At 42.8% G+C, this 72,089-nt stretch overlaps 2 protein-coding genes across 2 annotated transcripts; one reads left to right on the forward strand and one right to left on the reverse strand.

Moving 5' to 3' along the window:
- The first annotated feature begins 4,089 nt into the window (after positions 1-4,089).
- NUDT15 (nudix hydrolase 15) lies at positions 4,090-12,673 on the forward strand. The gene is made up of 3 exons (XM_069601316.1): positions 4,090-4,296; positions 7,861-8,057; positions 10,324-12,673. Exons 1-3 carry the CDS (start codon positions 4,139-4,141, stop codon positions 10,482-10,484), a joined length of 516 nt encoding a protein of 171 aa, XP_069457417.1. The 5' UTR covers positions 4,090-4,138; the 3' UTR covers positions 10,485-12,673.
- Positions 12,674-17,478: 4,805 nt separating this feature from the next.
- On the reverse strand, positions 17,479-32,701 carry MED4 (mediator complex subunit 4). The gene is made up of 7 exons (XM_069601315.1): positions 32,020-32,701; positions 25,772-25,838; positions 23,744-23,914; positions 22,299-22,356; positions 21,385-21,471; positions 20,184-20,315; positions 17,479-18,165 (listed from the first exon to the last, which is right to left on the reverse strand). The coding sequence occupies exons 1-7, from the start codon at positions 32,142-32,144 to the stop codon at positions 17,993-17,995; spliced, it is 813 nt and encodes a 270-aa protein (XP_069457416.1). The 5' UTR covers positions 32,145-32,701; the 3' UTR covers positions 17,479-17,992.
- Between the last annotated feature and the right edge of the window lie 39,388 nt (positions 32,702-72,089).

Raw genomic sequence — 72,089 nt, forward strand, 5'->3', positions numbered from 1 at the left:
ACACCCTCAGCCCCAGGCCAAGAGTGCCCTGTATTATGTGTCTATAGCTTTGCCTCTTTCAGAGTGTCATATAAATGGATCCAAACAGCAGGCAGCTTTTAATATATGATTTTTTTCACCTGAGACCCATCCATGTTGTTTGCTCCTTGTATTGCTGAGTCATTGTATGAACATACTATAGTAGATTTATCCATTCACAGTTGAAGAACATTTGAGTTATTTCCAGTTTTTGATGATTATGAATAAAGCTTCTATAACATTTGCATACAAGTTTCTGAATGAACTCAAGTTTTCATTTCTCTTGGGTATACATCCAAGAATGGAACTTCTGGGTTGTGTGATAAGCATATGCTCAACATTATATGAAATAATAAGTTGTCTGCCATACTGTTTGTACCATTTTGCATTCCTACCAACAATGTATGAGAGGTCTAATTAGTCTGTATGCTTACCAGTACTTGGTAATACCAGGGTTTTTTTGTATTTTATTAATAATCTTATTCATTGTAACAGATATGTACAGGTACTTCAGTGTAGTTTAGTTTTTAATGACTTGAGCATCTTTTTATGTGCTTATGTGCTACCCATATTTCTTTCTGGTGAAATATTTTCAATTCTTTTCAAATATTTTCAATTCTTTTGACTACTTACTTATTGGCTTGTTTGCTTTATTGTTGGGTTTTGAGCATTCCTTACATATTCTTATTCCAGCCCTTTAGCAGAAATATGCTTTGCAAATATTTTCTCCGAAGCCTATATTTAGTCTTTTCGTTTTCTTAAACCAGCCTCTATAATCCAATATCATAAACTGGGTGGTTTAAACGGCAGACCGTTATTTCTCACAATTCTGGAGCCTGAGAAGTCCAAGATCCGGGATGCCAGCAGGTTCAGTATCTGGTGAGAGCTTTCTTTCTGGCTTGCAGACTGCCACCTTCTGGCTGTGTCTGCACATGGTGTGGAGAGAGAGCTCAAGCTTTCTGGTGGCCTTGCTGCTGCTAAGTCACTTCAGTCGTGTCCAACTCTGTGCAACCCCACAGATGGCAGCCCATTTACATAAAAGTACTAATCCCATCATGAGGATCCCACCTTTATGACCTCACCTAAGCCTCCTAAGTGAGTGAATCATAGTCACTCAGTCATGTACCGACTTTTTTCAACCCCATGGGCTGCAGCCTGCCAGGCTCCTCTGTCCGTGGAATTCTGGAATTCTGGCAAGAATACTGGAGTGGGTTGCCATTTCCTCACCCAGGGGATCTTCCGACCCAGGGGTTGAATGAACATAGGTCTCCAGCATTGCAGGCAGATTCTTTACCATCTGAGTTACCAGGGAATCCAAGCCTCTTAAAACCTCCACAATCAGATAATTGAGGGGGCGAGCCTCCAATATATGTCTATGGGGAAATACAATTCAGTCCATAGCAATGTCTCACAGAGTAAATTTTAAAGTTTGATGAATTCCAAATTAACAGTTTTTCTTTTATGGGTCATGTCTTTGGTGTCACATCTAAGAAGTTTATGCCTAGTTCAAACTCACAAAAATTTTCTATTTTCTTCTAGAAAGTTTATACTTTCAGCTGTTCTTATGTAGGTCTAATCCATGCAGATGGTGACTGCAGCCATGAAATTAAAAGACGCTTACTCCTTGGAAGGAAAGTTATGACCAACCTAGATAGCATATTCAAAAGCAGAGACATTACTTTGCCAACTAAGGTCCGTCTGGTCAAGGCTATGGTTTTTCCAGTGGTCATGTATGGATGTGAGAGTTGGATTGTGAAGAAAGCTGAGTGCCGAAGAATTGATGCTTTTGAACTGTGGTGTTGGAGAAGACTCTTGAGAGTCCTTTGGACTGCAAGGAGATCCAACCAGTCCATTCTAAAGATCAGTCCTGGGTGTTCTTTGGAAGGAATGATGCTAAAGCTGAAACTCCAATACTTTGGCCACCTCATGCAAAGAGTTGACTCACTGGAAAAGACTCTGATGCTGGGAGAGATTGGGGGCAGGAGAAGGGGACGACAGAGGATGAGATGGCTGGATGGCATCACCGACTCAATACACATGAGTTTCGGTGAACTCCAGGAGTTGGTGATGGACAGGGAGGCCTGGCGTGCTGCGATTCATGGGGTCGCAAAGAGTCGGACACGACTGAACTGAACTGAATCCATTTTGTTATGTGTGTTCAGTCACTCAGTCGTGTCTAACTCTTTACGACCCCATGAACTGCAGCACGCCAGGCTCCTCTGTCAATGGGATTCTCCAGACAAGAATACTGGAGTGGGTTGCCATGCCCTCCTCCAGAGGGATTTTCCTGACCCAGGGATGGAACCCAGGTCTCCTGCACTGCAGCGGATTCTTTACAGACTGAGCTACCAGGGAAACCCAAGTATACAGGAGTGGGTAGCCTTTCCTTTCTCCGGGGGGAAATTCCTGACCCAGGAATCCAACCAGGGTCTCCTGCATTGCAGGGGGATTCTTTACCAGATGAGCTACCAGGGAAGCCCTGGTGTGACTTGTTAGATATGGTGCCAGATATAGATCAAGGCTCTTTCTTTTAACATTTGTATGTCACACTGTTCTACCAGCATTTTTGTTATTATTATCATTTTTTTAATATCTTGTCTGGGACTTCCCTAGTGGTCCAATGGTTAAGGCTCTGGATCCCAACGCAGGGTATCCGGGCTTAATCCCTGATCAGGGAACTAGATCCCACCTGCCACAACTAAAAGATCCTGCATGCTGTCACAACCAAATAAATAAATATTTTTAAAAACCCATATAACATAAAATTTATCATCTCAACCATTTTTAAGCATATAGTTCAGTAAGTGGCACCCTTTAATGGTTCCCGTTTGCTTGTTTCTTAAATCTTGAATGAGTACTGAACTTTATCAGATTTTTTCCCGCATCTATTAACATGATTATATGTTTCCTTTTTTCCCTTTTTTAGAATGGTGAATTACATTGTTTTCAAATATTAAGCCAGACTTGTATTTCTGGAAATAACCTCATTTAGTCATGATATATCAATAGTCTCCTTTTCATATGTTGCCAATTTTATTTGGGAAAGCATCACAGAGTATCTTTATGGACACAACACACTGAAGGCTGCTGAATTTCTGGGTGGAAGGAGAGATGCTTTAAAAATGTTTAATCAGTTCATTTACCATAACATGCAGTGTAAGCATATTACTTAAAAATATGTAAGCAAGGGTCAGAAATAACAGCTCAGAATTAAAAGTGAATGGAAGCAGGAGTAGAAAATGAGGTTATTCTTCCACTTTTTGTACCACCTGTTAAAATTATGTGCACATTATTTTAGAAGTAAAACAATTTAAATTAAAGATAAAGATCCTCTCCAACCAGAAACCAAACAACTCTGATTCAGCTGAGATTTTTTTTATTGGTGCATGCCATGCAAACTGGAAAGGTAAATAGAAAACTAATTTGTCCCAGCATAACTGATTAATTAGTCCTTAATTTTCTTCCCATGATTTAATACTCTTGTATCACGGTGTTTCTGTATTATTTGTCCTTGTTCGAATACTACACTGATTAGAAATACAGTAGCATGAGTCTGGGCTTCCGTGATGGCTCAGACAGTAAAAGAATCCGTCTGCAGTGTGGGAGACTGGGTTCGACCCCTGGGTTGGGAAGATCCCCTGGAGGAGGGCATGGCAACCCACTCCAGTATTTCTCCCTGGAGAAACCCACGGACAGGGCTACAGTCCAGGGGTCGCAGAGTCGGACACGACTGAGCGATTAAACATAGCATGAGTTAACTGTAGTGAAGCTCATTAAAAAAAAAAAAAAAGGATGTGCAAAGGCACAGAGGTTTATAAAAAAGTAGGTGGCTGGTAAGCACGAGGAGTAATCTGAGAGTAGATAAATAATGCACGTTGAAACATCCACAGTAAACGGCACTCGCTTAAACGAAAAACTCCCGCCGCGCAGTCCCCTGGGAGGAAACAAATATCACAATTTGAAAGCCGTAAATGAAGCAGACACATAGAGACGCAAACCGCCGAGGCCAGGTTTGCACGCCCTCACCTGCTCAGGCTGATTGGCAGCGGCCGCGGGGGCGGGGGCGGGGAGGGGGGCCGAACGTCACTTCCCGTCGCGGCCGGCCTGGTCCTCTCGCGCGATGACGGCCAGCGTGGAGCCGCGGGGGCGGCGCCCGGGGGTCGGAGTGGGCGTCGTGGTGACCAGCGGCAGGCATCCGCGCTGCGTCCTCTTGGGAAGGAGGAAAGGGTCGTTCGGAGCCGGTAGTTTCCAGCTTCCCGGGGGCCACTTGGAGTTCGGGTAAGCAGCCGCCTGACTGACTGGGAAAACGGAACGGGCGCGCAAAGGACGACGTCGCCTCCTGCGTGCATCTGTGCGTGCGTGCGCGCTGACGCTGCGTCCTTTCTCGCGCGCTTGTCTTTCTCGCCTGAGGCCGGCAGGGGGTGCTGCTCTGCGCGAGGCGGACGCAGGAGTCGCCACGTCCGCGTGCGAGCTGCCCTCCAGGGGTCAGCTCTTCTCGAGCCCTGACGCGGCTGGTTGGTGTGAGCTGTCTTTTTCCTGCTGCTTGCGCTAGAAAGGCCGGAAGTGCGTATTTACAGGCCTCGAATAGTGTAGTTGTCCCTTCAGACATTTGCATGGTTTGCTGGAGATTTAAACTCAGGCGGTATGTTATTTTCCTGCTTCCGTAAGTCTCAGCGCTCTAACCAGGCGAATGGTTGACGGAAACCCTGGGCCTCTCTGCCTCCCTCGTTAAAACGGGGAAATCGCCCGAAGTACTCCCTATGGTCTCCTTCTCTGCTTTGACTTTCTGTGAATTGAGGTGTCAGACCGACAGAGAAAGTTTGGTTCTACACAGGGGTGAAGAAAGGCTGAGATTGACCTAGAAGGTGGGTTCACCCGGGCTCTTGGACTCTTTAATCGATAGAAATTGGTAAGATGCCAGAGGAGGAATTTAGGCAGAGCTTTGTCCGGGCTCATGCTGTAGCCGGAGGGAGGGAGCAAGAACAAGAAACAGGTGCCCTTGCTCGCTCTCCTGGAGCGGGAGGTGGTGGTGAGCTGGTTTCTTAAATGGAGTGGGGCGTGGGCACGGATCTGCAGGTTGCGCGGAAGGTGCAGCTTAGGTGGTCTGCCTGCTCCCTTGGTTCTGTGCACGGAAGTCATGCCTGGTAACCCTGCTTCGCTCTGAAGTGAAGTGAAGTCGCTCAGTCGTGTCCGACTCTTTGCGATCCCATGGACTGTAGCCTACCAGGCTTCTCCATCCATGGGATTTTCCAGGCAATAGTACTGAGCAGCTCACAAATGGCTGTAGGTCTGTGGCCTTTTTTGTAGTTTGCCTTTAATTTCCCCAACTGTGCATGCGTTATTTTTAGTCTCTAACTTTGTCCAGGTGCGAGCACCCCGGGAAAGGGTTCCATCCTATCTCAAAGTGAGAATAAGGATGACGTCTGCTGCAGATAAACAGCATCAGAAACGTTCAAGGGGCTTTCCAGGTGGCGCAGTGGTAAAGAATCCGCCTGTGATACCCAGTCCAGCATTTTTTGCAACTGGCTTGAAAATGTCTTTTTACTGTTTTGTACCAATTTAGACCAAAGAGAGGGTATATATTGCATGTGATTAGGACTTCCCAGGTGCCACTAGTGGTAAAGAACCCGCCTGCCAATGCAGGCGATATAACAGAAGCAGGTCGGGAAGATCTCATTGAGGAGGAAATGGCAACCCACTCCAGTATTCTTGCCTCGAGAATCCCATGGACAGAGGGAGCCTGGCAGGCTACAGTCCATAGGGTCGCAGAGTCGGACACAACTGAAGCGACTTAGCAGTAGCAGCAAGCTATCACTTAATAAATAATAAAATCACTAGATTAAAAATGGAATCGCACAGGCAAGCACACCCCTTGACGGCGCTGGGTGCGGAGATCATGTGAGGTGCCCTGCTTTTGCTCCTGGCAGCCCACAAGTGGCAGTTGGGTTTTTAAATCTTGTTCATAATTTATGGCAGCTGTGCGCTGGTATAGTTATTTTTGGTCCCTATTTGTTTTTGTTCTGCCGGATACAGAGGAGAGGAGACGTAACCGGCCCCAGGTCCCAGCCTGTTCCATCATCAACGGGATGGAGGGAGGGGGGATGTACAATTATGGCTGATGACATTGTTGTGCGGCAGAAACTAACACAACATCGTAAAAATTAAAAAAGAAAAAAGTAGTATTTGGGCGTTCCGGTCCTCTTCCTTCCAGGCGTTTGTTTCCTTTGTGGTGGGGAGAGGAGGTGCGGGCCCTTGTTTTGCGCTCTCGGCCGGTGCTTCTGATTTCTTTCTGCGTCGGAGGGGAGGGCGCAGAGCTTCCCCTGGGTCCTGCTGCTGCATGTGCCCTCTGGGTGCAGTATTCACGTGTGCGGTCTTTCTGCGGATGTTTGGTGCTGGTTGGAAGTCCTCCAGTCCTACAAGGATTTCTGCACTGCACAGTTCCCTGACACAGGTGACCAAAAACTTATGATGCTGGTCGCCAGCTCCTGGTGCTGGCGCCCCGCGCTGCGTTTTCTTCTGCCGGGTCCCCAGTAGTCTCACAGCATCTGCTTGGCCCGGAGAAAACGTGCTGCTTCGTCTGCTGCTCGTTTTCTCTGCTCAGCCATCGTGGGCTGCTTTCGCCAGGCTCCTACCGTGCAAATGCCGAGAGTGGGGACGAGCTTCTGTGTTCACGTGCATCCCACGCAACGCACTTCAGACTTCCCCAGCTCGTTGCCTGCTGGTCCTCTGCTCTGAGGCACCGGGCAGCCCTGTATGCTTCCACAGCTCAGCCCTTTAAGTGGGGGTGGCGCACCGGTGCCTCCTTGAGAGTCCGTGGTCACCCCGTCTCCGTGAGCGTTTCTTTCTCTTGGAGCGCCTCTTGGTTGGTTTGGGGGCAGAGGTGGCCCCCCCATCAGGAAGAAAGGGAACATTCCCACAGCCTGAAAATTCACAACTTTCCTCCCTCCAAAGATCTGTCTAATGGGTAGAGTGAGGGTAGATTAGGTAGAGAAATAGTCAAGGTACAAAAGATAGAGAAACAGTATTATTTTTTGCTGAATATCTCACATACTAAAGTGCTTCATAAATATAAGGAAATTTAATCTAAAAGTCAGTGAACCACACAGATTTCTTTTCATACTTGTTTTCACTTTTCATGTACTTTATCTGACTATAAAATTCCATTTGGAACCATTTCTAAAGGGAGATGCTATATATTTTTAATCTTGTTTCATGTATGAAAACTGAATAGTGAAATGTTTGAATTTATATGCAGGTTTTGGTAACTTTTAGAGTATCAGTTCTTGTCAGTATCTAGTTATTATGGATCATATGTTGAAGGTGAACTAATCACATCAGTGTATTTTAATATTTTGTGAATGCCTTTTGTTCTCAATTTTGAGGCATAAACTGAAATTCTGAACCTACTGGAAAAGACTTTACTTACTTCTTGATACACTTAAAACAAGCCTGTGAGAAAGTAGCATTATCTTTTTACTTATCCAAGGTGGAAAGTAATGGACTTTGAACTCAAACCTAGGTCTCGTTAACTGCAAGGCCTGTGCTCCTAACTGATACATCAGACCACCTCCTGGTTGCATGCTGCTTCCAGGCAAGTGAACTGGTGCTGAATTGGCTAAATGTTCATTTTTTGTTGTTCAATATGAAGCCCTTTTGGTCTTCAGATAACTAGATACAGGATAAACACTATCCAAGGAGGGTTGTTGATTTATTGTTTTAAAGCATGAATCAATTACAGCTCTTTTGGGGTTACACTGGAAATTTCTAGCCAGGAATTTCATGGCTAAAAAAAAAAAAATGAATAAATAGAATTGAATATGGTGGTGTGTTTCTGTTTTCCAGTGAAAGCTGGGAAGAATGTGCTCAAAGGGAAACCTGGGAAGAAGCAGCTCTTCACCTGAAAAATGTTCGCTTTGCCTCGGTTGTGAATTCTTTCATTGAGAAAGAGAATTACCATTATGTCACTATTTTAATGAAAGGAGAGGTGGACCTGACTCATGATTCAGAACCAAAGAATCTAGAGCCTGAAAAGAATGAAAGTAAGAGAATTATATACAATAGTGCATTTTCTACGAGAGCATATGTCTGAAGGAAGATTACTTTATGTCACCATATGAAGAGAGTTAGAATGTAATTATACTTTAATTAGAGCTTAAATCTGCTGAGGTTCTGAAGACATAAGGATAGAACAGGAAAGAGAATGGGTCGAGAGCCAGACTGCTTGGTTTGCATCCTGGTTCTTCCGCTTAGAGGTTTGTGACCTCCAGCCAAGTTCTTTAGGTCTCTGGGCCTCTTTTCTCATTTGTTATAATAGTAGCTACTTCAGATGGGTTGTTGTAAGGATGAAATGAGTTATTACCTACAGTGGGCCCGTCCTAATGAACAGTGTTAGTTGTATTGCTCGTGTTTGTTTCAAACTGATTTTTTTTAAGCAAAACATTTAATGTGTTTTCCTCAGTTTTCTCACCTGTGCAAGAGAGATAATAACTTTCTTTTATAGAAAATGATTAGCTTGCAAAACACCTAATCTGTTACCTTCTGTGTTGAATTGAGTGCTCTGAAAGCTTTAATGACTAATTAATAGCCGTTTATTTACTGTGTACTACACTTTGTCTCTGGGGCTTCCTTGCTGGCTCAGAGGTAAAGAATCCACCTGCCAGTGCAGGAGATGGGGTTTCGATCTGTGGTTCAGGAAGATCCCCTGGAGGAGGAAATGGCAACCCACTCCAATATTCCTGCCTAGGTAATCCCATGGACAGAGAAGCCTGATGGGCTACAGCCCATGGGGTTGCAAAAGAGTCAGACAGGGTTTAAACAACAACACGGGACGGTGTGGGGACGGGGGCATGGATGCACCACCCTCCCAGCAGCTTGACGTGTTCAGCTCTGAAGCTTTCTGAACCCAGTTGTGTGGAGTTTTTATGAAGCATCATTATGTTACAGGATTATTATTATTGTGATTGACTAAACCATTGCCTATTGATTAACTCAAACCTCCAGCCCCTCTCCCCGCCCCTAAGGTGGAGTGTGGGGGTCAGCAGTGGGCTGAAAGTTCCAACCCTGTGATCATGCCTCTGTCTTTCTGGTCAGCACCCACTTCCCGAAACTGTGTAGGAGCCACCAGCCATCTCATCAGCATTGACGCAGCCTTGGTTGAAAGGGGCTTATCATGGAAAACAGAAAGATGCTCCTCTGATCCCTGTCACTCAGGAAATTATTAATACAAAGGTTTTAGGAATCCTGCCAGGAAATAGGGATGAAGACCAAATACATATTTCTTATTTCATGGTATCACATGAAGAAAAACACAAGAAGGATCCAGAGGCCTTCAGCTGGCCTAGGGTACAAGAAAAATTATTCACGCCTTAAGAATGGGAAGGCAGGATTGTACCAGATTAACTAGGGGAGCTGATGACTGGCCAAGGTACAGTGGCTCGGGGGTTTTGTTTTATTTATAATACGGGCATGCAGACTCTGCCCTGTGTTCATCAGGCCCTGGATCCGAACAGCCTGCTAGTTACCGCATCTTTCCTCCAGCCGACAGATTATAATTAGAGGGATTATCCAGATGCTTCCTTCTCTAGGAGAGAGGGTAGACGCTACTTCAGGTCTCTGGAGACTCAGTTAACTCAGCATCTTGGCAACACATGGTTAGGGTGTGCCTCCCCTCTTCCTCCCCCACCTCTCCTCCCCCTACCCCCCCACACTGTGTGGTCACAGGTGCTGATCAGCCCTTGCAGAACTTGTTCCAGGTCCATGGATTCTTTGTCCTCTCCCTTGCCAGAGTAAAACTACATATCTGTATTTTATAGGCAGAGAGATGCGTAATGGAAGAAACAGTAGTTACACATAGATATATACATGTAATCATAAACTAATTTAGAACGTAGAATTCTTAATAATCATTGTATTTTTGTTAATATAATATTTAAACATTCACCTGTTGTGAGCATCTGTGCACGCTCAATCATGTCTCTTTGCGACCCCGTGGACTGTAGCCCACCAGGCTCCTCTGTCCATGAGATTATCCAGGCAAGAACACTGGAGTGGGTTGCCATGCCCTCCAAGGAATCTTCCTGACCCACAGCTCCTGCCATATACCCTGCATCACAGGCAGATTCTTTACTGCTGAGCCACTGAAAATTATGTTTGTATAGCCAAGATAATGCATAGCATTGCGCTTCATTTTATTAGTAGCAAATCACTTTTAAAATTAATTTTTCTTAGTACAGGTTACCTAGCCAAAATGAATATGCTTTGTTTCCTTTCAACTGAAGAAATTGCTTTAATGTCTGTCTTTTCTAGGTTGGGAGTGGGTTCCTTGGGAAGAATTTCCTCCCCTGGACCAGCTTTTCTGGGCACTACGTTGTTTAAAAGAACAAGGCTACGATCCTTTTAAAGAAGATTTGGATCATCTGGTAGGATATAAAGGACGTCACCTGGAGGTGAACAAGGAGATTCACTGAGTTGTTTTTTTTTTTTTTAATGGATTGGCCCAAAAGTTCACTTAGGCTTTTTTATTGTACGACGACTATTGTGCTTAGTTGTCTCTAACTTCATTTAAAACAATTTTGTGAGATTGTATTGTGACACCTGTCACAGCAATGTGCATTTTTTAAAAGAAAGTTATCAAAATTGGTGAATTTGGGGGTAGCCATTTTAATATTGAAGATGGAAGAAAAAAAGCAACAATTTCGGCATATTATGCTTGATTATTTCAAGAAAGGTAAAAATGCAACAGATACCAAAAAAAAGATTTGTGCAGAGTATGGAGAAGGTGCTGTGACTGAGCGGACATGTCAAAAGTGGTTTGCCAAGTTTCGTGCTGGAGATTTCTCTCTGTATGATGCCCCACGGTCAGGCAGACCAGTTGAAGTGGATAGCAATCAAATTGAGACATTAATTGAGAGCAATCAACATTATACCACACGAGAAATAGCCGACATACTCAAAATATCCAAATCGAGCGTTGAAAACCATTTGCACCAGCTTGGTTATGTTAATCGCTTTGATGTCTGGGTTCCACTTAAGTTAAGCCAGAAAAACCTTCTTGATCGTATTTCCACATGTGATTCTCTACTGAAACGTAATGAAAGTGTTCCGTTTTTAAAACAAATTGTGACAGGCAATGAGAAATGGATACTGTTCAATAATGTGGAACGGAAGAGATCATGGGACAAGCGAAATGAACCACCGCCAGCCACACCAAAGGCCAGTCTTCATCCAAAGAGGGTGATGTTGTGTATATGGTGGGATTGGATGGGAGTCCTATATTATGAGCTCCTTCCAGAAAACCAATCAATCAATTCCAAGAAGTACTGCTCCCAGTTAGACCAACTGAAAGCAGCACTCAATGAAAAGCGTCCAGAATCAGTCAACAGAAAATGCATAATCTTTCATCAGGATAACGCAAGACCACATGTTTCTTTGATGACCAGACAAAAATTGTTACAGCTTGGCTGGGAACTTCTGATTCCTCCACCATATTCCCCAGACATTGCACCTTCAGATTACCATTTATTTCGGTCTTTACAAAATTCTCTCAATGGAAAAAATTTCAGTTCCCTGGAAGACTGCAAAAGGCACCTGGAACAGTTCTTTGCTCAAAAAGATAAAAAGTTTTGGGAAGATGGAATTATGAAGTTGCCTGAAAAATGGCAGAAGGTAGTGGAACAAAATGGTGAATATGTTGTTCAGTTCAGTTATTGGTGAAAGTGAAAAATGTGTTTTATTTTTGCTTAAAAATCAAAAGAACTTTTGGGCCAACCCAGTACATAAAAGGCAGAATAAGGTCCTGTTAAAGAACAAAAAAAATCTACATTTCAGAACAACTCCATTTTACTTGAAAAGTCCCACATGATGGACAGTTTATTTGTAGTCTCTTAATATACCCAACACCTTTTCATTCAGTACTTGTGAAAAATTTTCAGAGATTGTGTCATGAATTATTTGAGAAAATGTGATAATTGGTGATGTTATAAAATGGTAATTCCACTTTCTGTATTTCTCTGGTATTGATGTGTGTGGAGGAGAGTGCAGTAGAATTTGTCTTAGCGTTTCAGTTCTAGTAGAGATCCTAATTGAAGTGCCAACACAGAATTTATCTCATTTGTTGGTTTTTCCTTTTCTGTTTGTTGTTGTTGTTGTTGATGTATTTTGACAGTGCCTACAACTAGAGCAGACAGGACAGGTCATTAGGGTGTACTTCTGATTGGGAATGTAAACCCAGGGAAGCAAGTTAAACCATCCAGGATCTGTATCCCATTGTTAACAGGCCTTACCATTTTGGATCTCAGTTGATCTCGCTCAAGATTCGATTTCCTTGTATGTGAACTGTGACGTGACTAGGGCCTCGGGGTCAGAGTCGCTTATGTCACACCCTCATTCTTTGCTGAGTGTACAGAGGAGTTTTCCAGAAACTGCGTGTTACAGGTTACTCTAGTAGAGTGAATGCAAAGCTGATAAAATCTGGCTCTCTCCTAGTAAGCTAGATGTGGAAGAAACTGACAAAAATGTCAAACAATGCCATGCTTCTCACTTCTTTTTTTTTTTAAAGAAAAACATCTATATTTTTTATAAAAATTATGTTAACATACAAGTTTTGTGTTATGGGGTTTTGTTATTTGTAAATAAATAAAAGAATTCTTAAAATTTATCAGTTTTAATTCCTAGTATGATACTAGATAACATCCTACAAAAACTCTTTGGGGCCTCAGTTTGTTTGTTTGTTTGTGTTTTAATGAAGTATAGTTGTTTACAATGTAGTGTTAGTTTCAGGTATATACCAAAGTGATTTAGATATGTATCAATGCACACACATTTTCAGATTCTTTTCCTTTACAGATTGTTGTAAGATAGAGTTCCATGTATTATACAGTATGTCCTTATTGTTCATCTGTTTTATACACAGTGTGTATTTGTTAATCCCAAGCTCCTAATTTGTCCCTCCCCATCTCCTTTCCCTTCTGGTAATCATGCCTTTTCCCTGCATCTGTGAGTCTGTCTGTTTTGTAAGTAAGTTCCTTTGTGCCATTTGTTTAGAGTCCACGCATTAGTGGTACCGTGATGTTTGTCTTTCTCTGACTGACTGTGGCCCCCCATGTTGCTGCAGGTGGCATTAGTTCATTGTTTTTGTGGCTGAGTGATACTCCATTGTATGTGCGAGCCACCTCTTTATCCAGTCCTGTGTTCATGGATGCTTAGGTCGTTTCCACATCTCAGCTATTGTAAATAGTGCTGCTGTGAACATTGGGGTGTGTGAACTTTTTCAAATTCCTTTTCATCTTTTCTGAGTATCTGCCCAGAAGAGGGATTTCTGGATCATATGGCATCTTTTTTATTTTTTTCTAAGGAACCTCCTTACTGGCCTCTTCAGTGGTTGCACAGTGTACATTCCCACCAACAGTGTAGTAGGGTTCCGCTGCCTTCCCCACCCTCCTCAGCATTTATCATTTGTAGACTTTTCGATGATGACCGTTGGGACTGGTACGAAGTAGTACCTCATCGTAGTTTTGATTTGTGATACTGAGCATCTTTTCTTATGGCTCTTGGCCACCTGTATGTCTTTGGAGAAATGATATTTAGGTCTTCTCACTTTTATGATTTTTTTTTTTATGTTGAGCTGCATGTCAGTTGCATAATTTACAGATATTCTCTCCCATTCTGTAGGTTGTCATTTTGTTGTGTTTACGGTTTCCCTTACTGTGCAAAAGCTTACAAGTTTGACTAAGTCCCATTTGTTTATTTTTGCTTTTATTTCTTTGGCCTTGGTTGGGAAACTGACCTAAGAAAACATTAGTACAATTTTATGTCAGAGTTTTGCCTGTGTTCTTTTCTAGAAGTTTTATAATGTCACGTCTTATTGAAGTCTTTAAGCCATTTAGAGTTTATTTTTGTGTTTAGTAAAAGGGAGTGTTCTAACTTCATTGATTTTCATGCAATTTTCAAACTTTTCCAGCACCACTTGCTGAAGAGACTGTCTTCTCTGCATTTTTAATCTCCTTTGTCAAAGATTAACTGGTGTGGGTTTATTTCTGGGCTCGCTCTCCTGTTCCATTGATCCAGATGTGTGTTTTTGTTATTAGTATCAGCTTTTAGTATTAGTATTAGCTGTTTTGATACTCTAGTGTTGTCAGAAGTCTGGGAGGGTTATACCTCCAGCTTTGCTTTTTCCTTAGAATTGCTTTGGCAATTCTGGGTTTTCTGTGGCTCCATATACATTTCAGGATCATTTTTTTCTGATTCTGTGAAAAGTATTTGGGTAATTTGATAGACATTGCATTAAATATGTAGATTTGCTTTGGGTAATATGGCCACATTAATAATATTCTTCCAGTCTGGGAGCGTGGGATAGCTTTACATTCTTTTTAAATCATCTTCAGTTTCCTTTATCAATGTTTTATAGTTGTCAGCATATAAGTCTTTCTCCTCCTTGCTCAGGTTTATTCCTGTTTGTTTTTTCGTTTTTTTTTAAATGTGATTTTTAAAGGGATTATTTTTCACTTTCTCTGTGATACAACAGATTTATGTAATTAATCCTGTAATTAACCTTGCTAAATTCATTGATCAGTTCTAATATTTTTTGTTTAATGACAACCCACTGCAGTATTCTTGCCTGGGAAACCCCATGGACAGAGCCTGGCAGGCTGCAGCCATGGGGTCACAAAGAGTTGGTCATGCCTGAGCACGCACATATGCACCTTACTAACTTTATCAGTTTGAGTGATTTTTTTTTTAAATCTTTAGGTCCTCAGTAATTTTTAACAGTGTAATAAGATTCAAAACCAAAGTTTGAGAACTGCTGAATTAGACCATAAACTCATCTTTTTTCATCATGAACCCATTTCTATAAAATCCCTTGCTTCTCCTAGAGCTGGTTATATTTGAATTTTGCCCTTTCAGAAGACTCGAGTACTGTTGTAATACATGCTACAAAAGAATCTTTCTCCAATGAATGAAGATCATTTTTAAAGTTGTTTTAATTGCTTCCTTTTTCTAAATTATATGTGCACATATCAAGTTTACCATTTACAAATCTCTTTCTGTTTTGCCAAACGTTTTAGAGTGAGCTCAAGTAAAATTAGTGTATGTTCCTTAAACTAATGAATTTCACAGTTTTTCCTACTCCTATTTGATTATTCACATCCTTCTTTTGCCTGCTCATTAGTTTTACTCCCTTCAACTGACTTAACCCCTTTCTGTCCCTGAAAGTGGAGTGAAAGTGTTAGCTGCTCAGTCGTATCTGACTCTTTGCCACTCCATGGACTGCAGCCCACCAGACTCCTCTGTCCATGAATTCTCCAGGCAGGAATACTGGAGTGGGTTGCCATGCCCTTCTTCAGGGGATCTTCCCAATCCAGGGATCAAACTTGGGTCTCCCACATTGCAGGCAGATTCTTTACTGTCTGAGCCACCAGGGAAGCCTCCTCCTTGAATGGCAGATATGGGAGGCTTGATAAGAACCCAGGCAAGGCTTGTGGATGAAACTCCTCAATAACTTAATCCCAAGTATAGTTGATTGGGAATTCATTGAGATATATCTTTATGCTAGCTAGTACTTATATAAACAGGTGTTTTATAGTTTCAGAAACTTAACATAAACTACAAGTTTCTTCCGTTATCTCCTTTTAAAAATTTTCAGTAGACTTAAAAAATTTTTAATTTTTAAATTAATTAGGAGCTTGTGAGGTTTTCCATTTGTTTTAAATTCACCAAACTAGACATGAGGGTTTACTTCAATGGAAAGAGAAAAACCAATCTGGGCTCTTTATTTATAGTGAAAAGTAAAAAGGTAGAGGGGGATCGTACTTTCTCAGCATCTGACGTGTGCAGTGGCATCCAGTTATCACTAAATAATTTCTCTAAAAGAGCGAATGGCCAGAATAGGATTTAGAGCTCTTGAGTAAGCAGTTAATTCTCAAATGGTTGAGAATTGCTTTTAATAGAAAAAACTAATGACTACTAGCAATATTCTCCTAAAATGAAATGTCTATACCTCACTCTGCCAGGATGCTGGCAAGTCTGAAATAGCCCTTCATGTGTTTGTTAAATCAAGCCCCAAGGTGTCCTCTATCCCAGGCAAGTCCTCCTACACTGATCCTTGAAACGTCTGAGGGACATAAACGAGAGCTGTTTCTGTAAGTGTAGAGAGAGGAGCTAAAGTCTGAAATAGAGATGCCCTGAAGGTTAAAGAACTGTGCAAAAGCCAAAACCAGGCGGGAGAGTGGAAATCCAATCATCAGTTTAACAGGAATAATGAGGACAAGTTCCTGTGTTGAGGAAATTGCTAAATAACGTGTGTGTATATGAAATGTGCCTAAAATGAAGGTTTAATATGTGTAATTTATAAGATGCCTCTTCAGTTCTTGCTGGGGGTTTATTCTATAATATTCAGTATTTAAGTCCTGCTAACTTTCTAGAATATTTTTTAAAAATCCAAGTTCTGAGGTAATTTTAGACCTAAGGGTTTTGGGTGAGAGGTTGTAGAGCTGTACAGATAAACACCAAATGAGCATGTACACAGCAGTTTGATTTGAGGTACACATGGAACTCCCTTTTATTTCCCAATCCGCTGGTCCACCAAGACTCAGAATCTAGGTATTCCTTGAGTCCTATTTTTCCATTTCGGTTTATTTTTTTGTTGTGTTGTTTGTGTTGGTTTATAAGTGAAAGCCCCTCAAGGGAAAAGGTGCAAGATTCTTGGGTTGTGAATGGCAGTGACTGGCAAGGAGCTTAAGGGCTTTAGGGCCCCAGTACTTAGATTTGGATGTGAAGGCTTCACACAGATGCTGTTTCAGCAGGTTAAGAAGCAGATCCTCAATCTGCCTTCTAACAGCACCCAAGTGATTTTCATACGCTTGGCTTGTGGCCACACTGAGAAATACCACTTTGGAGATAAAGCGTAACTAGTTATGTTTGTTGTCCTCTGCACAAATCTAACATCGGTAATATGGGCTGGTGTGTTTTTTTTTTTTTTTTTTTTTACAAAATGTATATAGTGTGCCTTTTTTAAGAGAAGAGTCTACACCAGGAAAAAGAGTAAACGATGCAGTACTGTCTAAAACTGACAAATCAAAATGTAGCTGTATAAGCGTATTATTTAAACAAGGTTAACCACCAGAAAAAAATTAACAGTGATTCTAGGAGCTGCAATAAGAGGGAAGGTGAAGCCTGAGAGTGTTTACCCTTCTAAAACCCTTCCTACAATTTATGTTTGTTAGGACATTTCTATGGTAAGTTGTCAGAAAAAACACCTACTTCATTTTGTTTCTTCTAAGAAGGGCAGTCTATGCCTTTGAGAAACCTAAACCAAATTTGGGATTCCTAGTTCAGGTGTATATGCACTGCGTCACATTTGCTCATCTTTCGGGTTCTAAAGTATGGACAAAACGCAACTGGATTTACAGACCTATCTTATCTACACTGGAAGTACATTTTAAAAAATTTAAATACATACAAGAATACAAACAAGAATAAGTTTATTTACAAAAAATACAATAATTATCAAGTATAAACTGAGATGATTTCTCCTCTTCCTGTGACAGAAAGTAACAGCCTTTACTTTCAAATGAAGGTTTCTGGTATACAGTGCACACTGAGTGACGTGCTGCTCTTGTTTATGCTTTTCTAAATAATTCCAGGAGGCCTATTAGTGATATGCACATGGGTCATTCCCCTCAAATCTTATTTCCAGTACTATGCACAAGTCCAACACAACTGGAACAGAACAAGGTAAGACAGCATTGAACTGAAAAAGCTGTACCCCAACAGTAAAGTGTGATTTTTCTTAAAGTATTAACCTAGTGGTTTAGAACTGAAACCATACTTTGGGGCTTTAAAAAGAAAGTCCACTATGATTTTTAATGGCAGAACAATTCCACTACAGCCAACATCACCTGGCTAGCTTTCCACGTTTGCCATTTAACAAACAGATTTCTATAGTATTCAATTCTGTATGCTTTTTGTCTTACGGCCTCTAATCAGAGTCACTGCTGCTGCTCGAGGAGTCCGTTGACATAACCTCTACATCGTCCTCGTTTTCTTTGTTGTGCCCTGGAGGTTCCAGCAGGAAGTCGTGACTGTGGTTGGGTGGGAGCATGCTCATCGCCATGTCACTTGCCTGCCATGGGTACTGTGGAGCAAGGACATCTGGAGAAAGACGCACACAGGAGGACAGTGCAACTAGCAATTCATTCGCTCCTTACTCTTTCCTTCATGCAGACACTTCGAAAAGTTTTTTAAAGGTTAAAAATCAAAATATACATTTGGCCAAATTAATGATCAAACTTATCGAGGAAAAACGTGATGTTTTAGTAACTAGAATCTATGACTTATTTTTTAAAATCATACTTTCCTACAGTCACTATTCTAGATGGTCACAATTTCAAATCAAATGTCTCATCTATATATGTAATAGGTCATGTATAGTACTTTCTATACACACATTATGAATAGCTAATGTGTACTATACTAGGTATTCCAGTTTAAGCTGCCTCTAAGCCTGCACTCTTCTCCCTGGACCCTAAACACGGTTCTCTGCCAGCAGCGACAGTGCTCAGCTCTGCCCGTAGAGGGCGCCGCAGGGGCTCCACAGGTGGCCGCAGTGGTGTAGTCACCAAGTTGTGTCTCCAACTCTTGCGACCCCATGACTGTAGGCCACCAGGCTCCTCTGTCCATGGGATTCTCCAGGCAAGAATATTGGAGTGGGTTGCCAATTTTCTTCTCCAGGGGATCTTCCCAACCCAGGAATCGAACCCAGGTCTGCACTGCAGGCAGACGCTACTGACTAAGCTATGAGGGACACCCATAAGAGGAAAAGGCTTCTTCCCCTACTGGGGCCTGCATTCCCTCCTGTGGTGCCTGGCTGGTGTGCAGGATGTCAGTGGCATCCCAGTTGGATGGGATGGTGTACTTTCAGCCTACTGCCGGGACTGTACTGACATGATATGGTACAATCACAGAAAAATGAGGTGATACTAAGGAAAACTAATGCACAGTGAACTCCCAGTTTGTCTTAGCTAACAATGTTCACAAAAGCATTTTTAGTAACACAGGGACAGCCTGACAACGAAACGTTAAACATTAAAAAAGCATTATCTAGAGTACATTTTTAGCAATGTAAAAAATACAGGGTGGGCTTCCCAGTGGCTAGGACTGCCTGTCAATGCCAGTAACGAGGGTTCAATCCCCAGTCCAGGAACTGGGACTACGCATGTTGCAGGGCAGCTGGGCCCGTGCAGCACAACTACTGAGGCTGCTCTGCAACGAGAGAAGCCACCTCAATGGGAAGTCGGCCTGCCGTAACTAAAGACAGCCCATGAACCACAACAAAGACCCAGTGGAGCTGAATAAGTGAATGAATAAATTTAAAATAGGTATTTTTAAAAATACACGGAAAATCATGAGATGTGTAAAATATTAAGTGACTGCCCCAAAAGAGTAATTTTTTTCCTATCTTATGCCTTTTAGAAAACTTTTTTAAAAAGTTCTACCAGATGAAAACAAGTAGACTTCTATGTGAAACCGGAGGTGGGCTGAAGAGTTCAGAATGAGCTCTCATGAAAAACATACTCTATTTAGATACTAAAAAGTCCATTAGAAGCTTTGTTATTCACTTAATTTGGGGGGTTTTAACAAGTATGTTCACGTGGTATCCTTTAAACTGAATACATCTTACTCTATTTATAAAGTATGGTTCATTAAAAAAACTAAGTCTGGAGCTTAAGTTAATGAGAGGCCTGAGGAAAATGGCACAATATCACTTCATTCCAATTTCAGGGGGCATCCCTTCTGGCTCAGCTGGTAAAGAATCCACCTGCAATGCAGGAGACCCAGGTTCAATCCATGGGTCGGGAAGATCCCCTGGAGAAGGGCATGGCAACTCACTCTGGCCTGGAGAATTCATGGACTCTAGTCCGTGGGGTCGCAAAGAGTTGGACACACCTGAGTGACTTTCACATCACATAGATTCTAATTTCATAGCCTCCATCTAGACCAGTCTTAAATGAGAAGAAGCAGAGTGCAGGACAAACTGGTAAAGTTAACTCTAGCAACTAAAATAAGATGGGTCCAGACCCTCAAACCTGTTCAACAGCCAGACCTTTGTCTTCATCATCATCTCTGAAAAAAAGCCTTTATCTGGAAGCACTATTCTGATTAACACATACCGGGCAGTCTGCCGGCTGCAAGTGCGTCCCCTGGGAGATGACCATTTACTCCATTAGTGGAAGGATTGTTCATCTGACCCAGTAATCCACTTCTCATCTCCAAATCAGTTGGGTATGGTCTCCGTGGGTCCCCTAAAAAATACAGCCTGCTTTTAATTCAGTCACATATGGAAATATGCTTAAATACCTTATTTGAAATATTGATTTTCCTTGGTTCACTTTGAAAAACTCAAGCCACATTTTAAATTTTAGAATATTAAAGTCATCAATTGCTATTAAGAACATGTTAAAATTTTAATTACATGTATTTTTATACCTTCTTTAGATCTTCACAATAACACTATATGAAAATTGTCATTTCAGCAACCATTTCAAATGACAAAATTATAATCCTGATTGCTCTAAATTAAAACCTTTTCCTAATCAACCTCTTTAATCATGTCATTTAAAGACTAATTCCTGGGGACTTCCCTGGTAGTGCACTGATTAAGACTCTGAGCTTTCACTGCAGGGCCCTCAGGTTCAATCCCTGGTCAGGGAAGTAAGAGGCCACATGCCACACAGGGCGGCAAAAAAGACTAATTCCTGTAACTTTCAGGTGGAGAATCAGAGGCCAATGATGTTTGTTTCCAAACATGAAGGCACACTCTTTAGTTCTGGGTTGATGAAAAGTTGGCCAGATTTGAACCAATACTGGGGTATTTTCTCACCAACTCTAAATTATTTACCCTCCAGAACTGCAGCTACCCTTAATGTTTCAAGGTATGGCAAAATACCACTGTTAGGAGTGACCAAAAATAACTACTTCCCATCCTCCCAAAAGGCTGGAGCTCTACCTGAGGTCTCTGGCTTATAAGTGTTTTATCTGTCAATACATGTTGCAGTTTCTCTCTCTCCTGTTCCTGAGTTACTCCAGCTTTCTGCAGCCCTGTGCACCTGCTGCCTGGTGTTCAGCGCTTCATCTTTATACCCTGTCTGTTTCTCAGGCTGGAGCCCTTGTGGAAATCCCTTGAAAAAGTTGGCTCCTGGCCAGCCAGGGTTTTCCGGGTATATAAATAATACAGCTTTAGAATCATCACATATTACCTTGTATTTTAAAATATATACATTCTATATTTAAATCTTCTTTCCTATTTTTATGTATAGTTACCTAAGAATTTTCAAAACCACATATATCTAGTAAAAAGGGAATCACTTTTACCTGGGACCCAGGTCAGTGGGGCACACACAGCATTACTTGCACTAATCCTATGTGCATACTTAATTATTTCTTCAGAGGAAATAGCACCTAAGAGAGTGGAGAGGAGAGTTTAACATTTGAGTCTACTAACATGCAACTTTATCAGTGCGCAGGTCACAGTTACGCTCCATACTTCTATTCATTTGGTTACAAAAGTGCACATAAGCAGTAATCTGTATTCCATGACCTGGTTTTACGCATTATCATTATCACATATGTATTACACATAGAAGAATCTGGAAGCACACACATCAAACATTAACAGTAGTTAATCTAAAATAGGAAAAGAGGGAATTTAGATGTAAATCGTACCTATATATCATGAAAAGCAAACCACCAAGGTTTTCATTGCAATTCTGACTTTTAGTATCCAAACTAAAAGGTCCAAAATGGAAGCCTTTTAAAGAGAAAAGCAGGACAGGACAAGAAGGCAGACTGAGCGTCTCCCAGCACCACTAAACGGGCGCACACCCCAAGGGCTTACTCAGCTCTGACCTCATGGTGCTCTGGCCCTACTCGAGTTGTCCACTGCATGCCTCTCTCACCCTCCATCCCGTCTTTCAAGGTCCACCTCAAATCACATTGCTTCCAGCCCATATTCTGGTCTCCCAACAATGTAAAAACCCCATTGTCTTTATTACACATTTAAGTAATAGCCATAACTTCTTCATCTCATTTTGTAACCTGCAAAAGGACGTGACACCTCCCTAACAATGCCCGGCACAGGGCTGTAACATGGCAGACATTTCACAATGAAAATTCACTGGAAACTTTTTAACAGCATGAGACGTGATTACCATTAATACTCTCATCAGTTTCTTGAAACCAAAACTTGAATCTTTCAGAAAGTCATTTAATGTTCCCACATTACTAACCTTTCCTTGCTTTTTCTATTGACTTGAGTTTTTCTTTTGCTTGGTAAACAGCTGTTGCCTAATTTAAACAACATTTTAAAAAGAAATACAGGTTATTCAGAACTATACCAAGTCCAGTTTTTGGCCTAATTCCCAAAACCATTTATCCCATAGAAACAATATATAAAACCTAGAAATCCCCACAATTTATTTGTAATATTCTGAAATACCACTTGGGTATCATTTACATCAGCTATAATCAATGAGAAAAAACCATTATTTATGCATTTATGAATTAGCCTCCATTCACAAATTAGTTGTTGGAAACAAAACATAAATTGGATTGTTCGCTACCATTTTTGCTTCATGTCTTCTATCATAAGAATGTAGAAAACAGACCAGGTACTACTCCCAAAACAATCCTTACATCTGGTTCAAGGATAAAATACCACAACTATTTTTTTTCTACTTTACAAGATAAGTCTGTGGATTGAGAATGTCATTCATTTATACATTATCAATGCATAATGACTATTACAATGAACTCCTCCACGTACCCACCCTGGGCAAAGACAAACAGGGCAGAATGAAGCTGACCCTAGCATATGCATCCTCAGCGATAACACAGTGGGTAGAAGTAGGCAGGCAGAGAGATCTAGGTTTAAGTTCCATCTCTCTATTTTTACCCTCTTGGGCAAGACAGGTATTCATTTAAAGTCATGGTTTCATCTGTAAAAATAGAAAAATGGTACTGACCTCATAAAATTGTCAAGATTAAGCTAATACACTAGTGCACCAGGGTGCACTGGTAAGACTGTTAGTTGCCATTATCTAACTCATAAGGGTTATTCTTTTTCTAGCCCTCATGTTCACTGTCTTTAGAGAAGAGCCTGCAAAGTCTGGTCCAAATGAGAATCAAATTCAGCTCTTCCTGCAATACCACCATGTAACAATTATGTTGGTCAGCATTGAGAGAAATAATTGAACAAACAAATTGTCTCTTTGAAATAGTAGAACAAGAAAAACTAAGAGTCCTTGACATATCCAAATCCCACCTCATTTAAGATGGAAGATGACATAAATTAATGTGAATTTTAATCAGTTTATAAAAGTGGTATATATTTTTACTGATTGCAAAATTTCTAAAACTGAAGATTTAGACTATTAATAAATGAAACATATTGAAGACAGGATAAAAGTAAAATGTCATACTTCTGTGAATTGAATCTTGTGAAATCTTTAAATAATGAAAATATGGTTCTAAAGAAATGCAGAGTATCTGAAAACAATAATTAAGAAGTGAATGACATGGTGTTTCATCTAATGAAAGTGACAAGTTTGGTTAGATTTTAGACCTGGAAATTCAAGTTTTCTGCCACTTCAAAATTCTGAAAATAGGTTTATTTTTTGTAAATAGAGTAAATAATAGCCCTTTTTACATTAAGAACCAGCCTCTATCAGCTTACCAGTATCTGTTCTGCTTCCTTTAGCTGTTTTTGTAGTTGCTGAATATCACTGTCTCTCTTTTCTACTTCTTTTTCTAAAACTTGCATTTCATGATGGATTTTTCCCTGATTAAGTGCCAATTTCATTAGTTCCTGAAATTCCCCATCTCTGTGAATTAACAACTCCAGGACCTGTGAGGTAATAGTTGGTTAAAACAGACAACAGAATACTGAAGAACTACATTTCCAATGAAACAAAGAAGCCACAGGTGAACTGGCTAGTCCTCAAAATTTTAACACCTTCAAAGTATTATTTTCTAATCATTATTAGAAATAAAAATAGCCTATCTATGATTATTTTAGAAAAGAGATTAATCAAGATTTCCTACTTTTTCTAATTATATGCTATTCTTTCATACAAAAGAAATCTTTCAGAACTAGCAATATACCAAAATGAGCAGGCTTATTCATTTCTCAGGGAAGGCAAAATTTATTTGAGATGATTTTAGTCGATAGCCCTGGCAATCCACTCCAGTATTCTTGCCTGGAAAATCCCATGGACAGAGGAGCCTGGCAGGTTGTCCATGGGGTTGCAAGAGTAAGACACGACTGAGCAACTAAGCATGTATGTATGTATGTTAGTTAACACTGGGAACTGAACAGACATTTCTCTAAAGATACACAAATGAACAAAACCAGAAGAAAAGGCATCCAATATCACTAATCATCAAGGAAATGCAAATCAAAGTCACAACTGGGTATTACCTTGCAGATATTACCAGCTAGGTGCTATCATCAGAAAGACAAAAGATAACAAGTGTTGGCGAGAATGTGGAGAAAGAGGAACCCCTAGCACACTGTTGGCAGGGATCTACATTAGTGCAGCTGCTGCGGAAAACACTCTACGAAGTGTGGAGGATACTTAAAAAGTCAAAAAAAACACACACCACCATATGATCCAGCAGTTCTATCTCTGGGTATTTATCCAAAAGAAATGAAATCACTACTTGGAAAGAGATGTTCACTGCAGCATGCTTCACAACAGCCAATGCATGGAGGTCATCCAAGTGTCCACGATGGATGGACGGAAAAAGAAAGTGCGAGGTAGACCTATACACATGCACACACACAGAAGGGAGCATCATTCATCCGCAAAAAGGAAACCTTGGCATCTGTGGTAACATGGATGGACCTCACAGACCATCACATTAAAGGAAGCAAAGTCAGACAGAAAGACATGGTATCATCTCAGTGGAATGCTAAAAAAGCCAAACACACAGGAAGAGAGCTCAGGTTGGTGGCTGCCAGAGGCCAGAGGGAAGGGAGTAAAATGGGTGAAGGTGGTCTAAACGTACAAACTTCCAGCTATCAGACAAGTAAATTCTGGAAATGTAACATACAGCATGGTGACTGTAACTAAGAATACAGCACCGTAGATCTGAAAGTTGCAAAGAGTACATCTCAGCAACATAAAAGTTCTTAAAAAATGTGCAGAATGCAACAGACATTTTTCCAAACACATACAAATTGCCAACAGGTACATGAAAAGGTGCCACCTCTGCCTTCCTTGCAATTTTCTTAAAGTCTTATCATAAAAAAGACTTCCTTGCCAATCCAGTGATTAAGACTCTGTACTTCCACTGCAGAAGGTGCAGGCTGGGTCCCTGCTCAGGGAACTAAGGTCTCGCATGGTGACTAAACTTGTAGTCATTTTGCCATCTGCACATATATCAAATCATCATGATATACATATTAAGCTAATCCAGTGTAATGTATTGAATATATTACTTATTTGTATCCAATATTTATTAACATATTTATAATATATAATTAAATATAAATAAAATACTAAATATATTAAATAATGTATTAAATATATGTCAACTATATCTCAATTACCTCTCACCTAAATGGTGCAAAAAAATCCACTTAAAAACTGCAATTAATAATTTAATAGTCTGATCTTCCTGTTCTCACAAAGTAAACATAAACAGGAAACTGAAGAAATGATGGAGATTTTTGTTTTTAATTCAAAAAGAAACCACTTACCTGGTTTTCCTCTCCAGACTGTAGCAACTTTTGGTTTCTTGAAATTGCCAGCATTTCTATAAGTTCTCTATAAAACAAAAACAAAGGCTGCAAAGTAAACACAACAGAGGCTCTCTTCCTGGCCTCCACCCAACTGACGTGCTGGACTGATGGTCCTCACAGCAAGCTGACTCAGGGCTTCTGCCCCACAGGCCCTGTGACTGGGCTTCAGCTCTCACCAGCACAGTGCATTCTCACCAAGACTCAGCTGTGTTCATTACCAGTCCCATTTATTCAAGTTTACTATTACTATAATTATATAAATCAATATGGAGTATATAAACACAAATGAAGTATGACTATGAATAGGAAGAACTGGTTCTATAAAAACCTAAGCTTGGAAATGCTCAACAGAGGTGTTACAAAGGAAATCTATTGAACCAAGAGAAGTCAAGTCATAAAAACTCAGCAAGAGCCTGCCCTAAGACTGCCTGATGAGTGGCCAAGGGCTCATTTCACTTTAAAGAAACTGAAGGAGAAAACGCAGATGATGAATTATGGGTGGTCTATGCAAGAAAAACTCCTACTCCATCAATTCAGTTCACTTCAGTCGCTCAGTCGTGTCCGACTCTTTGCGACCCCGTGAATCGCAGCACACCAGGCCTCCCTGTCCATCACCAACTCCCGGAGTTCACTCAAACTCACGTCCATCGAGTTGGTGATGCCATCCAGCCATCTCATCCTTTGTCGTCCCCTTCTCCTCCTGCCCCCAATCCCTTCCAGCATCAGAGTCTTTTCCAATGAGTCAACTCTTTGCATGAGGTGGCCAAAGTACTGGAGCTTCAGCTTTAGCATCATTCCTTCCAAAGAAATCCAAGGGCTGATCTACTTTAGAATGGACTGGTTGGATCTCCTTGCAGTCCAAGGGACTCAAGAGTCTTCTCCAACACCACAGTTCAAAAGCATCAATTCTTCGGCACTCAGCCTTCTTCACAGTCCAACTCTCACATCCATACATGACCACAGGAAAAACCATAGCCTTGACTAGACAGACCTTAGTCAGCAAAGTAATGTCTCTGCTTTTCAATATGCTACCTAGATTGGTCATAACTTTTCTTCCAAAGAGTAAGCGTCTTTTAATTTCATGGCTGCAGTCACCATCCACAGTGATTTTGGAGCCTCCCAAAAATAAAGTCTGACACTGTTTCCACTGTTTCTCCATCTATTTCCCATGAAGTGATGGGACCAGATGTCATGTTCTTAGTTTTCTGAATGTTGAGCTTTAAGCCAACTTTTTCGCTCTCCTCTTTCACTTTCATCAAGAGGCTTTTTAGTTCCTCTTCACTTTCTGCCATAAGGGTGGTGTCATCTGCATATCTGAGGTTATTGATATTTCTCCCGGCAATCTGATTCTAGCTTGTGCTTCTTCCAGCCCAGCGTTTCTCATGATGTACTCCGCAGATAAGTTAAATAAGTAGGGTCTACAAATCCAGCCCATCTGTGGTTTAGGTAAGTAGCTATTTTAGGAAGATAGCCACGCCTCTTCATTTATTTATTGCCAAAAGCTGCTTTCTCATGACAAAGGCAGAACAGAGTAGTTGTGACGGAGAACTTGTGGCCTGCACATTTTTAAATTAACCAAACAGGTATCAACTAAGAGGGATTCTTACACATAATAAATCATACATTTCTAAAATGCTTCTCTGTTAAATATGTTAACTTTCCTATATGAAAAATAGTAGAATGATTGGGAGGAAATGTGCAGCAGGCATTTTCTATCTCTACATTAATTTCAAAACCGATGATAGATGGGACAATTCAGAACTTATCCAGGAAAGGACAGCTTCACAATCAGCCACCTGACACGACTGGTCAGGCCAGGGTTGCCCCTATTTATCTTCATCTTCCATTTTACCTTCATATTCCCACCATCCACCTTCCTCTCACCAGCCTCAGGCTATTTTAGTGGATGGTACCAACTGGACTCAGTATTCCCCACTACTACCTCCCTCCCATACACCATTACATATGAATTAATTAAAGCTAATTAATGAAAAAAGTGGTTAAGGGGGTGAAAAGTCTTCATACATTCAAATATTTCTTGAGTGCCTATTATGGGTCAGGCACTTTCTAGATGATTTGGGTTATAAAAGTGAATTAAATTCTAATACAGAAATCAAGAAAATATATAAGTAAAACCAGAGTTGACAAGGATCAGGAAGAAAATTAAGCAGAGTGTTATACCAGAAAGTGTCAGGGAGGTAGTCTGGCTACTTACACTGTGTGGTCAGGGGAGGTTTCTCTACAGGGTTATCTTTGGAGTAAAGCATGAACTAAACAAGAGAAGCCAGCCAGCAGATGTGGGAGGAAAGAATGCTTGTCAAAGACACAGCCAGTTCATCAGCACAAAGACAGGCTTGAGGAAGCGCACAGGAGGTGCCAGGGAGGGCACAGAGCAAGGATGCGAGGGCTGCACCGTGTGGGGCAGGAGTCCCCAGCCCGGGGAGAACTCCGAGGTCACTACAAAACAGAAAGTAAAATGCACAGTACGGGTAGTGCCCTCAAGTTATCCCGAAACCACACCCCTCTCCTTCCCCACCCTGTCCCTGGAAAAACTCTTCCACGAAACTGGTCCCTGGTGCCCCAAAGGCTGGCGCCTGCTGGTGCAGGGCCTTGCAGATCAGGTTAAAGGTTCAGTCTTTCACTCTGAGTGCAAAGAGAAGTTACTAAATTGTTTTAAACAGGAAAAGGACATGACCTGATTCATGTTTTTAGACAATTACTGAGCCATCTGGAGACAAGACTGTAAGAGAGCTAGAGTGCAAATCAGGTTAGGTGGTCTTTGTAGGAACTCAGGCAACAGAATGACACTGGCTTTGACTAGGTCCCAGGCATGAGGATTTAGTCACGGAAATGGGGAAACCTGGACAGATTTAGGGTATACTTTGGAGGCAGAGCTGACAGGACTTGCTAAGATGACCAACTGTTTTAGCCCATTTCTGTACCCCATTAATGAGATGAAGAGAGTTGAGAACTCCTGGCCTAAATGCAAGCTGGCCTCTGGGGGCCGGGCTGGGGTGGCTGCAGGGAGTATGGTGGGAGATGCAGAGAAAGGAAGTCCACGGGGCTGACCAAGAACTCAGGCACGGACATCAGAGCGTGGATTCAGGCCTCTACTCCTTTCTTCTTGTGCAACCTGGAAAAGATGCTGCGATTGTCTGTACTGTGGATCCCTCATCAGCCAAATGTAAGAAATCATAGCGCTACCATACAGAGTGATTTTAAGGAGGCGATGTCCGTATGTATCCGAAGGACTTAAAACAGCACCCTGGCTGTTGGCTGGAATGTAAACTGATAGAACCACTACGGAGAACAGTATCGAAGCTCCTAGGATCCTACATGTGTGTGTCAGTCGCTCAGTCGTGTCCGGCTCTTTGCGAACCCAGGGACTGTAGCCCACCAGGCTCCTCTGTCCATGGGATTCTCCAGGCAAGAAAACTGGAGTGGGTTGCCATGCCCTTCTCCAGGGGATCTTCCCAACCCAGGGATTGAACCCAGGTGTCCCACACTGCAGGCAGCATGATGCCAATATAATTTTCATCAGGAGTCAAAGTAACCAGAGAGAATTTAGGGTGGGAAACTGCGGCCAATGGCGTTGGACTGGAATTGTTATAATAAATCACAGCCGTTTCAAGACCCTGGGGCCATACGCAACTCCCTAAAGCTAAAAACAGGCCCTTGAAGGAAGAAAACAGGATTAAAAATTAGAACTATGCCTCAATATACACCTGAAATATGCAACAAGCATGCCAGTTCTATTTGATACAAATTATTTGGATTTCCCTCCAATGGCTCAGATGGTAAAGAATCTGCCTGCATTGCAGGAGACTGGGTTTCGATCCCTGTGTCAGAAAGATCCAAATTAATAGGAATGAGAATTCGGAGGCAAATTATTATAGCCCTTAGTTGATATCTTAACCAAATTCCAATTTAATAATCCATGACAAATAGTATCCTGGAAATAGTAGTGAACTCAGAGTACAGGACACCACAGTTCTCATCTCAATTCAGCCACTAACTAGTCACACATCCTGAACCAGGATCATTGTAAATACCCAGCAAATGGGATGTTAAATCCATAAACCTATCTTCTTTGAATCTCTACTTCATTTCTAATAGAGATCACTGGATTAAAAGATCCTACATGTCACAGGGCAACCAACCCCGTGTGCCACAACTACTGAGCCCATAAGCATGGAACTCACCATGCTTTGCACAAGAAACCACAGCAATTTGAAGCCTGTGAACCACAACTAGAGAGTGATCCCCACTCACCATAACTATTAATACAAATAAGTTAATTTTTTAATAAAACTAAAACTGCCATGTGATGCCGCAATCCCAGTCCTGGGCAAATATCCAGAGAAAACCGTAATTCAAAACGATACATGCACCCCAGCGTTCACTGCAGCACTGCTGACAACTGCCAAGGAGCTGGAGGCCACCTAACTGTCCACTGACAGAGGAAAGGACAAAGAAAATGTGGCAACTGAATATTACTCAGCGGTAGAACAGAATGAAATAATGCCATCTATAGCAACAAGGATGGAACAAAACATTATCCTACTAGTTGGACAGAAAAAGATAAGTAACATATGATATTGCTTATATGTGGAATCTGAAAAAAAAAAATGAAACAAATGAACTCATTCACAAAACAAAAACAGACTCAAGAAACAAATTTAGGGTTACCAAAGGGAGAAAGTGGGAAGGAGGAGGGATAAATCAGGAGGTTGGGATTAGCACATACATACTACTCCATATAAAACAAATCATCAACAAGGATCTACTGTACAGAATAAGGAGCTCTACTCTGTAATAACCTATATGGGAAAAGAATCTGAAAAAGAATAGAAATTTAATAGGTAAAAAAAAATCTTGGTATTCTAAAAGTTAAATCATTAAAGACACGTTGCCTGTAAGCTTAAATTATACAAAATGTCCCATCTCTGGGAAGCCTGCCTCCCAGGTAATGAGCATTAAGCTAAAATACCTTGTTTAACTCACAGGAAACATCCTGACCAGGCCCACCCCTGAAGGACTGCAGGGAGGAAGAAATTAACAATTCCCCTCCAGAAGCTGTGGGAAACATTTGATTTGCCTCCCCTTCTAGTATAAAAGAAGGCTGAATTCTAACTCAGACAGGTGGCTCTTTAGGGCACAACTCTACCATCTTCTAGGTTTGCTGGCTTTCTGAATAAGGTTGCTATTCCTCTGCCCCAACAATTCTCTCTATTGGCCTGTCATGTGGCAAACAGTAGGAGCTAGGACTGGATAACTGATATACATACACACACATGTAACTGAATCACTCTGCTGTTCACGCATGTGTGAGTGTGTGTGTGTTAGTTGCTTAGTCGTGTCCGACTCTTTGCAACCCCACAGACTGTAGCCCACCAGGCCCCTCTGTCCATGGGACTCTCTAGGCAAGAACACTGGAGTGGGTTGCCATTTCCTTCTCCAAAAGGAACTACAGAAAGAAAGTGAAGTCGCCCAGTTGTGCCCGACTCTTTGCGACCCCATGGACTGTAGCCTACCAGGCTCCTCCATCCATGGAATTTTCCAGGCAAGAGTAGTGGAGTGGGTTGCCAGTTCCTTCTCCACTGTACATCTTGAACTAACACAATATCTGACTACACCGAGGACAGGCCTTGGGGAGGCTCCGCGCCACAATCACTGTTGACACAGACGTTCCTCTGGGTCAGTGGGCTCTCCCCCATGACACCAGGCTCCTCCTCGTAGTCGGCACCGAGTCTCACCCCTGGGGTGCGTCTCCCGGCGCGCAGCACCCACGGGAGTTCCTTATACGTCTCTCGAGTGTCGGTGGACGAAGGGACCCACACCCGGCGACCTCTAACGTCCGCTAAGATTCCCATATTCTGGAGATCCAGGGTCACTGTCTGTATTAAGACGGACGTGAGTCTGAGCAAGTTCCAGGGGATGGTGAAGGACGGGGAAGCCCGGCCTGCTGCAGTCCATGGGGTCGCAAAGAGTCAGACACGACTGAGCGACTGAACGATAACAACAAAGAGGGCTCTTGACCCCGAGTCCCTGAGGGTTGTAAACGGACTTCCACGGCGCTCGGGCACTGTCCCTCGGGGCGCAGCCCTCCCCTTCTAGCCCCGGGGAACCAGCCCAAGGCAGGCCGGGGGTCCCGACTCAGTCCTCCCGGCCCAGCCACAGCAAGGGCCTCGGGCCGACGGCCTCACCTCGACAAGACCTCCAGATCTTCCAGCGCTGAGAGCAGCCGCTCTCGCGTGCTGTTACCGCCGGCCGCTCCTAAGCCGCCGCCCGGACGCTCCTTCTTCTCCTCTCCGCTCGACGCCGCCGCCATGGTATCCACGGGCTGGCGTGCGCGCAGCTGCGCACTGGCGACGAGAGGCGGGCTCGCCCGGCGGAAGGAAGGATCGCCGAGGCGGGGAGGAGCGACGGGCCAGAGCGCCCCCTGCGCGCCTGGCGGTACGCTGAGGGCGCCAGCGCCCCCTGCTGGTTAGTGAGGTCTTCTCCTTTCAGCCCCTGACTCAGTTCAGCTCAGTCGCTCAGTCGTGTCCGACTCGTTGCGACCCCATGGACTGCAGCACGCCAGGCCTCCCTGTCCATCGCCAGCTCCCGGAGCTTGCTCAAACTCGTGTCCATTGAGTCGGTGACGCCATCCAACCATCTCATCCTCTGTCGCCCCCTTCTCCTCCTGCCTTCAGTCTTCCGCAGCATCAGGGTCTTTTCCAATGAGTCAGTTCTTCGCATCAGGTGGCCAAAGTATTGGGATTTCAGCTTCAGTTCCACCCGCTGGAGGCAGAGCCAAACCGAGAACTGCGGGCCAACGCGGTCAGAGTCTCCTAGCCTGTGCTTGCTCAGCCCTGTCGCTCAGCCCTGTCCAACTTAGAGTCTCCTAAGCCTTAAGTTATTCAAGCAGGAATGGGAAGCTTCCGCTCGACGGATTTTCAGCATTCGAAGGACTTGCCTCTGTGTCAGTTTCTTCGTGAAATGGGCGGGCAGGGGGTGGGTGGGGTGGGGGGCTCCTCTTACTAACTTCTCTCTAGTCTGCATTCCCGTAACGCTATTCCCGTTCTCCTGTTTGGGCTCTCAGGAAGGCTGTAAGAAGTTTAGGGCAGGAACCGAGATCTATCATATTTTCTTCCTTTTTTTCTTGGTGGTAAAATAACGCTTAGCATAAAATGTACCATTTAACCGTGTTTAAGCGCGCAGTTCAGTGACATCAAGTACCTTCATATTGCGCTACCGTCCTTCTCTCAGTTCAGTTCAGTTCTGTCCCTCAGTCCTGTCGGACTTCTTGCGACCCCATGGACCTTTGTTGGCAAAGTAATGTCTCTGCTTTTTAATATGCTGTCTATCTTTGTCATAGCTTTTCTTCCAAGGAGTAAGCGTCTTTTAATTTCATGGCTACAGTCACCATCTGCAGTGACTTAGGAGCCCAAGAAATAAAGTCTCTCACTGTTTCCATTTTTCCCCCGTCTATTTGACATGAAGTGATGGGGCCAGATGCCATGATCTTAGTTTTCTGAATGTTGACTTTTAAGCCAGCTTTTTCACTCTCCTCTTTCACTTTCATCAAGAGGCTCTTTAGTTCCTCTTCACTTTCTGCCATAAGGGTGGTGTCATCTGCATATCTGAGGTTATTGATATTTCTCCCAGAACTCTTGATTCCAGCTTGTGCTTCATCCAGCCCAGCGTTTCTCATGATGTACTCTGCATATAAGATAAATAAGGAGGGTGACAATATACAGCCTGATGTACTCCTTTCCCAATTCAGAACCAGTCTGTTGTTCCATGTCCAGTTCTAACTGTTGCTTCCTGACCTGCAAACAGGTTTCTCAAGAGGCAGGTCAGGTGGTCTGGTATGCCCATCTCTTGAACAATTTTCCACAGTTTGTTGTGATTCACACAGTCAAAGGCTTTGGCACAGTCAATAAAGCAGAAGCAGATGTTTTTCTGGAACTCTCTTGCTTTTTCGATGACCCAGCGGATGTTGGCAATTTGATCTTTTGTTCCTCTGCCTTTTCTAAATCCAGCTTGAACATCTGAAAGTTCACAGTTCGCGTATTGCTGAAGCCTGGCTTGGAGAGTTTTGAGCATTACTTTGCTAGCTTGTGAGATGAGTGCAACTGTGTGGTAGTTTGAGCATTTGGGGGCATTGCCTTTCTTTGGGATTGGAATGAAAGCTGACCTTTTCCAGTCCTATGGCCACTGCTGAGTTTTCCAAATTTGCTGGCATATTGAGTGCAGCGCTTTCACAGCGTCATCTTTCAGGATTTGAAATAGCTCAACTGGAATTCCATCACCTCCACTAGCTTTGTTCACAGTGATGCTTCCTAAGGCCCACTTGACTTTGCATTCCAGGATGTCTAGCTCTAGGTGAGTGATTACACCATCGTGATTATCTGGGTCATGAAGATCTTTTTTGTACACTTCTTCTGTGTATTCTTGCCACCTCTTCTTAATATCTTCTGCTTCTATTAGGTCCAGACCATTTCTGTCCTTTATCGAGCCTATCTTTGCATGAAATGTTCCCTTGGTATCTCTGATTTTCTTGAAGAGATCTCTAGTCTTTCCATTCTGTTGTTTTCCTCTATTTCTTTGCATTGATCTCTGAGGAAGGCTTTCTTATCTCTCCTTGCTATTCTTTGAAACTCTGCATTCAAATGAGTACATCGTTCCGTTTCTGCTTTGCCTTTAGCTTCTCTTCTTTTCTCAGCTATTTGTAATCCCATTTGTAAGCTATTTGTAATCCTCCTCTAGAGCTTTTTGTATCTTGCAAAACTGAAACTCCATATCTATTAAATAATAGTTTCCCATTCCTCCCTCCCTTCTTGTTTATCCATTCATCTGTCAGAGACACTTGGGTTGCTTCCACAATTTTATAGTCCATCTTTATAATCATATATCTCCCACCAAAATGTTTAGTTTACTGTTCAAGATGACCAGTGAACTGAGTCAATGAACGTGGTATGTGAGTGCTGTGTGTGTGTGTGGTTAGTTGGTCAGTCGTGTCAGACTCTTTGCAACCCCATGGTTTGTAGACTGCCAGGCTCCTCTGTCATGGGGTTCTTCAGGCAATAATACTGGAGTGGGTAGCCATTCCCTTTTCCAGAGGATCTTTGTGACCCAGGGATCAAACCTGCATCTCATGTATTACAGGCAGATTCTTTACCGACTGAGCAACCGTGTAAGTGGTAGTTGCTGAAAATAGTTCGTTTGGGCTTTTCTTTTTGTTTTTTGGTCTGTTCTCCGAGGCATGTGCAATCTTAATTCCCTGAACAGGGCTTGAACACACACCCCCTGGGCTGGAAGTGTGAAGTCTTAACCACTGGACCATGAGGGACACCCCTGAAAACAGTTTAAACAGTTGATGTAGTTTAAATAATTTTAAAGTTCAATAATTTAAATAACAATTCCAAATCAACCAAAAATGTGATTTAACTCACTTTTCAGCAGGGAAAACAATGTAGCAGAAGACCTTCCTTACTAGGAAAACCCAAGGTTAGACAGCCCTGAATGTGGGAGCTCTGCATCTGACCCAAGCTGCTGTCACAGAGAGTGAGCTGCAAAGATGTCACTTCCAGACAGCAGCTGGAAGGGAGCCAGGAGTACCTGTGGTCCTGTCCTCTGGCCTGTCCTTTCTGGAGGTGCCAAACCTGATTCCTGCTGAAGGATTTCCTCAGGATTCATGCTGAATAAATTCATTCATTACAACTGCTGAATAGTAATAATCCAGAATGGCATTTTATTAAGTTGAGCACAATTATATGCATAGACAAACCCACACTGAAAGCCACAAATTATCACCAGAATGCTGACTGGTAAACCTGGATCAGAACAAATGAAGATAAACACAGATTTAATTGATGCAATCATCAGGACTTACAGCACCATGGTGTAGGGATATCGGTGTTAAAGAGATTGGCATGTTTGTGTTCATCGGTCAGAGTTGCCTTCTTCCCTACACAGGACGAGATTTATGGACAGCTTTTATTGTCCTACCACCCCCTACTTCTGCTGGGGGCTCACCTCTTCATTTCATACAGTCAGTTCTCAGGCAATGGACTTAATTAGATTTAGGCTTTCTTAATTACAATTGCATTCTAAGCATGCCTCCCAGTAGCTCTAGTCGATAATTTCTTATATTAAGTTTCCAAGGGGCTAAACTCCTTCAATTTATGTGGATTTTGTTTGTCTTGGGCCAAGATTCTGGTGAGGGGATGAGGTAGATCATATTAGTGTAGCTTCCACATAAAAATCCTGGGAGGATTCTAATTAGTTAAAAATGGCCAGTTACAAATCCTCCTTTACAGATAACCAGGGTCAACACGTGGACTGTCTGTGTGATGTGAGGGCTTCTCTGGTGGCTCAGTGGTAAAGAATCCACCTTCAGTGTAGTAACTGCAGGAGACGTGGGTTCGATCCCTGAGTTGGGAAGATCCTCTGGATGAGGGTATGGCACCCCAATCCAGTATTCTTGTCTGGAGAATCCCATGGAGCTGGTGGGCTACAGTCCACAGTGCTGTACAGAGTTGGACACGACTAAAGTGACTTAGCATGCATACATGCCCTTGTGTGTTGTGAACTACATACCTCCTCAGATGTGCGCAAACTCACATGTACACTGAATACTCTCTGTAGACTAATAAGCAATGGTACTTCCTACTGATACACTCTTTTGCCAACTGTAAAGACCCAAGTATGGTAAACAAAATATGAGCTATTTTATAATATAGAGTTGGCCATTGAGCAACGTGGTGGGTAGGGGTGCCAGTTGGAGTCCTGCTGCCTTTGCCCTGAAACAAAGAATCTGATAAGTGATTCACCCAGGGCAGAATGGAACAGAAGGTGAACGTGAGGTCGCTCAGTCGTGTCCAACTCTTTGCGACCCCGTGGACTGTAGCCCGCCAGGCTCCTCTGTCCATGGGATTCTCCAGGCAAGAATGCTGGAGTGGGGTGCCATTTCCTTCTCACCAAAGGCAGAACTGAACAGAATCGGGACTCAAATCCTAGTTTTTTTATTCCATATGTTGTGACCTAAAGCTTTCCCCCACACTCATTTAACTTGAAGATCTACACTCATTTAACTTAAAGATCTATGAAAGGAAAATGCAGTTTCTATATTTATTGAAAAAATTCCACATGTAAGGGGACCCCTGCAGTTCAAATCTGTGTTGTTAAAGGGTCAATTGTAACTAAATATGAATATTTTATATATTTACACTGTTCTTATGATAACTGTTCATGGGGTAGATAGCATATTGAAAAGCAGAGACATTAGTTTGCCAACAAAAGTCGTCTAGTCAAGGCTATGGTTTTTCCAGTGGTCGTGTATGGATGTGAGAGTTGGACTGTGAAGAAAGCTGAGCGCCAAAGAACTGATGCTTTTGAACTTTGCTGTTGGAGAAGACTCTTCAGAGTCCCTTGGACTGCAAGGAGATCCAACCAGTCCATCCTAAAGGAGATCAGTCCTGGATGTTCATTGGAAGGACTGATGTTGAAGCTGAAACTCCAATACTTTGGCCACCTCATGCGAAGTGTTGACTCATTGGAAAAGACTCTGATGCTGGGAGGGATTGGGGGCAGGAGGAGAAGGGGACGACAGAGGATGAGATGGCTGGATGGCATCACCAACTCAATGGACGTGAGTTTGAGTGAACTCCAGGAATTGGTGATGGACAGGGAGGCCTGGCATGCTGTGATTCACAGGGTCGCAGAGTCGGACACGACTGAGCGACTGAACAGAACTGAACTGAACTATGATAACTGAATTCATGGTAACTTTGAGTGTAAAGTATTTTCTCAATCTATTGATTCCAAAAGGATACATACTACACTGCTGTATTTAAAATGGATAGCCAACAAAGTCCTACTCTATAGCACAGGGAACTCTCCTCAATATTATGGGGCAGCCTGGATAGGAGGGGAGTTTGGGGGAGAATGGATACCTGTATTTGTATGACTGAGTCCCTTTGCCTTTAAAGGTAGGGCCTTTAATGAGGTAGTTAAGTCAAAATGAAACTGTTAGGGTGAGCTCTAATCCCATATGCCTGGTGTCCTTATAAGAAGAGGACGTGGGGACACACTGAGACCAGGGATGTGCAAGCGCAGAGCAAAGATGGTGTGAGGATACTGCCGTCTCACTCCCGGGAGGCACCTGCGGTAGACAGCCATCTGCGAGCCAAGACGAGGCTGCAGAAAAGACTACCCTGCTGCCACACTGGTCCTGGACTTCCAGTGTGTTTGTGTGTGCACACGCGCACGGGCACACACACACGCAGCCGTGTCCAACTCTTTGCAGCTTCATGGACTGTAGCCCACCAGGCTCCTCTGTCCATGGGATTTCCCAGGCAAGAATACTGGAATGGGTTGCCATTTCCTCCTCCAAGGACTTTTCCTGACCCAAGTATCAAACCAACATCTCCTGTATCTCCTGCATTGCCAGGTGGATTCTTTACTAGCTGAGCCACTGGAGAATTCCCTTGGACTTCCAGTTTCTGTAACAGTGAGAAATTTTTATATTGTTTAAGCAACTGAGTTTGTGGTAATTTCCATCCTTTACTCATTCTTATCATTCAGTTCAGTTCAGTCGCTCAGTCGTATCCGACTCTTTGCAACCCCATGAATCAGAGCACGCCAGGCGTCCCTGTCCATCACCAACTCCCAGAGTTCACTCAGACGTCCATCGAGTCAGTTATGCCATCCAGCCATCTCATCCTCGGTCGTCCCCTTCTCCTCCTGCCCCCAATCCCTCCCAGCATCAGAGGCTTTTCCAATGAGTCAACTCTTCCCATGAGGTGGCCCAAGTACTGGAGTTTCAGCTTTAGCATCGTTCCTCCCAAAGAAATCCCAGGGCTGATCTCCTTCAGAATGGACTGGTTGGATCTCCTTGCAGGCCAACGGGGCTATTTTTCCTGTCAAGAAAATCTTCTCTTGAGCGCACTTCCCTCACCAGCAACTGCTTGGCTTCTTTGCTCCCCTGAGCAGCAAAGAGATCAGATTATTTTGTTGCCAAGTTTAGCCCTTCCTCCTGTCAATTTCAGTTCGTTTTTCAACTCTAATCCCCCACCTAAACTCAGCTCGTAAAGGTCTTCAAAGACCTCTGTGCTGCTGAATGTGAAGGTCAGTGCTCGCTGTGCTTGATCTCTCAGCCGCCTGGACACAGTGCATCACCCGCTTCTACTTGATGACGCTTTCTTCACTTGATTTCTAAGATGCCAGACTCTCTTCATTTTTCTGTTTCCTCACTGATCTCTCTTCTGCATCTCTCTGGCTGCTTCCTCCTGGTTCCTCCTGACCTCTGTGAAAGTGAAAAAGCGTGTCAGTCTCTCAGTCATGTCCGACTCTTTGCGACCCCATGGACTGTAGCCCTCCAGGCTCCTCCGTCCATGGAATTCTCCAGGCAAGGATAATGGAGTAGGTTGCCATGCCCTTCTCCAGGGGATCTCCCCAACCCAGGAATCGAACCTGGGTCTCTTGCATTGCAGGCAGGTTCTTTACCATCTGAGTCACTAGGGAAGCCCAACTGGCCTATGTACAGAAGAGCATTTTAGGGCCACTTCTAGGTTCTCATCTCCATCTGGCTCACTTCAGATCACGTCATTCAGTCCAGTGGCTTTAAATGCTACTTGTAAACTGACTCCCAAATTTTTATTTCCTGCCCAGATCTGTCCTCTGCACTCACACTTGCAAATGCAGCTCCTCCTGGCTACTTGAGAGTCCTCCACTTGGGTGTCTAAAAAGACATTAGCAAGCTGGGATTCCTCATCCACACCCCCACCCACCCAGCCACACTGCCTGCAGCCTCCCTCAACTCACTTCAGTTCAGTGCAGTTACTCACTCATGTCTGACTCTGCGACCCCAAGACTGCAGCATGCCAGGCCTCCCTGTCCATCACCAACTCCCAGAGTTTACTCAAATTCATACCCATTGAGTCAGTGATGCCATCCAACCATCTCATCCTCTGTCATCCCCTTCCCCTCCTGCCCTCAATTTTTCCCAGCATCAGGGTCTTTTCAAATGAGTCCGCTCTCCGCATCAGGTGGCCAAAGTATTGGAGCTTCAGCATCAGTCCTTCCAATGAATACTCCAATGAATAATCAGTCCTGAGTATTCCTTTAGAATGGACTGGTTGGACCTCTTTGCAGTCCAAGGGACTCTCAAAAGTCTTCTCCAACACCACAGTTAAAAAGCATCAATGTTATAGTCCAACTCTCACATCCATACATGACCACAGGAAAAACCATAGCCTTGACTAGATGGACCTTTGTTGGCAAACTAATGTCTCTGCTTTTCAATATGCTATCTAGGTTGGTCATAACTTTCCTTCCAAGGAGTAAGCGTCTTTTAATTTCATGACTGCAATCACCATCTGCAGTGATTTTGGAGCCCCCAAAAATAAAGTCTGACACTGTTTCCACTGTTTCCCCATCTATTTCCCATGAAGTGATGGGACCAGATGCCATGATCTTAGTTTTCTGAATGTTGAGCTTTAAGCCAACTTTTCACTCTCCTCTTTCACTTTCATCAAGAGGTTCTTCAGTTCCTCTTCACTTTCTGCCATAAGGGTGGTGTCATCTGCTTATCTGAGATTATTGATATTTCTCCCAGCAATCCAGCTTGCAATTCATACGGCCCAGCATTTCTCATGATGTACTCTGCATAGAAGTTAAATAAGCAGGGTGACAATATACAGCCTGACGTACTCCTTTTCCTATTTGGAACCAGTCTGTTGTTCCATGTCCAGTTCTAACTGTTGCTTCCTGACCTGCAAACAGATTTCTCAAGAGGCAGGTCAGGTGGTCTGGTATTCCCACCTCTTGAACAATTTTCCACAGTTTGTTGTGATTCACACAGTCAAAGGCTTTGGCACAGTCAATAAAGCAGAAGTAGATGTTTTTCTGGAACTCTCTTGCTTTTTTGATGACCCAGCGGAAGTTGGCAATTTGATCTCTGGTTCCTCTGCCTTTTCTAAAACCAGCTTGAACATCTGAAAGTTCACAGTTCACGTATTGCTGAAGCCTGGCTTGGAGAATTTTGAGCATTACTTTGCTAGCATGTGTGCAGGTAATGAGGATAATGGTGACCTCCTTCAAAAGGTCCTGTGCACAGACTGCTGCACTCAGTGCCCCAACCCTGCAGCAGCCTACCATCCACCCACGCCCCCACCAGAGACACCTGGACACTCACAGGCAAGTCTAGGTCAGTCTTTTGTGGGGCAATGCCAAAGAATCACAAAGAAAGGCAATGCCAAAGAGTGTTCAAACTACTACACAATTGCACTCATCTCACACGCTAGCAAAGTAATGCTCAAAATTCTCCAAGCCAGGCTTCAACAGTATATGAACTGTCAACTTCCAGATGTTCAAGCTGGATTTAGAAAAGGCAGAGGAACCAGAGATCAAATTGCCAACATCTGCTGGATCATGGAAAAAGCAAGAGAGTTCCAGAAAAACATCTACTTCTGCTTTATTGACTACACCAAAGCCTTTGGCTGTGTGAATCACAACAAACTGTGGAAAATTGTTCAAGAGATGGGAATACCAGACCACCTGACTTGCCTCCAGATAAATGTGTATGCAGGTCAGGAAGCAACAGTTAGTACTGGACACGGAACAACAGACTGGTTTCAAATCAGGAAAGGAGTACGTCAAGGCTGTATACTGTCACCCTGCTTATTTAACTTACATGCAGAGTACATCATGCAAAATGCTGGACTGGATGAAGCACAAACTGGAATCAAGATTGACAGGAGAAATATAAATAACCTCAGATAAGCAGATGACACCACCCTTATGGCAGAAAGCAAAGAGGAACTGAAGAGCCTTTTGATGAAAGTGAAAGAGGAGAATGAAAAACCTGGCTTAAAACTCAACATTCAGAAGACTAAGATCATGGCATCCGGTCCCATCACTTCATGGCAAATGGATAGGAAAACAGTGGAAACAGTGTCAGACTTTATTTTTTGAGGCTCCAAAATCACTGTAGATGGTGACTGCAGCTATGAAATTAAAAGACACCTTGCTCCTTGGAAGAAAATCTATGACCACCCTAGACAGCATATTAAAAATCAGAGACATCACTTTGCCCTAAAGGTCTGTCTAGTCAAAGCTATGGTTTTTCCAGTAGTCATGTGTGGATGTGAGAGTTGGACTATAAACAAAGCTGAGCACTGAAGAACTGATGTTTTTGAACTGTGGTATTGGAGAAAACTCTTGAGAGTCCCTTGGACTGCACGGACATCCAACCAGTCAATCCTAAAGGAAATCAGTCCTGAATATTCATTGGAAGGACTAATGCTGAAGCTGAAACTCCAATACTTTGGCCACCTGATGCAAAGAACTGACTCATTGGAAAAGACCCTGGGAAAGATGCTGGGAAAGAAGGCGGGAGGAGAAGGGGAAGACAGAGGATGAGATTGGATGGTATCACCAACTCAATGGACATGAGTTTGAGTAAGCTCCGGGAGTTGGTGATGGACAGGGAAGCCTGCCGTGCTGCAGTCCTTGGGGTTGCAAAGAGCTGGACACGACTTAGCAACTGAGCTGAACTGATAGTTGAATTACAATGTTGTGTTAGCAACTTCAGTTTTATTTATTAAAAAAAAAAAGTTATGGATTTATTTATTTATTTTTGGCGGTGCTGGGTCTTCCTTGCCGCGTGGGGTTTTCTCTAGTTGTGGCAGGCAGGGGCTCCTCTCTAGCTGTGGCTCACAGCCTTCACACTGCAGTGGCATCTCTTTCTGCAGAGCGTGGGCCCTAGGGTGCGGGCCTCAGTGGTTGTTGCTCCTGGACTCTGGAGTGCAGGCTTAGTAATTGTGGTGCACAGGCTTAGTTGCTCCACACAGGTGGGATCTTCTGGAACCAGGGTTCGAACCCATGTCTTCTGCATTGGCAGGAGGATTCTTTACCACTAAGCCACCAGGGAAGCCCCTAGCAGGTGGATTCTTATCCACTGCGCCACCAGGAAAGTCCAGCAACTTCAATTTTTAAATCAATTACAAAGCCTCAGAATGTGCCATTTTAACTGCTTTTAATAAGCCGAGTTCTCTCTACTCAATCCAACTGGCATTGCTCTACATCAGGAGAAGTTTTACAGGCTGAACAAGGCCCCTTATCTTCCTTGTCCTGGTTACAATGGGAAGCTTTCATCAGAAGAACCTTATCCTCCTCTTTCCAAAACACAACACGGCAAAAAAACTCCCACTGTCCAAAATTGCTCAGTGTTAATTAAAGTCATTAGCCCGGTGGAAAGTTAAGCAATTTTTCTTTTAACTCCCTACATTCTTGGGCCTTGAAAATAAAAAGGAGTTTAGGTTAAACATCTGCTTCTCTTTAAATATTCATGGTGTGGTTTCAATGAAAAGGTTTTCTAGAATTAATAAACCTTCTAATATTAGTCTCATCTCCTGCTAGAAATTCTCCAGGCATCACTGAAAACTTACCATTCTCAGTAACTCCAGAGAAGGTGGGCATCATCACTGGCCTGGTTTGATAGTTTCATTTATTCTCTCAACAGATATTTATTGAGCTCTTTATGTGCCAGGGATCACACTGAATGCTGGACCTGCAGTGGTCATGGAAGGCTTCCTGGAAGAGATGCCCTCAGAAACTCTTAAGAAGGTAGAAATTGGCTGGGCTAAGTGTTGGACATGGGGCAGAAAGGTAGGCAGGGATAGAAGGAAGAAGAACTAGAATAAGGAATCAATGTCAGAAAGAGAATGGTTCAGATATCTCACCATTCTTGATTCAAACATGTAGTGAATTAAATGGAGAATTCAGTCCATTTATATGGAGGATTAAGTAGTCAATTCACTACACATTTGAATCTCTTTGAACCTCCAAAGAGATATGTCCACGTCCCAGAATCTGTGAATGTGTATTTGGAGATGTGTGATATTCCAGTTAGCCCAATAGCCTTGATGTCTTCAAGAATTTTCTGGGACACAGCAGCCATCAATTAATAAATCAGTGCTGTTGGGGTATGAACTATTAACCACAAAAATCCACCTACTCTACCATCACCCTGTCCATATTTCTTTGTTTGGTATTCAAGTAATTCATGATAGACTCTGCCAAATTCAAGAACTTCACTTATGATCATTTTTATTTTTTCTCCATTTAACATTCCTAAACAACAATAACAGCAACGAAACGAGGTTTGAGGAAAAGGAACATGCTTTTGTTTAATACCCATTTTTGACAGAATACGTTTAAATTTGTTCTTACATTTAAGGACACATATTTTTAATTTCATAAAACCAGTACCTACCACAGAGCAAATGTTCAGTATTTTTACTGAAGCTTTTTGACTTATCTAGCATGTGAATGTGAAGGTCAGTGTTACATTCATTTTAACTTCTGTTTTCTCCCAGATCAAAATATTTGTTTTGGCTATATTGAGGGAGATTTCCCAGAAAAATTCTCCTTTTTGGCTGTTAGTAAGTTAGTTCACTTCCTGTCTCAAACTGTGGAGACAATTCAGAGAAGATTAACTATAATCTCCAGGCTGCCGGTTTGATTTTCATTTCCTCGCGTTTCAAATCCTGTTCATTTTTGTATATCAGCTTTTCACATGATAGGCAGATCCTCAATCAATGTTTACTAACTTAATTGAGGAAAACACCGCGTGAGCTAAACCCTATAGTTCAATTGGCAAAATTGGCTTCAGATTGCTTTCATCCATCGTCTCTCTGAATGTTTCACAATCCGGAATGAACCACAGGACCATGTAGGCAAATGAGTCTGTGTAACGCCTCCCTGCAAAAGCAAAGAGATAAACACTCAAGTGTGAGGAGATGAAGCGTTGATGAAGCATGCTCAGAACCACCACATTTCGAGGCCGTTTAGCCGTCTTGATACAACAACATCATCATCGTTTCCCATTGTTCTGATAACTTTCAAATACATCTGCATTCATGTTATCTGCTTCTGATACTGGCCAGATTTTTACCCTTAAAGCCATACAGATGAGTTTGCTGCTAATTGTTTGAGTAAAAAGCTTGAGGTTGAAGGCGGTTTCTTGGCCCTGGTCAGGGAGAACAGTGGCCCCTTTGTGTTTCCAGACTCTCTGGGGCTTGGCCCTTGCCTCTTCTTGGATAACTAAGAGCTTCGGCCAGCTCTGGTCGTAACCCTCCCCGCGAGTCGCTCCCCTGGGGCCGCCCGGCCAGCGGTGAACACACTGACTCGCTGTCCTCCAGGGCTGGGCTTCCAGAATGTGCCCTGCCCATTTTGTGAACCTAACACCTGATGTAAAACTTCTAATTACAGACCCCAAATTCTCTCTCCTAGGAGATCTGAAACTGCAAGCCGCTCTTCGTTAGGAACTTGTATTTTCACTGGAAAGCCCGTTCCAAACGTTGGCCACAGTTCACTCCATCTGATCCATGCTTTTTATCTCTTCTCAACCAGACAATGCATAATAAAGCTTCATTTGCCGCATGATCAGGCGATCCGTTTTCAAGACTGGATGTACACAAGCCCCTGCCGGGCCAGTGGGCTGTACAAAGTGCCCCAAAGGTATTTCTCCGGTTTTGCCTCGGGTTCTGGCAAAACAGCCATGACGTTCCTCAACAAAGGCTTTGCAGTTTCAAAGGGAGCTTAGATCCCTTGATTTTAGGAGTGTCAGTGGTTCTTTTCTGAGTCTTCAGACATCCAGCCTGCTGGGTGTTTAGTGCTGGATTTTGATGTGAAGTGGTGGAATTACGAAGCACAAATGTCACTTGGCAAGGGACCATTCTAACAGACTTTTGCATATTTCAATCTCTTCGCAACCTATGCCTTTCGGATCTCTCGCAGCCTGGCTTATTGGTCAGAAAACTTCACATCCCTAGTGTGAGTGAAGGGCCCATCCCCAGTCTTGCACCAAGGACAGTGAAGTGGGCAGAAGTCCAGGGATGCAAAGCTCCAATCAGTCCTCTTTCTTATTCCAAGTACTTGGTGTACATGCATTTTGTATTTGGCATGCACCCCAGGGGCCCAGGCAGGCTCAGGGTGGCCCAAAATATTAGGGGAAAGAAAGGCTGCTGAGGTCTGGCACTGCCCTGAATTACCAGAAGAGAAGGTCAAGTCAGAAATGGGGATGGGGGCAGGATGAGGGAGCCTGGGGGAGCCCCAGGGAGCAGCAGATGACGCAGGGGCCTCGGTAGGGATAGTCGGCATATATTTGGCTAGACTGTCCCCTTTTTGCATTTCTCTCGGGAAACTGTATTGCAGTAAAAAATCTGAAGAGGGTCCAAATAGAAGAAATCTTGTGCCAACTTTGGGCGCAAGTCTTCCTGTTCATTCATTCTTTCAGCAACTTATTGAGCAGCTATGATCCTGAATACTGCTCTAGATTCTGATGTCGCAGTAGAGGATGAGTCAGATGAATTCTCTGCCCTCTTAGAGCTTGCCTTCTAATGGGGAAGGCAGAGAATTAATAAGCAAATATATCTGATATTTGTTGTTGTTGTTTCTGTTTAGTCACTAAGTCGTGTCCGACTCTTTGCAACCCCGTGGACTATAGCCCGCCAGGCTCCTCTGTCCATGAGATTTCCCAGGCAAGAATACAGAAGTGGACTGCCATTTCCTCCTGCAGGGGTCTTCCCGACCCAGGTATTGAACCGCCCGAATCTCCTGCATTACCAGGCAGATTCTTTACCACTCAGATTTTAATTTTAGTTTATGATAAATGTTATAAAGGGGTGGGTGACATGTTATACAGGGTGGCCAAGGAGGGCATCACTGAGGAGGTTGATTTTTAGCTAAGAACCAAAAGATGAAAAGGAAGTTCTCACTGTTTGATGATCTGGGGATCATTCTGTTCATTCCAAGCAGAATGAACAGGAAATGCAAAGGCCCTGAGACAGGGAATACCTGGGAGTGTTTGAGGAAGCCTGCAGGCTGGAGCACAGTGAGTGAGGCAGAGTATGTGGGATGAGGTGAGTGTCAGACAGAGGCCCCATCATGTGAAACCTTGTAGGTCACAGCAAGGAGTTGGTATTCTAATTTTGTTACAATGGGAGTGGAGAGGGTGATCAGTAGGTGGCTTTGGGTTGAATTTCATGGGGTCCCTACAACCTGGTAAAGTCATGTAATACTCAGGGTCATAAAAAGAGATCAGATTTTGTGTGTTTGCTATTGTTGAGCCACTAAGTCATGTCCAACTTTTTTGGGGACCCCATGGACTGTAGCCCGCCTGGCTCCTCTGTCCATGGTATTTTCCAGGCAAGAATACTGGACTGGGTTGCCATTCCCTTCTCCAGGTGATCTTCCCAACCCAAGGACTGAGCCTGGGTCTCCTGCATTGCAGGCAGATTCTTTACTGCTGAGCCACCAGGGTGCTGAATATTTCAACCATGTTGCCTATCAGGACTTTAGTCCCTACCAAGGGCCGCTTTTCTTCTCACCAACCTACTTCAGATCTGTCAATTAGAATTAAGGTGCATCCGCTTGTCACGAGCTGTTCACATCCCCAGTGCCTAACAGCACCAGTGACTTATGGTAGGGCCCTCACTCATTTATTAAGTATTTAAGTGCCTGTTATGTCCTAGGGATACAGAGATGAGCAAAATACACATGTTCCTTGCTTATTATGGAACTTAATGATAGGGAAAGTGCAGTGCTAGGGGAACATACAGCAGCGTAGTCAAGTAACCTGGTCAAGGAAGACTTCCTGGAGGAAGTGACGTTTAAGCTGAGAGCTGAAGATTAAGTAGGAGAAGACCAGTTGTAGAAGTTTTCCAGTTGGAAGGAATGGCATATAGCCAGAGGTAAGAGAGAACGTGGTGCATTTTAAGAAATATTTTCAGAAAGATGAGAGGCAGAGTACAACATTGAGAAGTGGGAAGCACTGAGGCCGAAATGTACTTAAGGATCCAGGTCATAAGGCTAAATCATGAAGAGTCACATCAGGGTGTTAAAGCATCTGTACTTTATCATGAAGGTGATGGGAATTCTCTGAAGGGTATGGAAGATGGATTGGGAATGAGGGAAGATAGTGGTAGGAAAAGTCATTATACTAATTTGGGGGGATATTTGTGATTTGACCAAAATAGTAGCCATGGAAATGGAGCAAATTTGGCTGATTACAGATACATTCATCCACAGCTTAAAAAGATAACTTGGAGCCAACTCTCGCTAAGGAAATGAAGCCAAAAAAATATGGGGAGAATGAAATTGATGCGGAGAGAGAATGAAGGGAACATGATGGGTTATATAAGCTGAATTTATAACGGAGCAAAACCCAAGCATGTGTAGATGCTATGAAGAAGATGGACGATATGCAGAGAACAGGGAGAGAAAAGGATAGTGGGAAGAGAGAGATGATATGGCCCCTGAGAGAGGGATGGGGGCGAGTGGTTGTCCCTGGGGCCAGCCCACTTCCTGGCAACTTTCTAGGTTCAGTTCCCATAAGCTTCAGCTTTATCACGTGTTCCAGTCATGAATTCTCATGACCCTGTCTCTCATATTGCTCCATATGGAGGAGCTTCTCCCCCTCCACATGCAGGCTAGCTTGACTGAGTTTTGCTCCTTGCAACTTAAAAGAATCTGAATCAACCATTATGTTATACAAACTAATTCTTCAAGAAAGTCATTAATTAAAGCAAGGCAAACTGATGCAGTTATAATGAGAACTATAACTTCTGAGTGTTTGTAGATGTCCCTGTCCACGGATCAACTGTTTTTCAATTCGATGAGTCCAACTGCGATCAAAAAGTGCCTTGGAGAACAAAAAGCATTGAACGGTCGTGATGTCTGATCTCTCTCCAACTCCTTCTCCAGGGGTTGAATCACAAGAAACCACTTCTGAGGCCAGAGACCACAAATCCGGGGGCGGTGGCCCAAGGAAGGATGAGGAAAAAGAACAGGGGAGAGAAGCTGACTCTTGCCAAGAAGCACTCATGAATATTCTGGAGAAGTCAGGTCAAACAGTAAAAGGGAGTGAAGGCTTGATGGAAACCCAAGATGATAATCATATTGGACATAATGAGGATGGGATAGGATGAGATAAGGCTCAGATTGAGCTGGTGGATGGAAATTGTTTGTGAGGTACAGCGTGAGAAAACTGAACAACCTACCAAGTTTCAGAACTTGTGAGGGGACGAAAAGAGAGGATGGCCTGCTCCATGTTCTTAAGGACTTAAAGTCTGGTGAGGAACCCAGACGTATACACAGATTACATAATGTGGTGAGAAGCAGGTTAGCACGGGTGCTATGAGTTTACAAAGTGCATTTAGATTAAGCTAGGGGTTCAAGGTATCACAGCTGGACACAGTTACGTTCGGTTATAACAGTTACATCAGATATAAACCTGAAACATAGTTATGCAGGGAATTTTAGGACCAGCAAAATTTTAGGTGTATCTGAAAAGTTCTGAAGCACTTGTAGCAGGCTGTACAATTAATATCAGAATATAAAGTGGTCACAGCTGAAGAGAAGGCTGGGGATTTAAAGAGAAGCCATTCCAGGAAGGGCATTTTTATTTCCAAGATAAAAATCTTAGACTTATTCTTTTTTATAGATAAATATTGGTAAAAGTTTTAGTCACAAGAAGATGCAAAAATTATGCAACAGTGTATCTTCCAACTTTAAAAAAAACTAGAAATGGAAATTTTTACAAAACACTGTTAAATTGTAGCTGTAAATACTTAGCTTTTAAAATTCCAAATATCAAACAAAAAGTGACCAATCAGACATTGAAGAATATAATCATGAAATCAATTTAGCATAAACAGGGTTAGGATACGAACACTGTAAATAGTGAATATATACTTTTCTTTCTGTAAATCAGAAACAGAAAATACACACCCTTTCCTGTGTTGTTGGAGAATCTTCTAATATAGATCATGCATTTAGGTACAAAGAGAATCTTAATAACAGAATATCCTAAAAGAGATTTTATAGATCATTATTTTCTGATGAGATTCTAAGCTAGAAATCAGCAATAAAATTGGACGTGGTTTTATCAGTCACTGAAAGATGTTTAGCAAGAGGGTGACACAACCATGTGAGGAATGGGTTTGGAACAAGAGTTGGGACACACAACCAGTTAAAGAGATAATGCAACAGTCTAAGAAAGCAAGACAGTAAGTCCCCTGCCTATGAACCTTCAAGCTACAAACTTTCAAAACTGCGAACGTGTGTTCACATGTCCAATAACGTAAGTCCGTTCACACTGTCTCACGTGCATGCACGCTCTACAGGGGGTTGTGCTTCTGTGTGCTTTACTCTGCAGGACTGTGTAGGGTACAGTGGTGCAGGAGCTTTATTTCAAGCCCGGGAAGTCCAGAAGCACGTGGAAAAGCAGCAGTGATGTAGTGGGTACTGCTAAGAAGCTCTTTTACAGTCGTACTACTGGTTCTGTACTGTAAGGTTTAGAATGTTTTCTTTATTGTTTTTGTGTTTGCTTTGTACATATTATTTGTGTGAAAAGTATTATAAACCTACTACATTACAGTACTATACAGCCCATTGTGTTAGCTGGCCTCCTAGACTAACTTTGTTGGACTGAATGAAAAAAAAAATTAGATTTATGAACATGCTCTTGCAACAGAACTTATACATATGTAGGGGACTTAGTGTAATGTGAGTCTGAACCAAGACAGGAGATGTAGGGAATAAAAAGGAATAGACAATTTAAGAAGTATTTAGTAGATAAAATACAAAAGGACTGGCTGACTGAATTTAAGGGAGAGAGAGACAGAGAGGGAAAGGAGAGGAGGAGGAGGGAAAGAGAGAGAAAAGAGAGAGGTGAGGGATGGAGAAAAGGTGAATGAGGAGGTTGGGTGGTGATCCAGTGGAGGCAGTGTCATTAACTCAGGCGGGCAACACAGGGGAAGGGAGAGGTCTTGGGGAAACAGGCAGCGCTTGTCTTCGGGCTGGTTCGGTTTGTGGAACACAGGCTGTAGTGCAGTTTGTGGAAAGAAAGCTGTAAACATTGCCACCAGCAGCAAGATTCTTCTTTTGTGCAGGGGAAATTCAGAACTCAGGCCATGAAAGGGGAGAGCGTGTCAGGGTTCCTCTTTTATTTGGTGCTTGGTTGGGGACGGGTGTGCTTATCAGAAGTACTTAATAGGACTCTATACCACCTGCCTCTATGCCCACCACTTACCTGACATGTTTAGGAGAATGAGGGGGTGATAATTGTCCAAGCCAGCTGGAAGACAAGATGAGGGACCCTACAATAAGCGCCACGAGGGCCGACTAATGCTATAGTGAATCCAGAAAAGGAGACAGGACTGTGGCTGAAATCGAGAGAGTGGCCTTGCTTTTTTTCATAAGTCCGGAGGAGGCACACAAGTCTTTTCGGTGCTGGGATGGATCACAGGCAGTGACCCACAGATAGGAATAAGCTTTGGGTGGAAAGATCAGGACCCAGAGGGTACACTGGGAGGGAGGAGGAAGGGAGATGGGTCCTGAAGCCCAGACAAAGGTTAGGACTCAGCAAGGCAGACCAACGGCAATGCGGCAGAGATTTGGGGTCTGTAGACTATAGTTATTTCATGTGCTCTTATGTAAATGGACTTCCCTGGTGGCTCAGATGGTAAAACGTCTGTCTACAATGCTGGAGACCTGGGTTCGATCCCTGGGTAGGGAAGATTCCCTGGAGAAGGAAACGGCAACCCACTCCAGTGCCCTTGCCTAGAAAATCCCATGGACGGAGAAGCTTCGTGCAGGCTACTGTCCATGGGGTCGCAAAGAGTCGGGCACGACTGAGTGACTTCACTTCACTTCTATGTAAATTGAAGTCATTAAAATTAATTTTGCCCTGTGAATTTTCTGAAGAGTTTCTCTACATCTTTGGATGGTTGATATCCAAGACCAAGGAGATTCAGCAGAGACCTTTATCTAACAAAGATAAAGCCTTGCTTTATGTGTTCACAGCTGAGGATTAAAGGACTTTTGACTACTTAAGGGGGCTTAGTAAGTGTTGCCTACAATGACTTAGAAAATCCTTAGGGCATCAGATGGTGATGCAGCCCAAGTCTTCCTGAACACATTCCACTTTGAAGCACGCGGTCCAGGGGGCCTGGAGAACGAGGAGGCGGTGATCTCAAGCAAAAGGCATGACCTTTTTTATCTGCAGTTTTCTAGTCTGTAAAATGGGAACTGTAATTTCTTTCTTCACTCAGTGAATGCTTTATGGGCATCTTCTGTGCACCAAGCAAGATTCTACCCACATTATAGAGTTATTTTGAGAATTAAATGAAGCAACGTAAGTGAAAGTGCTTAGTATAGGGTCTAGAATCTACCAGGTGTGAACTGTATTCACTTTTTTATCCAAAAGAATTTTTTTTTTTTTTTTTACTATAACATGAATGGGCATTTGAGCCAATATTGGGTCAGGCCAACAATGGGCCAAGCATAATCAGAGTGCTTGTTGTAAATATCAGGATGTCTTGCAGGGGGAAAGGATTGACTGCATTGGGGATCCAAGGAGATGACTTTTAATTTAAAGGTACATTTTAGAAGCAGTAGGATGAAGGGCAAAATGTTGCTCTTGGGAAAGCGAACCCTATGTCCAGGTCATTCTGAGAATCTACATAGGGTGTAATGAAGCAGCACAGATGTTCCGAGTTAAGACCCGTTGGAAATATGACTGTCCTGCTGGGTCTAGAACATCAAGAAAGAACTATCAGGTAGCTTGCTTCATCAGCATGTTTAGAGTTAAGGTGCATGACAAAATAACTGTTCTTCTGAGACATCTTAACTGTAAACACTGCAATGCACTCACTGAAGCCTGGGAAGTGAGTTTGCAATTCAGAATAAATATTTGGGATTAACTGGTAAGGACCCTGATAATTCATATATTAGCATTTCCCAGTGCTCTGGGTAATTCATTTAAAAGAGTAAGGGAAGAAAACCTGACTCAAGCTGGAAAACATGTTTTCTCTCAGTATTACTTTCGCTTCCAAAATGAGTTGATTCATTATCAAAGGGTGTGGGGTTTTCCATTTTCCTTTTATAAACTGGACTTTAGCCCAGGCTGTGATGAGCCTAATGAGGTTGGTCAGAAGTCACAATGAGATGGAATATACCTGATACTCAAAGAGAGAAGGGGAAGACCAAGGCTGCTTGCCTATGCCCCCCCCCCACCCCCGCCGCCCGCCCCAGCCCCCGGTACTCTGAAAGACAGCAACATCACTTACTACATTATGATAACTGTAACTGCCAGACTATTTTTCAACCTTTCCAATAGACTTTTAGCTCCTCAAGGACAAGGACTGTGTATTATTTTTTTTAATTTTTAAGTTTATTTATTTTTGGCTGTGCTGGGTCTTCTTTGCTGCAAGCAGGCTTTCTCTAGTTGTGGGGAGCGGGGCTGCCCTCTAGTTGCCATGCACTGGCTTCTCACTGAGGTGGCTCCTCACTGTGGTGGCTTCTCTTATTGTGGAGCACAGGCTCTAGCCACCTGGGCTTCAGTAGTTGTGTGCAGGGGCTTAGTTGCCCCGTGGCATGTGGGGTCTTCCTGGACCGGGGATCGAGCCCACGTCCCCTGCACTGGCAGGTGGGTTCTTAACCACTGGACCACCAGGGAAGTCCAAGGACTGTGTATTATTAATCATTGTAACTCCAGCTGCTTGAATACCCCTCATAGGAGAGGCTCAATAAATGCCTTATAGTGAGCAAGGGGTTCAGTGAATTAGAGGGGTGGATGGACAGATAGGGGGTAGACAGATGAATCTTGGGTTCCTGACATTAAAGAAATAAATGACATAACAATGCAGAAATGGTGCTCAGGTTAAAGGGAAAAAGAGACTGATTGGGGCCCAAAAGAGTCGCTGAGGAGGGATCCGATTTTAGAGTCATTTAAGAAAAAGCAAACATGGATTGGTTTCACCACAGTTTCTCCTAATCCGTCCTGCTGGGACTCCAGAAAGAAAGCTGCTGTAGGGTAAATGAGGCTGCCTTGTGGCGATTAAGAACTAGGAAGGGCTTCAGGGCTTTCCAGAGGGACAGAAGGCGCTTCTCCTTGACTATGGATTTGTAATCCTGAGAGGCAAGTCTCCATCAGCCTGTGGTGGGAGGCTTACAGGGTTCTAGCACCCACCGAACAGTCATCGAGATGACAGCCTCCAAATGGTCACTTATAATGGATGGACAATGGTGGAGTGAGGGGTGGAGGAGCTTTGGGAGTGGAGGCCGTGGGGGTTGGCTTGAAGACTTCAGGGTGGCAGTGTGAGTGCCAGGGGACCGTATTTCATACTAAGGGATTTGGTCAGGTCAGCAGCTGCAGGGCACCGGAAGCATAAACTTTTCACCTCCAGGGCATCTCAGACTGAGCCTGTCCACATAGAGTAATAAAAAAACCGCAATCTGCCAGACCTGGAAACAGCCAGGAGAGGGCGCCTCCAGGGACAACTCACTAGTCTGCAGAGCAGCGAAAGGTGAAAATGTTAATTGGGACCCCATGGACTGTAGCCCACCAGGCTCCTCTGTCCATGGAATTCTCTGGGCAAGAATACTGGAGTGGGTTGTCATTCCCTTCTCCAGGGGATCTTCCCAACCAAGGGATCGAACACAGGTCTCCTGCATTGTAGGCAGATTCTTTTCCATCTGTACTGCCAGGAGCTAAAAAGCTGTGGGGAGGGAGGGACTGCAGGGTCCCCTCCCTGGGCAGCACTGACCCAAGGCCCTTTGAGAGAAGGTTGTGCCACAAGAATGGTCATTAGAGAATGCAGTCTCTCCTTTCTACTGGCCGGTGGAACATGAAAAAATAGATTGGCTCTCAACTAACCGCATGGAAAGCAGCAGATACAAACACAGCTGTACAAGGGAAACCTCTCCACTCCCCAGTGCTTTACATGGTTCACGTGAAGATCTGAAATTTCAAATTTATAATCTACACATTCAACAGGGTGGGGGATATCGGAGGGGCGGGGTCAAACATACTGTACAAAGGGAAAGCTTGAATATATAGATTATTCTACTGCTGTCAGCTCTAACCATTAAGGATGCAGCAAATCACCATTTTTAAGAGCATATGAGCCAAATGCTAGGGTTTCAATCCAGGCTTAGATGCCTTTTACTCTGAGACCATGAGCAAGCCTCTTCACTTCCTGAGTCTCTGCTTCTTCTATAGTAGAACACCGATCACAGAATTGTTAAGATTAATGAAAGTAATCCAAGTAACTGCTGGCACATAATAAGAACTCAGGCTTCCCTGGTGGCTCAGCTGGTGAAGAATCCCCCTGCAGTGAGGGAGACCTGGGTTCGATCCCTGGGCTGGAAAGATTCCCTGGAGAAGGGAATGGCTACCCACTCCAGTATTCTGGCCTGGAGAATTCCATGGGGTCACAAAGAGTTGGACACAACTGAGTGACTTTCACTTTTACAATAAGAACTCAGGAAATTAGCATTCATATAAAATATGACTTGAATGATAAATTTTGAATTGCACCACATTTGGCCAAACATTCCCAAGTTTCCTGGGCTTCCCTGGTGACTCAGTGGTAAAGAATCCACCTGCCAATGCAGGAGACCAAAGTTCAATCCCTGGGTCATGGAAAGGGCATGGAAATCCACTCCAGTTATTCTTGCCTGGAGAATCCCCATGGATCCACGGGGTCACAAAGAGTCACACACAACTTAGTGACTCACCACCGCCACCATCACCACTAGCTATTTTTCCTACATAATTACCAGTAGCGTGAACTCATGAGACGAATCAAAAACATATATTCAGATACACTCTTTTCCTTCTAAGATACTTAAGAATCTCTTGTTGAGCCTCCAAAGTTTTTACAGAATGTAGTTTGGAAACAATTGCTTTATTCGGCCAAAACTAAAAGCCATACGTCCTAACCTGATTATAGTGAGTTCAATACTTTACTTCTGGCCCATTCATGCTGTAATAACCACAGACAACATCTGAAGTTGGCTCCATTGAAGCTCCTTCTAATATTTGGTGTCTATCTGAGCTGGTATGATCCTGAACCTATGTGAAGGGTACATAATTGACACTGCCAAGGAAAACAGTTTAGGAGGAGACCTTAGGTTAGAGGAAATAAAATCTGTTATTTGGAGTCACTGTGAATAGACACAGAAGCTTTTAAAACATATATAATAGGATGTGAGAGTTGGACCATGAAGAAGGCTGAGTGACAAAGAATTGATGCTTCCAAACTGTGGTGCTAGAGAAGACTCTTGTGAGTCCCTTGGACAGCACGGAGCTCCAACCAGTCCCTCCTAAAGGAGATCAACCCTGAATATTCATTGGAAGGACTGATGCTGAAGCTGAAGCTCCAATCCTTTGGCCACCCGATGTGAAGAGCTGACTCTTTGAAGAAGACCCTGATGCTGGGAAAGATTTAAGGCAAAAAGAGAAGAAGGTGGCAGAGGATGAGATGGTTTGGTAGCATCACCGACTCAATGGATGTGAATTTAGGCAAACTCAGGGAGACAGTGAAGGACAGGGGAGCCTGGTGTGCTGCAGTCCATGTGGTCGCAAAGAGTCAGACACAATTTAGCAACTGAACAACAACAATGGAATGTTGCTAAGATGCTCAGTGAAAAATCTGGGTGCCTGTGAACTTCACATAAAAAGTACACTGGCACAGCACTGTAAAGCAATTATACTCCAATAAAATTTTAAAAACTACAAATAATGGGGCTTTAACAAAGGACATAGAAAGAGTGATGAGCAGATATGAAAACAGACTAAGAGATTAACAACCTTGTCAAATTTGCTCAGAGGTCTAAAGAAAAATTAGTCACTGTTTCTGTTAAGTTATTTATGTCATTTAGAACGGTGGCATGAAGTGTAATCTCTATTTGTGTTAAAAAAGAAAAAGGCTTTGGAATTAGATTGTCACTTAAAGATGACTGGAACTTAAGTCTGTGAATCACTGGCTTCTTTTAAACCTTGTGTTTTAAAAATATTAACTCTGGGTGGTGAAGTTAAGGGGAAGGCCTGGGGAAATTTTTGTTTCATACCCTCCCCTCTGTTCTCTTCTCCTTTCCATTCCTTATCCTATGTCTCTTCCATGTAGCAAATAGCTGGGAGTTGAATTTCAGACTGGTTCCAAATAGGAAAAGGAGTACATCAAGGCTGTATATTGTCATCCTGCTTATTTAACTTATATGCAAAGTACATCATGAGAAATGCTGGACTGGAAGAAACACAAGCTGGAATCAAGATTGCCGGGAGAAATATCAATCACCTCAGATATGCAGATGACACCACCCTTATGGCAGAAAGTGAAGAGGAGCTAAAAAGCCTCTTGATGAAAGTGAAAGAGGAGAGTGAAAAAGTTGGCTTAAAGCTCAACATTCAGAAAACGAAGACCATGGCATCCGGTCCCATCACTTCATGGGAAATAGATGGGGAAACAGTGGAAACAGTGTCAGACTTTATTTTGGAGGGCTCCAAAATCACTGCAGATGGTGATTGCAGCCATGAAATAAAAAGACGCTTACTCCTTGGAAGAAAAGTTATGACCAACCTAGATAGTATATTCAAAAGCAGAGACATTACTTTGCTGACTAAGGTCCGTCTAGTCAAGGCTATGGTTTTTCCTGCGGTCATGTGTGGATGTGAGAGTTGGACTGTGAAGAAGGCTGAGCACCGAAGAACTGATGCTTTTGAACTGTGGTGTTGGAGAAGACTCGTGAGAGTCCCTTGGACTGCAAGGAGATCCAACCAGTCCATTCTGAAGGAGATCAACCCTGGGATTTCTTTGGAAGGAATGATGCTAAAGCTGAAACTCCAGTACTTTGGCCACCTCAATGAGAGCTGACTCATTGGAAAAGACTCTGATGCTGGGAGGGATTGGGGGCAGGAGGAGAAGGGGACGACAAAGGATGAGATGGCTGGATGACATCACAGACTCGATGGATGTGAGTCTGAGTGAACTCCGGGAGTTGGTGATGGACAGGGAGGCCTGGCGTGCTGCGATTCATGGGGTCGCAAAGAGTAGGACATGACTGAACTGAACTGAATTACATGAAATAATTACCTAAAATTTTGTTTTGCCTGGAAGCAAAACCACAATGGACAAGGCTATAATCAAATGATAAGGTTATGACAGCAACTAATTAGGAAAGCCCAATATACGTGAAGAGAGTTTTGCCATTTCCAAATAAAGACTAATGAAGTTAATATTATTAGGACTTAATAATACAGAGCTATATTATTATGCTGGTAGACAATTAGGCTTAATTGGTAAGTAATCATATATGTAGCCTGTGTTACTTTTATGTATGCAAATTATACTTCTACAGGTTAAGTCTTCTCATTTTAGGTCCACACAACAGCATTATCTCAGCAAAGCGGGGCTGGGGTGAAGAGAACTAGACCAGAAGTAACTGACAAAGCAGAGGACCCATGAAAACAGACCCTGCATTCCTGGCAATTGGAGGTCTTGGATAAAATACTAGGGTGAGTGAAGGGAAAGCGATTCATGTTAAGGCAGGAAGGAACACGATAAGGATGGAGAAGGGATTTAGGGTTTTTTTTTTTTTTAAAGAGAGGGTTTTGGTCAAGGGCAATTGAGATTTTTCCTGTTCTCATCACCCAACTTTCAGCACTCCCTCAAAACATTTATGGTATCCAGAAAGCCATAAACAGTAATTATCTGCACAATTAGAGACAAAGCTTGATAAGCAAGCCAGCTGGCAGAGGTAACATGAAACTCTTTCTCACTAAAATGTTAATGGCTGATACTGGATCCTCTGCTATTTCCATAGGAAGAAAAAGTAAGAGTATGAGAGGGCTCTGGCACCAGAGGTCTTCCCAAGGAAGGAAAGCATATTACATGGTGACAAGAGGGATAACTAACATTTACTGAGTACGCGTGGCCAGGTTCTGTTCTAAATGTGCTCATGGATTAACTCATTCCCTCCCAAAGTGCTTTGTCTGGGGAAGGTACTCTTACTAATCCCTATTTTTCAGATGAGAAAGCTGAGTCACAGAGAGATTAGGTACTTGCTCAGGGCCATGGCACCCCACTCCAGTACTCTTGCCTGGAAAATCCCATGGACGGAGGAGCCTGGTAGGCTGCAGTCCACGGGGTCGCGTAGAGTCGGACACGACTGAGTGACTTCACTTTCACTTTTCACTTTCATGCATTGGAGAAGGAAATGGCAACCCACTCCAGTGTTCTTGCCTGGAGAATCCCAGGGACGAGGGAGCCTGGTGGGCTGCCGTCTATGGGACTCTGTCGCACAGAGTCGGACACAACTGAAGCGACTTAGCAGCAGCAGCAGGGTCATGGGGGTGAGACCAATATTTGAATTCTGGCATTTCGAGTCCCAGAGTCCATACTCCTGGTTATTGTTGTTGTTCAGTCACTAAGTCGGGTCCGACTCTCTGTGACCCCATGGACTGCAGCACTCCAAGCTTTCCCCATCCTTCACCATCTCCCGGGGCTTGCTCAAACTCTTGGCCATAGTTGAAAGGAAACTGATTTGGAGAGAAGATGGCCCAGGAGACAAAACTCTCCTACATGGATGATGTTGCCTAAAGTCAGCCTGTTTACTTCTGAGTGTTGGAATGAGAAGGAGTCCATGCAGAGGTGTTTTATCTTGTCACAGAGTTGTGCATTTGCTACTTACAGGAGCTCCAGTGCTGGGGAGGACGTTACATTGGGTCCTATGGAACATTTTGATACCGCCTTGGTTCCCAAGTGTGTATGGCTTTGCTGCCTGAATTAGTAATCCTGTTGCAGTTATTTAAGCTTTCTATGCCTCTGAGTGCACATTTGGAAGCTGGGTTCGTTCCACTTGTCAGCTTCCTGACTCAGAGGAATGCCAAGGGCTAGTGGACTGATCCATGCAAAGTGCGTTGAGCCATAAACCAGGACTAACTGAACTTTGAGAGAACAGTGTGACTTGGCAGCTGAATTTGGATTAAGGGGAGTGGTAGGATAGTCTCACAGTAGCCTCTGGATGTTCTTGGTTCGGCCGCCTGGTCTGCTAGGGCTGCCTGAATTCCCCTCTAGGCTTTCAAGCGGCCCCGCTATAATGAAGGGCAACTGTCTAGTAGACTTGGGCCATGTCCATATAGTCTGGGATTGTTCCAATTATGTAGAGATAAGAATTCCTAATTCAAAACAAGAATCTTCAAGCCAGGACTTTGAAAGCCATTACTTATCAAAAAAGGTTAAAAAGAACTGGATCGACTCCAAGGAAACGTTTAACCTAATAGCAAACACCATACCTTAGGATTCAATTCAAATGATACTGATCTAATTGACATTACAAGGGCAGAACCATTGGAAAGTTGTTTAAAAAATAATAATAATAATAATGATTTATAAAGAGACATGGGTAAGAAGATGCCCAAGACAAGAGGATGGGGAGAGATGTCTCAGTTATAGCTACAATTAAGAAACAGAAAACCCAAAAGAAGTATAAAGCTACTTTTTTTTAAAACAAGAAAAATGTGTCTGATTAGTCCACACTATCTAGTGGAATTTCTCTTCCATTTTTTTAAGCATAGAACTATTAATTGCCAACCTATGTCTTCAAATAAAACCGATGAAAGCAGGAGGGTGATCACAATATTTTTAATAGATGCAGTTATTAACTCAATGATTTCACCTCGGATTTTTGGTCTTCTAAGGACAGAGTTATATCTTGGGGCAGTCAGGTCTCTCTCGACCCAAGAAAGGATCATGTGAGCTAAAAAATAAACACAACCAGTGGGGACCAAGGTGGGAATTCAGGATCGGAAATAGGACAGATTAAAATAGTTTACGGAAAGCGTGTGAGAGCAAGGGAAGGAAATTGAATGACAGAAGGGAAGACCATACAGTATTAAGAAGCAACAAACCCCAAACAAGAAAACTAAGGGAGTTTTTCTGAGTGCTGCTGTAATTCAAACCGCTTCAAATAAAAACTGTGACAAATTGCAGAAAACTTGAGATACAGATTTGGTTTAAAGAGGCTAAGACTTCCTTGTGGGAGCTGCCTAGGCTCGTCAGTGTTTTCTTAGCGTTAGTGGCAGCTCATTAGTGTTAAACTTGGCAGTGTTTTTTCGTATCTATGGGTTCTTCTCTTTAAATACTCAAGGCCCTGTCTATTCCTCACAAAAGGAGAATAGTGATACAGATTTTTAGTGTGAAAGTAAGGCAAGGTATAATCTTCCCAGGAGTATTTGGGAGACTAAAGCATCACGAGAAGGAATTTTTCAGGTCAAAAGCTGGTGGACGAGGTACAAGAACCTTCCTGGTATCCCTTCTCCCAAATCTCATGGAAGGCAATTTCTGCTTTTGCTTCTGTCTCCCACGACCCCATTTATGTTGGCAGTTACCTGGTTCACAGACACAGCTTCACAGGGTCTTTGCTGCATTGAAAGAGGTTCCCTTCGCTAAAGAACAATGGGATTTGTGGAAGAAAAAGGTCATTTAGGTAAATCCACGCCATTGAGATGGGAGGTAAGGGGGCAGGCCACACCTTAGAAGAATGGCGTAGCCATCGAGGATACAACAAAAACTGGTTACCACCTACTAGGCCCCAAAGGGTGGAAGATTCCACTTCTGGTACACCCTGAACCTCTTCCACACTCACTGTGATACAGTAACATCTAAATGACAAACCCACAGGCACAATGTTACGTTCAATCTGTGATAAGGTCTTTGAAGGTCCACTACCGAGCGGTTCCTGTTTTATGTGTCAGGGAGACAGACAGTCATTAACCAGCCCATTTCACATAGAAAACGTCCATTGCGTTTGCTGAGGATGGGGTTGCCGGGGCTGATGCTCTGCGTCTCTGTGTCTAAGCCTGTTTACAGGGAGGTGAAGGATAGCTTCCTTGCCCACACTCTGCGGGCTGCCCCACCCTGCGCTGGCCTCAGGAAGGAAGGGTGGAGCAGGCACACAGAGTTTTGACAATGCTCCAGGACTTTGCACCCCAAATATTTACTGAGACAGTCAGGTAATTCTTTAGAGAGGCTGGGCCTAACCTATAAAAAAAGCTGGCAGAGGGACAGGAGAAGAAAGAAGTGCTCCCTCTGTCTGGAAAAGGCGTGCTCCGTGTGCCTGTAATAATTGCAAAAGCCTCTATACAGAAACACAGGGATGGTCCTCCACACCCTCTTGCAACTGATCACCCATCTGACAGCTCAGCTTCAGGGCAAGGAGCCTAGGCAGCTCCCACACACCGCTCTCCTGGGTCTACAGGCAGCTGTTTCCTCTGCCTGGAAGAGGCTCTTCTCACTTAAAGCTACCTTTTCTTCGCAGAGTCCTCTCCAGCCCTCTCCACATCCCACTTCCTGTATTAAGCTTCTCCCAGCTGTCTCAGCCCACAGTCATCACTTTGCTCTTTGGCCTCCCACACCACTCGCCCAGCACTTGGTAATTTCTGTGGTTGATCTGTTTATCCCTTCAACTCCCCCCGCCCCACCACTGGACTTTGTCCGAAACAGTCAGCCTTGACAACGTGCTTATAAATGATGATAAATCATTGCAGTAGAGTGGTTTAGGCATGCCTGACACAAGTTCATGCTTGTGTAACTTTTAACTCAAATGAAAAGTTTTTCATGGCTAGCACTTTCGAAAGGCAGTAAATCCTTAGTGTGTGACTGTTTTCAAACATTGTGGATTTTTCAAGGAGGCATAAGGAACAGGCCTCATCAGATCTGGGGAAAGAGAGGAACAAAAGCAGGTTCACAGAGTCCTAAAAGCACACTGGTGTGACCCACTCGTCCTGCTCACCCGGAACTTTGCCAGTTTCAACACCGAAAGTCCTGTGTCTCAGTCCCAGGCAGACCTGGACAGCTGGTCACTTACCAGGTGGCCAGTGCACATTTTGATAAGAAGCAAATGCAGGTCTTAACTAATGGACTGAACCTACTTTATCTTCTCTCCTCTCAAATCCTGGTGCCACAGCCTCTCCAAGGACACTCCACTCTCTGGTGACAAGTGGAGAAGCAGGCAATGATGCCCACTTCTCGAGAAGGAACCTTGAGTTTATTCAGCTCTGCTCACTACAGAAGCCATCTCAGGCCTGGGAGGACAGACGGTCAAGGGAAAAAGCTTTGTACAGAGTTCTCACAAAACAGAAACTAAAAGGAATATTTGGAACAGGAAACAGTGACCTTGATGGCACGATTCCCAAAGGGAGAGGCAAAAGGCAGCGATTCAGGAAGGCAAAAGTCCAGGGTCCACGGGAAGTCCGTCTCACGCTGAGCATTCCACACCAGGCTTGCTCCGTGCCTCTCCAGAGCATCTGCTTTGATAACGCTCCTGGGCAATCCGGCCAACTATGACAATTCAAGTGGCTTGGCGCTAGCAGTAAAGAATCTGCCTGCCACTGCAGGAGACGCAAGAGACATGGGTTCAATCCCTGGGTCGGGAAGATCCCCTGGTAAGGGAATGGCAACCCACTCCAGTATTCTTGCCTGGAGAATCCCATGGACAGAGAAGCCTGGTGGGCTACAGTCCGTAGGGTTGCAAAGAGTCGGACACGACTGAAGTGACTTAGCACACACAGAACAGATAAACAAGAAGACTAGAACCTACGACCACAAATACCTCTGAATATCACAGCAATCAGCAGGACTAGTAATACTTTCTGAGCCCACAAAGTCTCTTATGAGAATAGATACATTTGGAAAGCCCAGATGGTCCTGAAATGAGCATAACGATAGATAGATACATCATCAATAATGGTACACATAAAAAACCAGTCCAGGTCGATAGTTTGTATCATGATGAGAAATTTTTCCATAATAAAATAACAGAATGAAGCATTTTAATCTGTACAACATATAACCCAGTAACTCACAACAACAACAAAAAGTGTAATTGGGAAATGGAAATATTACTGCCTGTGTCTCTTTATATCACTGAAGATTTAGGTGGAGCTGATTTCTCTAAGCGTGGTTTCCTTTGACTGATAATGCTCATGTGTCCCAGGACCAACTTGGCCGGGGGTGGGGATGGGAGGCTGAAATTTAGGGTGTCCAGGGTGTCTCCTGCAGGAATGTGCTCTAACCACCAGAGGGTATTCTTTCCTCCTTTGGACTGTAGGCAAGTTTCTGGAACCACAAACTAACCCTAAACCAACCCCCTACTAAAAATGGGCCAGGCCAGATCACAGGAAAGTGCACTGATTCATAATATTCACACACATTCCCCCTTGTCTTTCCATTTGAGAGACGGTTCAGTTTTCTTCAGCTCAGAGGATCATGCTGGCAGCAGGCCAACCTATACACAGAGTAGAAAACAAATGACATCTCTCCTGCTGGTCAAGGCAAGAGAGGAGTCACTTCAGAAATAAGTCCAGCGGTTATTTCAGATGATCCAGACCACACGCACCCCTCCCCTCCCCGCCCCCCCGCCACCGCAACAGTTGCCCACCCCAGCCCCTCATGGGTAGAGCAGGATTTTCAAGAAAGTGCGGATGCCCTGGTCAGAAAGAAAGCGGAGGGATTTCAGGGGCTGTGGGGCCTCCTGCCTGAATTTTGATCCAGGCTAATTTACAACTGAAAAAGGCCCAAGTCTCATTGGAGACCAGAAAGCCTAGGAAAGTTACCAGAGAGATATTTGACAACGTCCAGAGTCAGCCCGGGAGTCTGTCCCAGCGCATTAATATACCAAGTTTAGAAAGCAAGGTCCTGGAAAGATGCCCCAGGGAGATGCCCAAGGGAGTCAGTTTGAATCCGGCCAAATGCTTACTCTGAAAAAAGGAAGACTTTGTCCCTTCTAGCTTGTTCAGTGCCAGAAGCTCTTTCAGGGAGAAAGGCCGTGAAATTGAGAAATATGGGATATCGGGTCATCTGCCCAACAGAAGGCAGCTTCAGCAAACCCAAACTTCAAGTTGATATTTTCCTCTTGTTTTTCAAATGACTTCAAATAATACTTATTTGCTGCTAAAAATTCAAACAGTACAGAAATAAAAGTAAGAAGTGAAGCGCTTTCGTCTCACAGCCAGCCTACTCCCTACAGCCCCACTCACCAGAAATACTGTGGATAATGGCTCATGCTTTCCAGGGCTTCCGATTTCTATGAATTACAAAAAACTGATCTCTCTGCTCATCTAGTTCTCCATCTCTTCACCTCATATCTCTCTCAATCATCCGCTCGGGGATTTTTGTTGTCGTTGTTTTGTTTTGTAAAAAATGGAGATCCTGAAACAGATAGATATTATTTGACGTGAGATGGTCGTTGCACAAATTATTACATTTTTCCAGGTCCTCATTCCATTTAGTTGTGACACTGGGTCGTTCCGTTGCGCAGACGTGCCAAAAGCCAGTGCCCTATGGATGGACGTTTATGTTGTTTACAATTTCTCCTCCTATTACAAAAATGCTATAGTGCAATTCTTAACTAAAATAAATAACTATTAACGGGAATTAATAGATATTAATTGACCCATTAATAACTATTAATAGGTTGTATTATGGTTCAGCCCCTGCCTGTGCTAAGCCCTCTAGAGGATGTTAAGGTGAATAAAATAGATTTTTTTTTTTTGCCTTCCTGGAGTTTGCTCTCTAGTAGGGAAGATCTATAAGCATCCAACTGACGCAAGAAAAAATGACTTAAATACTAAGAACTTGGACAAGTGGGATATTCAAACATACAACACATTCCCTGCCTAGAGAGCATACAGAAAGGAGTTATCCAATACTGACAGCTGGGGTGAGAGAAGGTTTGATAAGCAGGCTTCATCTATGGAGAGATTTGCTGTAGTGTTTGATGTAGGGAAACTGATATGGGAGCTTGTAAAACTCCTTTAAAAAATTTTTTTTTATTTTAATTTATTTGGCTGCGCTGGGTCTTAGTTGTGTCTTATGGGATCTAATTCCCTGAGCAGGGGTTGAATCTGGGCACCTTGCATTGGGAGTGTGGAGTCTCAGCCGTTGGGCCACCGGGCAAATCCCCATAGAAGCCTTAAAATCATCCTGTTGACCGGGACAGAGGACTCTAGTATTTTTGCTTTTGAATTTCCTATAACAAACACAGTCTCAGACAGGACTAGGAATGCTCTGTCCTTCTTGCAGGCGTGCTTGACTGAGTTTAGTCTACAACTTTGTCTCACAACCTGAAATATCCATTTACAAATACCCAACATACTTATTGCTTTTGCTGTATCTCCAGATTTTCTGGGCGAGAGTGTGATCTCTACATAAGCGCATCACAATTGAATTACTTGTTCCATCTGGTGTGACTGTCCGGAGAAAGAGGTTTTACTGGTACTCCAAATCCAATGGTATGTTATAAAAAGAAAACATGAAATAACTTGCCTGTGATAACAAATCTCTGTAAGTCAGAATCTTCTCAGCCATCATGTACATATGCTGAAAGGAGAAGTTTTCTTTTCAAGCAATCTTAATGAGCAGGTCTTTTGCTTATTAACATCTTCAAAGTGCTTTGAGCTCCTCCCCAGACGAAAGGTCCTGTGTGACTACAAATTATTATTATGCTCACAAAATGCGTACATTCTAACTGCAGGAAAAGTGCAAACCATTTACCTGCATGGCCTGCAATGCCCTTGAGACCCTTTGATCTGCCAATATAACCACCAATTATTCTATATCCTTTTCTCTCTAAATGCCTGCATCAAAGCATTCTCATGCACACCCTTGTAAATCCAGCTGTTTATTCCACAATAGCTCCTCTTAATTAACCCTGTTTCCTTTCTCTTTAGTTGGCAGCTGCTGACTCAGCCTTTCTTTGGCTAAAGAGAAATTATATGCAACCCTGGGTATGGAATGGAAAATAACTCCTTTTTTTTTTTTTTCTACAAAGAGGGCCATGACATAGTAAAGATTCTTTGATGACCTAGGAAAATGCATATGATACAGTAAGTGAAAAAAACATACAAAAATGTAGAGAGTAAATGACATGTACACACTGCTATTTTTTTCTATGCATCTTGAGATTTATTGTTAGCATGCTGCTACATTTAAAACAGACCTACTGTAAAAAAATAAATAAATAATCAGTTAAAAAACAAAGTAGAGAGTGTTATCTCAACTGTAATATGAGTAATTGGTCACATGAATTGAATAAAACCATGCCAGTCGCTGAACTGAATGTTTTGCCTAGTGATAGACTTTCATTTTCAGTATGAGCTAAGTACTATCATCCCTCTTTTAAAGATAAAGACGCTGAGACTTAGATAGGTTAAGTGATGGGGTTCTCTCTGGCATTGTCTGGCTCCAAAATTTGTCCCTTTAATGAAAGTCATGCTGCCTTTTAACAATGATTGTCCTAAGATAGGGAAAGGTGGGTTTTTTCCCCCAACATTTTATAGTTACACAGTTTTAAAAAGAAACAAAACTAACATATTAATGACATGAGTTAATCAAATAAAAATGAAGAGGGGACTAAGACACTCTTTGATTGATGGATGTGATGACTTAGGATAAATACAGGTAATGTGTCATTAAGCTCAGAGTTCTCCAGATCTCTGCTTTCGTATCTTTAAAGTAATGGGTTGAACCAAGGTACCTTAAAGCACTTTTCAGCTCTAACATTGCTTTAGTCCCTTCGTTTCTGTTTATGCTTCAGAGATGGCACTTTTCTTGAACAATAAGTAGATTCCAGTTCCTTAAGTCTGCTCAAAGAGCTCTGTTAAGTACCAAAGAAAGAACCATGAAGCTGAGTGTTAAGCTGAATTCAGTCTGTGAGTCATCTTTGAACACCAGGAAAGAATAAAGACTATTTATGTTAATGATAAATGTTGAAAAGTACTAATTAATGTAAAATTATTACACAATTATAAAATTGTCATTGTGAATCAAGAATAACATACTCTTCTGATCTGATTCTAGAGTAAAAGACAAGTTACCCTGGAAATCAGAGCCAGGTCTCCTTCTGACCAGGGTTTAGTTTGGACATGTCTAGAATGCAGGAGTAAGAACCCTTGGAAAGAACATGAAGAGTGGGTGTCTCCAGCTGAGAGGAGCATTTGATCTTTTCTTGGAAAATAACTACCTACAACACAAAGGAAAGTTGCTTGTCCCCACGGAAGGATGAGCTCCTCAAGCAGGAAGCATGTGGCACCAACCATGAAGAACCATCTGTAATGCTATAAATATTAAGATGTCTGGGAAGTATGAAGAATTTTTATTTCTGCCCACGGAGCATTACATTTATTTATTTATTTTCTATTTCTGAGAATAGTCTTTATTTAGAACTCTTTCATGCCCAGTATTGTATTTTTCAACACAGAGAAATGCAATGATTCAGCACATAATATTAGCTCAATGAAGGAAGCATATTAATATTTAAGCTTTAATTAGTACAGTGTTTTTTAGGTAAGCCTTAGGAACAGTAGCAATGGCACCCCACTCCAGTACTCTTGCCTGGAAAATCCCACGGATGGAGGAGCCTGGTAGGCTGCAGTCCATGGGATTGCTGAGTCTGGCATGACTGAGCAACTTCACTTTCACTTTTCACTTTCATGCTTTGGAGAAGGAAATGGCAACCCACTCCAGTATTCTTGCCCGGAGAATCCCAGGGACGGGGGAGCCTGGTGGGCTGTTGTCTATGGGGTCGCACAGAGCCGGACACAACGGAAGCAACTTAGTAACAGCAGCAGCAGTAGGAAATTAATTTCCATAATTAATACTTAGAATTCAATCTTCTATAGAACCTAGAATCTTTTTTTAAATCATCAATTTAAAAAAAATCCTTCCAGGGATCAAAGACTCAGGAATGAAAAATAAAATCATTTTTATACTTGAAGAAAACATGGTAGAATTTCTTTATAATCTTAAGGTGGGGAAGATCTTTCTATTACAACTAAAACCCAGAAATAATAATGTTAGATAAGGTTAACAATATAGCAATTAAAAACAACAAAAACATACACACTTTTTTTAAAATGAAAGATTAACTACCAACAGATAAAAAAGTTTGAAATTCATATCAAGATAAAAAGTGAATGTACCAGTGTATGAGTTCTCAGCAATCAATAAGAAATGGATCAACAACCCAGCAGGAAAAAAGGCAAAGAAAATGAACTGAGAGTTCACAGATAAACACATATGGGAGATACTCACTTTAACTTGAGCATCTTCAAGAAGTGCAAGATATAACTATTCTAAGTAGTTTTGCCCTACCCATCAGGTGGGCAAAAATCTACACATTTGATAACTTGTTCCTTAGCTAAGACCTTGAGAAGGAAAGCGCTAAGGGTAGAAGAATAAATTGGACAGCAATATAAAAATATCTATCAAAACTACAAAGCCACACAACCCAAGGCAAGTTTTAGGACCCCTTGCTTGCACAGATCCCTTTCCAGGCCCTGGAAAGTGTCTCAATAGTTCTTCAACATATTATGTTGTTTTTGAAAACTTTCCAAAAATTAGATATTTTCATCACGATTGTTTAAGACCACTGTTCCCTTTCCACCGAGACTCCCTCTCTATTCCACTTTCCCTTGAGAAGTGTGGCACCGAAATGGCATCAGGAGCTTTTGGGGTCAGGCTAAAGGAAAGCTGATATGTAGATACATTTAGTCTGGATTTAGTAGCATACCCTTCTGTGGTATGCGGTCACTTCCATTATAGCCAAGTTATTGCCTGATGTCTTGCTGTAAGAACGGTTTCCAGAAATATTCCTATCACCCACTTTGCCAACTACCTGTTGTCCTGACTAGAAGTTACAGGGTAAAAAGTTCTACTGAAATACAAACATGTCTTATGGTGCCTGATACCAGAATTATGTACAGAGTGGAAAAGAAACAAGGTTTAAAATATATGAAGCCTAAAGCCAATCTATGGAAAATTATTTTAATTGTTAGACATGTAAAATTATAAGTGGACTCTTCAGCTTTTAACCAGTATCTGGTCAAAATGGATGTCCTTCACAATGTAGCAATTATAAATGGCCTGTGTATTTATAATCATTTTTGAAATGAGAATCCTATGAAACAGACTTTATCAGAATGTCTGGACTGTAGGGCACAAATCTATAGCAGCACTACAAATGGCAAATGTTTGCAAGATTTGAATGCTTCATGCACGCCAACTCTCAAAAAATAATTTTTAAAATGTAAATTAACCACACTAAAGCAGAGCCTAAATTACCTTTCCGCTTTCTCTCTTTAAAATATCACAACATTGTAGCTACATGAAGAGGTAACCCAAGTGTATGCAGCCAATTAAAAAAACAGAAAGAGAAAGAAAGCATTATGGAGATGTCTCACGTAATTAGTAAAACTATTATGTTACTTTTCAGAATACTCATGGTATTTTTTTTTTAGCTTTTCAAAATTAGTAGTCTATTGTGATTTTCTTTCTATATAAATATTCATTTTCGTACCAATTTTGAATTGGATAATTTTGTATTCTTTTTCTTAACGAAGATCCACAGAATTATAATCCTCAGGGTACATACAACATGAAGCATTCTTTGTAATCATCCAATGCACTAGAAAACCTCAAGTGTGGGAATTTATCTCAGAGTTGTTCTTGTACAGGTCCGTGCAAGTTTATTCAGTCCCAAATTGTTTTGAAAAAGGATTGAACTCAGTAGGCTGAACAGATTATGGGCATATCCATATAATGGAATATTATACAGCTCTAAAACTGGGGCCACACAACATTCTGGTATGGAAATGGCCACAAGATCTGTTTTTCAGTGAATATACCTTGGTGCAGAACACTGTGTACAGAACAGTTTTTATTTTAAAAATAAGCAGGAAGAAAAGGAACATACATTACCATTTATTTTGTTTATTTTTGCATAAATAGGTTCTGAAAATGAATAAAAGTGATTGTAGGGAGGAGGCCCTGAGTGGACTCAGAGGTGGGAATGAGATTGTTGGTTTTTGGCTGCACCATGCAGTCTGTAGGATCTTAATTCCCTGATGGGGAATTGAACCTGGGCCCTCTGCAGTGAAAGGGTTGAGTCCTAGCCACTGGACTGTCAGGAAATCCCCTGACACCTCTTTATTTTTTTTTTTTTCCCTGACACCTCTTTAAAATGCCAGCGTAGTTATTTATTAGCTATGAGTCTTAAATTCATATGTATTCATTTCAGCACCATTTATAATAGTCTTCAATCAAAAGAATTTTGAAAACCTGAGTGAATTTTAAATAAGGATACAAGAAAACGTAACACCATTGAAAATATTTAATTATATGAAAAATTTTTAATTTCTGCACTTGGAAAGAAATAAAGGCAAACAAACAGGATTTATTGTCTTTAACATCCAATTGATACAAAAGGAAACTCTTAAAACTACTCAATAAATAGTGAGCAAAGAATATGAATAGTCTAGCAAAAAATTAAAAAAGCAGATAAAAATATTAAACTTGGAAAGCATTGTTAGCTTCCCCTCTGCTATACCCCCAAGTCCAATATACTGCGAAGCAGTGTCATTTTATCTCCATTGTTAATATAGTCACCACTGTTACTGTCATGATTCTAGCCCAAGCCACCACTTTCTCTCATTAAGATCAGCCCAGGACTTTCCAGGTGATCTAGTAGCTAAGACTCCATGTTCGCTCCCAATGCAGAGGCCTGGGGTCCCTCCCTGGCTGGGAAACTAGATTCCACACGCCACAACTCAGAGTTTTCGTGCTGCAACTAAAGCTCCTGAATGCTGCAACTGAGACTCAGTGCATTGGATATAGTCCCAGAAGTAGCATTGCTGAGTACTTTTTTTATAAATGAAATTCACATACCATCAAAGAGAACCATTTCCTTTAACCATTTCAAAGTAAGCAAGTCAGGGGCATTTAGTATGTTCACAACACTATGCCACGACCTCCATCTAGTTCCAAAACATTTTCATCCCTTCAAAAACAAAGGCCATACTCGTTAAGCAATTGCTCCCCATTCTCTTCCCCCCTCAGCCCCTCACAGCTAACAATCTGCCTTCTGTCTCTATGGATTTACCTATTCTAGGTATTTCATGTCAATGGAATCACACAATGTGTAGTTGGTGTCTGACTTCTTTCACTTTAGCATAATCTTTTCAAGGTCAATCTGCAATGTAGCTTGTAGCAAAACATCATTTGTTTTAATGAATAAATACTGTTTGGCTACCTGCGTATGCCACACCTTGACTAGACGGGTCATCTGTTGATGGGCACTTGGGTTGTTTTCCTCTTTTGGCTATCGTGAGTAGTGCTGCTATGATCAGCCACCTTTTTGATAGGCATATGAACTGGTACTGAGCAGACCGACCAACAAGCCTGCTGGACTCCTATCCAGGATGAAGTCTGGCAGGGACACTCCACCATGGCACATCAGCTAGGGCCTCTGCCATTAGTGGTTAAGTACTTTGAATAATTACATGCAGATTACCATAACTTGAACATATTAACAACTCATTTGTTTCATCATCTGCTCACATTACCAATTTATCTACTTCCTTTCATATTTTCTTGCCTCT

Source organism: Ovis canadensis, chromosome 10 (genome assembly GCF_042477335.2).
Source record: "Ovis canadensis isolate MfBH-ARS-UI-01 breed Bighorn chromosome 10, ARS-UI_OviCan_v2, whole genome shotgun sequence".
NCBI lineage: Eukaryota > Metazoa > Chordata > Mammalia > Artiodactyla > Bovidae > Ovis > Ovis canadensis.

Bases quoted from the DNA above. Each gene is read 5' to 3' on its own strand.
- NUDT15 (XM_069601316.1), top strand. From the start codon at position 4,139: ATGACGGCCAGCGTGGAGCCGCGGGGGCGGCGCCCGGGGGTCGGAGTG. The intron at 4,297-7,860 runs GTAAGCAGCCGC...TCTGTTTTCCAG, and splicing joins GGGGGCCACTTGGAGTTCGG to TGAAAGCTGGGAAGAATGTG. The intron at 8,058-10,323 runs GTAAGAGAATTA...TGTCTTTTCTAG, and splicing joins AGAGCCTGAAAAGAATGAAA to GTTGGGAGTGGGTTCCTTGG.
- MED4 (XM_069601315.1), bottom strand. From the start codon at position 32,144: ATGGCGGCGGCGTCGAGCGGAGAGGAGAAGAAGGAGCGTCCGGGCGGC. The intron at 23,915-25,771 runs GTAAGTGGTTTC...ATTACCTCACAG, and splicing joins AGTCTGGAGAGGAAAACCAG to GTCCTGGAGTTGTTAATTCA. The intron at 21,472-22,298 runs GTTAGTAATGTG...CCACTCTCTTAG, and splicing joins AATAGAAAAAGCAAGGAAAG to GTGCTATTTCCTCTGAAGAA.